General features: G+C 40.4%; 1 protein-coding gene across 1 annotated transcript; it reads left to right on the top strand.

Annotated features, from left to right (window-relative positions):
* The first annotated feature begins 8,179 nt into the window (after nt 1-8,179).
* LOC119562330 (fatty acid synthase) lies at nt 8,180-59,081 on the top strand. The gene is made up of 10 exons (XM_037875488.1): nt 8,180-8,293; nt 46,089-46,608; nt 46,661-48,478; nt 48,533-48,956; nt 49,019-50,290; nt 50,348-50,960; nt 51,024-51,298; nt 51,364-51,713; nt 54,664-55,759; nt 55,820-59,081. Exons 1-10 carry the CDS (start codon nt 8,233-8,235, stop codon nt 56,492-56,494), a joined length of 7,104 nt encoding a protein of 2,367 aa, XP_037731416.1. The 5' UTR covers nt 8,180-8,232; the 3' UTR covers nt 56,495-59,081.
* Nucleotides 59,082-72,089: the final 13,008 nt, after the last annotated feature.

Genomic DNA, 72,089 nt, shown 5'->3' on the forward strand with positions numbered 1-72,089 from the left:
ACAGACAGACAGACAGACAGACAGACAGACAGACAGACAGACAGACAGACAGACAGACAGACAGACAGACAGACAGACAGACAGACAGACAGACAGACAGACAGACAGACAGACAGACAGACAGACAGACAGACAGACAGACAGACAGACAGACAGACAGACAGACAGACAGACAGACAGACAGACAGACAGACAGACAGACAGACAGACAGACAGACAGACAGACAGACAGACAGACAGACAGACAGACAGACAGACAGACAGACAGACAGACAGACAGACAGACAGACAGACAGACAGACAGACAGACAGACAGACAGACAGACAGACAGACAGACAGACAGACAGACAGACAGACAGACAGACAGACAGACAGACAGACAGACAGACAGACAGACAGACAGACAGACAGACAGACAGACAGACAGACAGACAGACAGACAGACAGACAGACAGACAGACAGACAGACAGACAGACAGACAGACAGACAGACAGACAGACAGACAGACAGACAGACAGACAGACAGACAGACAGACAGACAGACAGACAGACAGACAGACAGACAGACAGACAGACAGACAGACAGACAGACAGACAGACAGACAGACAGACAGACAGACAGACAGACAGACAGACAGACAGACAGACAGACAGACAGACAGACAGACAGACAGACAGACAGACAGACAGACAGACAGACAGACAGACAGACAGACAGACAGACAGACAGACAGACAGACAGACAGACAGACAGACAGACAGACAGACAGACAGACAGACAGACAGACAGACAGACAGACAGACAGACAGACAGACAGACAGACAGACAGACAGACAGACAGACAGACAGACAGACAGACAGACAGACAGACAGACAGACAGACAGTCAGACAGACAGACAGACAGACAGACAGACAGACAGACAGACAGACAGACAGACAGACAGACAGACAGACAGACAGACAGACAGACAGACAGACAGACAGACAGACAGACAGACAGACAGACAGACAGACAGACAGGACAGACAGACAGACAGACAGACAGACAGACAGACAGACAGACAGACAGACAGACAGACAGACAGACAGACAGACAGACAGACAGACAGACAGACAGACAGACAGACAGACAGACAGACAGACAGACAGACAGACAGACAGACAGACAGACAGACAGACAGACAGACAGACAGACAGACAGACAGACAGACAGACAGACAGACAGACAGACAGACAGACAGACAGACAGACAGACAGACAGACAGACAGACAGACAGACAGACAGACAGACAGACAGACAGACAGACAGACAGACAGACAGACAGACAGACAGACAGACAGACAGACAGACAGACAGACAGACAGACAGACAGACAGACAGACAGACAGACAGACAGACAGACAGACAGACAGACAGACAGACAGACAGACAGACAGACAGACAGACAGACAGACAGACAGACAGACAGACAGACAGACAGACAGACAGACAGACAGACAGACAGACAGACAGACAGACAGACAGACAGACAGACAGACAGACAGACAGACAGACAGACAGACAGACAGACAGACAGACAGACAGACAGACAGACAGACAGACAGACAGACAGACAGACAGACAGACAGACAGACAGACAGACAGACAGACAGACAGACAGACAGACAGACAGACAGACAGACAGACAGACAGACAGACAGACAGACAGACAGACAGACAGACAGACAGACAGACAGACAGACAGACAGACAGACAGACAGACAGACAGACAGACAGACAGACAGACAGACAGACAGACAGACAGACAGACAGACAGACAGACAGACAGGACAGACAGACAGACAGACAGACAGACAGACAGACAGACAGACAGACAGACAGACAGACAGACAGACAGACAGACAGACAGACAGACAGACAGACAGACAGACAGACAGACAGACAGACAGACAGACAGACAGACAGACAGACAGACAAGACAGACAGACACACAGACAGGACAGACAGACAGACAGACAGACAGACAGACAGACAGACAGACAGACAGACAGACAGACAGACAGACAGACAGACAGACAGACAGACAGACAGACAGACAGACAGACAGACAGACAGACAGACAGACAGACAGACAGACAGACAGACAGACAGACAGACAGACAGACAGACAGACAGACAGACAGACAGACAGACAGACAGACAGACAGACAGACAGACAGACAGACAGACAGACAGACAGACAGACAGACAGACAGACAGACAGACAGACAGACAGACAGACAGACAGACAGACAGACAGACAGACAGACAGACAGACAGACAGACAGACAGACAGACAGACAGACAGACAGACAGACAGACAGACAGACAGACAGACAGACAGACAGACAGACAGACAGACAGACAGACAGACAGACAGACAGACAGACAGACAGACAGACAGACAGACAGACAGACAGACAGACAGACAGACAGACAGACAGACAGACAGACAGACAGACAGACAGACAGACAGACAGACAGACAGACAGACAGACAGACAGACAGACAGACAGACAGACAGACAGACAGACAGACAGACAGACAGACAGACAGACAGACAGACAGGACAGACAGACAGACAGACAGACAGACAGACAGACAGACAGACAGACAGACAGACAGACAGACAGACAGACAGACAGACAGACAGACAGACAGACAGACAGGACAGACAGACAGACAGACAGACAGACAGACAGACAGACAGACAGACAGACAGACAGACAGACAGACAGACAGACAGACAGACAGACAGACAGACAGACAGACAGACAGACAGACAGACAGACAGACAGACAGACAGACAGACAGACAGACAGACAGACAGACAGACAGACAGACAGACAGACAGACAGACAGACAGACAGACAGACAGACAGACAGACAGACAGACAGACAGACAGACAGACAGACAGACAGACAGACAGACAGACAGACAGACAGACAGACAGACAGACAGACAGACAGACAGACAGACAGACAGACAGACAGACAGACAGACAGACAGACAGACAGACAGACAGACAGACAGACAGACAGACAGACAGACAGACAGACAGACAGACAGACAGACAGACAGACAGACAGACAGACAGACAGACAGACAGACAGACAGACAGACAGACAGACAGACAGACAGACAGACAGACAGACAGACAGACAGACAGACAGACAGACAGACAGACAGACAGACAGACAGACAGACAGACAGACAGACAGACAGACAGACAGACAGACAGACAGACAGACAGACAGACAGACAGACAGACAGACAGACAGACAGACAGACAGACAGACAGACAGACAGACAGACAGACAGACAGACAGACAGACAGACAGACAGACAGACAGACAGACAGACAGACAGACAGACAGACAGACAGACAGACAGACAGACAGACAGACAGACAGACAGACAGACAGACAGACAGACAGACAGACAGACAGACAGACAGACAGACAGACAGACAGACAGACAGACAGACAGACAGACAGACAGACAGACAGACAGACAGACAGACAGACAGACAGACAGACAGACAGACAGACAGACAGACAGACAGACAGACAGACAGACAGACAGACAGACAGACAGACAGACAGACAGACAGACAGACAGACAGACAGACAGACAGACAGACAGACAGACAGACAGACAGACAGACAGACAGACAGACAGACAGACAGACAGACAGACAGACAGACAGACAGACAGACAGACAGACAGACAGACAGACAGACAGACAGACAGACAGACAGACAGACAGACAGACAGACAGACAGGACAGACAGACAGACAGACAGACAGACAGACAGACAGACAGACAGACAGACAGACAGACAGACAGACAGACAGACAGACAGACAGACAGACAGACAGACAGACAGACAGACAGACAGACAGACAGACAGACAGACAGACAGACAGACAGACAGACAGACAGACAGACAGACAGACAGACAGACAGACAGACAGACAGACAGACAGACAGACAGACAGACAGACAGACAGACAGACAGACAGACAGACAGACAGACAGACAGACAGACAGACAGACAGACAGACAGACAGACAGACAGACAGACAGACAGACAGACAGACAGACAGACAGACAGACAGACAGACAGACAGACAGACAGACAGACAGACAGACAGACAGACAGACAGACAGACAGACAGACAGACAGACAGACAGACAGACAGACAGACAGACAGACAGACAGACAGACAGACAGACAGACAGACAGACAGACAGACAGACAGACAGACAGACAGGACAGACAGACAGACAGACAGACAGACAGACAGACAGACAGACAGACAGACAGACAGACAGACAGACAGACAGACAGACAGACAGACAGACAGACAGACAGACAGACAGACAGACAGACAGACAGACAGACAGACAGACAGACAGACAGACAGACAGACAGACAGACAGACAGACAGACAGACAGACAGACAGACAGACAGACAGACAGACAGACAGACAGACAGACAGACAGACAGACAGACAGACAGACAGACAGACAGACAGACAGACAGACAGACAGACAGAAGACAGACAGACAGACAGACAGACAGACAGACAGACAGACAGACAGACAGACAGACAGACAGACAGACAGACAGACAGACAGACAGACAGACAGACAGACAGACAGACAGACAGACAGACAGACAGACAGACAGACAGACAGACAGACAGACAGACAGAATGTCCAAATATATATACTCGTTGTTGTCGGAAACCATTAATCAGCTAAAGGGAGCAAAATGAAGATGGAGATGTACAAAGGTCAAGCGAGCGAGATTGTAATGCGCCACCTACCCGCTATCTCATTATATGGTTATGTGGGCGGCTGACAGATTTAAGCGTTATGTGCGTTTGGTGGCGTTGGAGTGGCCGTTGCAAATTTTGTTAGGTCAATCGATAGGTAGTGACGAGACCAATACATTTCAGTTATAATTTTATTCTAGCATTGGAGCTGTGCCACAGTTTAGAGTGGGCGTGGCATATTCGCGTTACAAGCTTGCGCTGCGTTCAATCCGGAATCTTAATCTGAAATCCCAATTCTATATCTTTGATAGTTTTCGGAGATATCCGCGTTCATATATATGTTTTTATGAAGTTTGTGAGCTTTAATGTGGACGTGACAACATTTTTTAGAACAATTGATAGGTATTGACGAGAACAATACATTTTAGTTAACTTTTTTCTAACGCTTAAATTGTAGGACCAACAGCTTTGTCGGCTTGACAAGAATAAAAGATATCATTTTAAATTCTGTCTAGCAAGAAAATATTAGTTGCCATAAGCGTTTTAAGGCGTTTTGGGCGACTTGTGGGCGTGGCATGTTTGCGTAAAAAAATTTGTGCTACGTACAAGGTCACGGAATCTAAATTTGAAATCCCAATTCGCTATCTTTGATATTTTCTAAGATATCTTTATGATTTTATGAAGTTTGTGGGCGGTTTGTAGGTCAATCGATAGGTATTGACGAGAACAATACATTATAGTTAACTTTTTATTTCTAACGCTTAAATTGTAGGAGCAACAGCTTTGGCGGCTTGTGGTTGTTAGAGTGGGCGTGTCAAGCTTTTTGGTTCAATCGATAGGTTTTGACGAGACTAATACATTTCAGTTAAATTTTTTCTATCATGAAAGTTGTAGGCGTTAAAGTTTTGGGCGGCTTGTGGCGTTAGAGTGGAAGTGGTGGCATGACATTTGCGCTGCGTACAAAGCTTAGGAATCTAAATATGAAGTCCTAGCCTTCTAGCTCTTATAGTTTCCGAGATCACAGCGTTCATACGGACAGACGGACATAGCTAGATTGAATCGGCTAGTGATGCTGATCAAGAATATATATACTTAATGGGGCGCGTCTAAAGCAAGGGTGGTCAAAAGTATTTTCACAAAACAAAAGTTAAATATACTTATAATTTGAACTTACATCTTGTTAACTTTGGCATCAATGGAAAGGTAACTTAAATGCCGTTTGAATGATATAATAATTTCTTAACCCACTCAGTACTTATTGAAAAGGACGAATTTGTGTGAAAATCTCCTTTTTGAACTTTTTTCCTTGACATGAAAACTTAAATTTTTTGATGCAAAAAGTGTCGTCAAACAAAAATAATAGCAATTCAAACAAAAATAATAGTAGCTGCAAAAAAGAATTTTCAAAAATCATTTTGCTTATATTTTTATGATTTTTTGAAGGTGACAATGTCGCAAAATAATTTGTATGAAAAAGAGAAAAATATGGCTCAAATGCCTGTTTCTAAGCATTTTCAAAAAATCATACAAAATATAAGCAAAATGATTTTTGAAAAATTCTTTTTGCAGTTATTATTATTTTGTTTGAAGAAAATTTTTGCATCAAACAATTTAAGTTTTCAAGTCGAGGAAAAAAGTTCAAAAAGTAGATCTTCACACAAATTCGTCCTTTCAATAAGTACTGAATGGGTTAAGGAACGTATTGTATCATTCAAACGGCATTTCAATTACCTTTCCATTAATGCCAAAGTTAACAAGAGGTATGTTTAAATTATGAAAATATTTAACTTTTGTTTTGTGAAAATACTTTTGACCACCCCTGTATATATAGTAGCGGGTGTATTTAAACTTTTCGCCAACAATGGAGTTTTACTTCAAAATGTGTCAAGAAAATAAACAAAAAATGCAAATTACAAAGAGGGCTTTCACGGTACCAGCGGAATTCCACTACCTTTTAAACGCAGTATCGATTGTGTTTTTCAGTTGATCAGTTCACCGAAAATAACCTTTATTTTCGAAGGGGCGCCGCAAGCTGGCTATCACGCCCCTACAAATCAATAATTTGAGTTTTTGTTAGTTAAAAATGTTGTTTTAAGTTTTTTGCAAAATTTTTTATTTTGTTTGTGAATTTTTTTATCAGCCAAATTGTTTAAATAAAAACGCTTTTGTTTTTTGAATCTAGTAAAATATGTTAACTGAAATGTGTCGGCTTCGTCGATACCTATCGATTGAATTATCCAAATTTTAGCACGCGGACTCTAACGCCCACAAACGCGCACAACGCTAAAGTCTGTCTGACGTCCAAATATTTAAATATTTTTGTAAAAATATTAATTGGATTTGTTTTGTTTATTAAAACCTATATTTATACATACAACTTGTTTCACATTTGAACATTCATTTATTACAAATTGTTTTAAACTTAAACATTCTTCATTTCATTAAGAAATTATGCCCAAATAATATAATCGTGACTAGTGGCGCCCCGCGATTTCGAAAAAAGTTGCTTTGCTGCTTGCATGTCTCCATCTCTTTACGCTCCCTTTAGTTGGTATCGGGCATCTGATAGTGGGGGCACTCGACTATAACGTTCTCCTTTGTTAATTGTTACATTGGTTACGTTTTACTCAGCCATGAGTGAAAGATTTAGTCGAAAGCCTCGAATAACATATAACCTCTCGGCAGCTAAGAAATTTAACTTATTCCACCTGTTAAATACTTGTTATTGAATACAATACTCTACAAGTAAAGGGTATAAAAGTGTTCTTAAAAAAGTAATATGAAATAATTGAATAAAACCGGCACAAGATAAAATACTTAGGCTTTTTACGTTCTTCTAAGCAGTTTAGGGCATACAAAATAAGAAATTTGAAGAAATGAACAAAAAAGAAGCACTAAGACATTGAAGAAGGTGACACGACTATTAGTTTTTACCGCAACTGTTTTTGAATATATTTTAGTTCGTCCATTAAAAATCGACATACTATATTAAGCATGCCTGTAGGCATGCTTTGTAAATTAACGTTCCCAACGTTAAACATGCCTATTTATACAATTCAACGCCTTTAATTACTTTGAAGTGTTTGTGGTCAAAAGTACTTACCATATCTTTTGGAATTGATATAGACCAGAATGCTACAGAGTTTGTATAAAAGAACGCACAGGAATATTATAACGCCTAGTTGAAAACTGTTTCTGAATTTCTTTATACGTTTTTTATAAACTCAATATCCAGAGAAACAGCTAAAGTTTAGACATAATTTCAAAAAAACTTATTATCCAAAAAACAATAAATCTGATATAATAAATTCAACAATTTGAAAAAATGGAGTTTAAAAAAATATAAGAAATATTCCAGGCCATTTCCTGATACTGACGGTGATGATATAGTGATATCCGGAATGTCTGGAAAATTTCCGAACTGCCGCAACATATCTGAATACAAGTATAAGCTCTATAATAATAAGGTAAGTACCAATTGTGCGCTTTATTCGGGGAGAACTATATTGCTGTACCTTAGGTTGGTGGATGATGAAAGAATTAAAGAACTAAAGCGAGATTTATCCTAGTTGAAAGGGTTGTAATATTTATTCTACATATTCTTATATAAAATATTGTGAGTCAACAGTTAAAATTTTTGCTGGAAAATCGTAAAAGACTAAATCAAAATTGCTGATTAAAGGAGTTCATCATTTCCAGAACACCATATTTATTTTCTTAATACGCCTATAGCTGACAAATATGTATTTATATTAAGTATTATATTAAAATCAGCTTTGTTGGTAATTTTTTTAAAAATTTCATACAATATTTTAGATGAAGTGTAAGTTATAAGTTATTATCGATGTTATTAGCGCTAGAATTCGAGTAGAATTTATGTCAATTCTGTAAGGTAACCAAGGATTAATTCATACATATGATGTTCAAGGACTTTTACTCATTTCCTTTTCCGCTAACAACAAACAGAAACAAATTGTATATATTGTTGTACCGGCTTTTAAAAGGGTATTAGATTCGTGACAAAAAAGTTTCTCTTGTGAATCACCTCGTGAATACCAGCGGGACATGACCTGCCGGTGACACGTCCCACGTGAAATTCAGAATATTTTCGATGTGTTTTAACTTATGTAATCACCTGCAAGTGAAACGTTCCACGTGAAATCACTTGTGAAATTCAGAATATTTCCAATGAAGTTTCACTTATGAAAATATAGAATTTAAAATACATATATTTTTATTTACTTTTAAATTCATTTTAATTAAATAGTGTTAGTTCGGTTTTCTGTTAAAGGACAGTTTTTGTAAGACTAGTTTTATGTTTCGTTGATTTGCTTTTTACAGTGGTCATCGCCTTCCTTAAAAATTTGTCCGCGTCCTCCGAGTCCTTGGCCAACGGTCCTGAAAAAAAAGATATTAGCATATATTTAAAAAATGCGTTTTATTTGTTTATTTGTATATTTATCTTTAAGAGCTGTGTATAAACCTTTGCGGGATTTTTATTGGCACAAAACATTTCATCATCTACTTTCGGCTAAACGGAACCCATTGAATCTTAAACTTAATGTTACACTTACCTGCCTTTATTATATTAACTTAAAGAAACGATTAAAATAACTCTGCTGCGCACAATTTAAATGGATGCTTCCCTTTCAATCACTTAAACAGAATGCACAAAGTCTTCCTCTCCCCCTTTACTTGATTTCTTTTGTTTCGAATGTATCCGAATGTATAATTTTGACTTCTTGAGTAAAAAAAACAAGAAAGAACGTTATAGTCGAGTACCTCGACGATCAGATACCCGTTACTCAGCTAAAGGGACCAAAGGAAAATGGAGATATGCAAGCAGCAAATGCGCCAACTACCGGCGGTAGACAGATTTAAGCGTTGTGGGCGTTAGAGTGGGCGTGCCAAAGTTTTTTTTAAATCAATCGATAGGTGTTGACAAGTCCAATACATTTCAGTTAAAATTTTTTATCTAGCATGGAAATTGTGGGCGCCACAGATTTGGGCGGCTTGTGGGCGTTAGAGTGGGGCGTGGCATATTCGCGTACCAAACTTGCGCTGCACTCAAGCCTACGGAATCTAAATCTGAAATCCCGTTGCTCTATCTTAGATATTTTCCGAAATATCCGCGTTCATATTTACGATTTTTTGAAGTTTGTGGCGGTTTGTGGGCGATAAAGTGGGCGTGGCAAACTTTTTTTTAGGTCAATCGGTAGGTATTGATGAGAACAATGCATTTCAGCTAAAATTTGTGTTCTAGCATCAAAACTGTAGGAGCCACAGTTTTGGGCGGTTTTTTGGGCGTTAGAGTGGGCGTGGCACTCTTCTGAAACAAACTTGCGCTGCGCAGGAATCTCAGGAATCTGCATGCCTAATCCCAGTATTGTAGCTCTTATAGTTTCCGAGATCTCAGCGTTCATACGGACAGACGGACAGACGGACATGGCTAGATCGATTCGGCTAGTGATCCTGATCAAGAATATATATACTTTATGGGGTCGGAAACGCTTCCTTCTGCCTGTTACATACTTTCCGACGAATCTAGTATACCCTTTTACTCTACGAGTAACGGGTATAAAAACAAGGAAGAACGCTATAGTCGAGTGCCTCGAGTATCAGATACCCGTTACTCAACTAAAGGGACCAAAGGGAAATGGAGATAAGCAAGCAGCAAAGCGAGATTGAAATGCGCCACGTACCGGCGGTAGACACATTTAAGCGTTACGGGCGTTAGGGTGGGCGTGGAAATTTTTTTTTTCGGTCAATCGATAGGTATTGACGAGACCAATACAGTTCAGTTAAAATTTTGTATCTAGCATGAAAATTGTGGGCGCCACAGGCTTGGGCGGTTTGTGGGCGTTGCATATTCGCGTAACAAGCTTGCGCTGCGTTTAAGGCTACGGAATCTAATTCTGAGACCCCAATTCTCTATTTTTGAGAGTTTCCGAGATATCCACGTTAATATTTACGATTTTGTGAAGTTTGTGGGCGGTTTCTGGGCGTTAAAATGGGCGTGGCAAACTTTTTTTTTATCAATCGATAGGTATTGATGAGAACAATACATTTCAGTTAAAACTTTTATTCTAGCATCAAAACTGTAGGAGCCACAGTCTTTGGCGGCTTGTGGGCGTTAGAGTGGGCGTGGCACTCTGCTGACAACAAACTTGCGCTGCGTAAAAAGCTCAGGAACCTGCACGCCAAATCTCAATAACCTAGCTCTTATAGTTTCCGAGATCTCAGCGTTCATCCGGACAGACAGACAGACGGACAGACGGATATGGCTAGATCGACTCGGCTAGTGATCCTGATCAAGAATATATATACTTTATGGGGTCAGAAACGCTTCCTTCTGCCTGTAACATACTTTCCGACGAATCTAGTATACCCTTTTACTCTACGGTGCTAGAATAAAAACTTTAACTGAAATGTATTGTTCTCATCAATACCTATCGATTGACCCAAAAAAAAAGTTTGCCACGCCCACTTTAACCGCCCCCAAACTTCAAAAAAATCGTAAATTTGAACGTGGATATCTCGGAAACTATCAAAGATAGAGAATCGGGATCTCAGATTTAGATTCCGTAGCTTTGTACGCAGCGCAATTTTGTTACGCGGGAATGCCACGCCCCACTCTAACGCCCACAAACCGCCCAAGCCTGTGGCGCCCACAATTTTCATGCTAGATACAAAATTTTAACTGAACTGTATTGGTCTCGTCAATACCTATCGATTGATCCAAAAAAAATTTGCCACGCCTACCCTAACGCCCACAATGCTTAAATCTGTCTTCCGCCGGTAGGTGGCGCATTTAAATCTCGCTTTGCTGCTTGCATATCTCCATTTCCCTTTGGTCCCTTAAGCTGAGTAACGGGTATCTGATAGTCGAGGTACTCGACTATAGCGTTCTCCCTTGTTTTTTCCTTTATTTCTCCCAAAAAGCGAATAAAAAATACTATTTACTCCGATACATTGATCGCACTTTAAAAACACAAAACCTGTTGACGCAAAAAAAAATATTTGGGGCAAACTTTCACAAAACTATAAACATTACTAGTAAAGTAAAAGGGTATATTTTCTGCAGGGAAAAGTATGAAACAGGTAGGAGAAGGTGCCTCTGTCAAATTTTGTTAGCAGCCTTCTCGCACTCTACTGAGTTTGCTAATTATAAATTTCTATTTGGTTATAATATAATTATAATAATGAATAGTCCGATTTCAATCATTTTTGGCATGTAGATGTGTATTGATAATAAGAACAAAATCAGTGGGCATCGTGGCATTGTGCAGAAACAAATTTGCGCTGCGCAGAAAGCACAAGAATAAACATGCAAAGTCCCAACATTCTATGTAGCTTCTATAGTTTCCGAGATCTCAGCGTTTATACGGACATGGCTAGATCGACTCGGCTAGTGATCCTGATCAAGATTATATAATTACAAGTTTGCACCATAACATAAACTTCTTCTACGATCATACCTCGGTTATGAGATGTAGAGCTTATTATGGGTGGACTTAGCTATAACTAAGTGAGTTTTCTAATTGCCCTTTGGATTGTTAATTGATAATGCACCGGCGGATCAATCCGAATGTTTAGTATAGATCTTTGGGTATTCTTTAACATGGTAGTTTTCCGTTGAGGGTCAAAAAGTGTGGGAACGAGTTGATAGTGTAACCTGATTAGTCCTGGATGTTAGGTCTAGACTTTGGCTACATTTGCAATTAGACACTGGTTGGAGTACTAAGGTTATCTGAAGGGTAGATTCTGGGGTGGTGTATATGTGTACGGACATTTGTGTAAACTTTACATTGTAAAGTTATGTAGGGCTATGGATATGTCTCTATATATACTTTATGGGGTCGGAAACGCTTCCTTTTATCTGTTACATACTTTCCCACGAATCTAGTATACCCTTTTACTCTACTAGTAACGGGTATAAAAACTTAATTGTTTATCTAAGTTGAAATCAACTTCTTGAACATGATCTTTTTTTTTTAAATGTGTTGCTGCAAAGATTAATCGATTAAAAAGATTAAAAATATACTTGGATAAATATAGTCGGAAAGTATGTAACAGGCAGAAGGAAGCGTTTCCGACCCCAAAAAGTATATATATTCTTGATCAGGATCACTAGCCGAGTAGATGTAGCCATGTCCGTAGGTCCGTCTGTCCGTCCGGATGAACGCTGAGATCTTGGAAACTATAAGAGCTAGGCTATTGGAATTTGGAATACAGATTCCTGGGCTTCTTACGCAGCGCAAGTTTGTTTTAGCGGGGTGCCACGCCCACGCTCTAACGCCCACGCTCTAACGCCCACAAACCACCTAAAACAATGGCTCCTACAGCTTTGATGCTAGAATAAAACCTATTAACTGAAATGTAAATGTAATCATTACCTATCGATTGACCCAAAAAAAGGTTTGCAACGTCCACTTTAACGCCCACAATCCGCCCACAAACTTCAAAAAATCGCAAGTATAAATGCGGATATCTCGGAATCCATCAATGACAGAGAATTGGGATTTCAGAATAAGATTCCGTAGCCTTGAACGCAGTGCAGGTTTGTTACGCGAATATGCCACGCCCACTCTAACGCCCACAAGCCGCCTAAGCCTGTGGCGCCCACAATTTTCATGCTAGATAAAAAGTTTTAACTGAAAATGTATTAGTCTCGTCAATACCTATCCATTGACCGAAAATGTCAAATGTCGTAGCCTTGAACGCAGTGCAGGTTTGTTACGCGAATATGCAACGCCTAATCTAACGCCCACAAGCCGCACAAGCCTGTGGCGCCCACAATTTTCATGCTAGATTAAAAGTTTTAACTGAAATGTATTAGTCTCGTCAATGCCTATCGATTAACTGAAAAAATAATTGCCACGCCCACTCTAACGCCCATAACGCTTAAATCTGTCTACCGCCCACATAATCATATATTGAGATCGCGGGTAGGTGGCGCATTTTAATTTTGCTTTTCTGCGTGCATATCTCCTTTTCCCTTTGGTCCTTTAGCTGAGTAACGGGTATCTGATAGTCGAGGTACTTTTAAAATTAAATGTTCAAAATGGAGTTTCAACATTTTCAAATTTGGGGAGTTCCTGGTTAAATATATATATACCTTACCTCGTTTTTTTTTTCGCGCGGGATAATTTTTTTATTTTTATATGTACACTGGTCGGCATATGTATTTTGACAAAATAAAAGTTAAGTATACTCATAACTTGAATTTACTTCTTGTAAACTATAGGCATCAATGGAAAGGTAATTTCAATGCCGTTTGAATGATACAATACATTTCTTTACCCATTCAGTACTTATTGAAAAGGACGAATTTGTGTAAATCAACTTTTAAATTTTTTTTAAAAACTTTTTCCTCGTCTTGAAAACTTAAATTTTTTGATGCAAAAAGTTTCTTCAAACAAAAACAATAGTAACTGCAAAAAGAATTTTTCAAAAATCATTTTGCTTATATTTTTTATGATTTTTTGAAGGTGACAATGTCGGAAAAAATTTGTATGAAAAAGACAAAAATATGGCTCAAATGCCTGTTTTTAAGCATTTTCAAAAATTCATAAAAAATATAAGAAAAATGATTTTTGAAAAATTCTTTTTGCAGTTACTATTGTTTTTGTTTGAAGAAACTTTTTGCATCAAAAAATTTAAGTTTTCAAGACGAGGAAAAAAGTTTTTAAAAAAAATTTAAAAGTTGATTTACACAAATTCGTCCTTTTCAATAAGTACTGAATGGGTAAAGAAATGTATTGTATCATTCAAACGGCATTGAAATTACCTTTCCATTGATGCCTATAGTTTACAAGAAGTAAATTCAAGTTATGAGTATACTTAACTTTTATTTTGTCAAAATACATATGCCGACCACTGTACTTCTAATAATAAATAAATTTTTTGTCATCAGCAAAATACCAAAATACATAAAACTCTAACAATAACAAAACAAAAGACATCAAAACTAGCATGGACACAAATCTCATTATTCTTTTATATTTTCATTTTCTGAAGTTAAGTGATCAAAATCTGTGCTAGAAAATTTACTATTAATCGTTTTAACAGAGACAGAGAATCAGATTTTGAGATAATAGGATAAAGTCTATTATAGTCAGAGCATAATACTCTGAAAGGTTCATGCAAGTCATAGTTAGATCTTCAATGATTTAAAATTAAGGGAATGTTATTTCTTGTTAATCTGCATGGAACAGAAAAGCTTAGCTGGCAAGTCGGGGCTATCAATTTCACCTCGAATAAGGTAATAAATAAAGACTATTCCAAGCATCGTTCTGCGGTTGGCTTGGAAGTGTAAGTAAATTAGGAGTAATCTACCAGAATAAGAAGGTTAAATCTGGTTTGCATCCCAGCCTTAAATCAAAATATCAAAAAGTTATTCTGTACAGATTCGATACGATCAACATGAATTCCGTTTTGGGGACTCCAGACGGGAGAGCCATACTCAAGTATCGGGCGGACAAGCGAAATAAATGTTTGAAAATTATTGAAGAAATCATGTAAGTTAAAGTAAACATTTTTTGTTTAAACTAATAAACGTTGCTAATTTTCAGGGGTAAACATAGGTCAGCAGCACAAGATTAAAAGGGTATACTAGATTCGTCGGAAAGTATGTAACAGGCAGAAGGAAGCGTTTCCGACCCCATAAAGTATATATATTCTTCATCAGGATCACTAGCCAAGTCGATCTAGCCATGTCCGTCTGTCCGTATGAACGCTGAGATCTCGAAAACTATAGGAGCTACAATACTGGGATTAGGCATGCAGATTCCTGCGCAGCGCAAGTTTGTTTCAGAAGAGTGCCACGCCCACTCCAACGCCCACAAACCGCCCAAAGCTGTGGCTCCTACAGTTTTGATGCTAGAACAAAAATTTTAACTGAAATGTATTGTTCTCATCAATACCTACCGATTGACCTAAAAAAAGTTTGCCACGCCCACTTTAACGCCCAAAAACCGCTCACAAACTTCAAAAAATCGTAAATATGAACGCGGATATCTCGGAAAATATCAAAGATGAAGAAACGGGATTTCAGATTTAGATTCCGTAAGCTTGAGCGCAGCGCAAGTTTGTTACGCGAATATGCCACGCCCACTCTAACGCCCACAAACCGCCCAAATCGGTGGCGCCCACAATTTTTATGCTAGATACAAAATTTTAACTGAAATGTATTGGTCTCGTCAATACCTATCGATTGATTAAAAAAAGCTTTGCCACGCCCACTCTAACGCCCACAACGCTTAAATCTGTCTACCGCCGGTAGGTGGCGCATTTGCTGCTTGCATATCCCCATTTTCCTTTGGTCCCTTTAGCTGAGTAACGGGTATCTGATAGTCGAGGTACTCGACTATAGTGTTCTTCCTTTTTGAAAATATTTGCTGCTTTCTGCCACCAATTTTACTTCAATACTTTCTGAGGTAAGTAAAGTGTAGATAATTTAGTTCAATATGAACACAATAAAATAACATTCAATTGTACATATGTACATTGAACATACAAACTAAAAACAAATTAATTTAATTTTTTAATTAATTAAAATAACAATTATTTGTATATAATTGTACATACAACAGTGTAATTGTGCCAAAATAAATATAATGTATATTTGTAATATATATACACATGTATATAAATATATTATATTCAATTTGTTTTATATAGAAGTATTTCAGAATCGCAAAAAAAGGGTGGGCACAGCAAGGACTGAACTGCGTAAATGATAAAAGTACATAAATAAGAAGGAAGCAGCAAAGCCCCGTACAGCAGGGGAGTGATTCCGATCAAAAATTAGTTGCGTTCTTGAATATTGAAATATAAAAAAATATGAAATTGAAGTCCAGTTTTATGTATTCCTTCGGAAAGCTTACAGATATTTGATTTTTGAAAGCATCTAGGTGCATTTCTGGGTACATGTTACAGGTGCATTAAAAAAGATTGCGTCTAGAATAAACACATTCTTTGTTGCATCTAGGTGCATTCAAAATATATGCACCTAGATGCATGTAACGGGTGCATTCTTTTTTGTCCCGCACCCGTGTAAAAGAAATGGACAGACTCATCACTTTTGGCACAGGTTGTTTTTCTTTATGAAAGAACGGGTGCTGGAATGCAGTCATTTACGACTGGGAAGGAATCACGTGTTATGAAATAATTACACACATACATGTAAAGCAGCAGCGTCACTTTCCGTTTTTTTCTATTTTTACAATTTATTTATAATCAACGTTCACTTTCACTGTTATTAAACACTTATGATATAATTAATAACTGACTACATACGATTTAGTAGCAACAGCGATTAAAATGTTTCAGTCTGTCGTCAGCAACAATTTACGAGGGCCGAAATTTACTGAGAGAATGTCTCTCTCATTTCATTTAAGACCAAGAAAAACTTGGGGCTGGTATCGAAATTGCTGCTTCTCATTTTACGAGATCGAGAACGATGTGTTCTAAGATGTGTGTCAAAAACACTTGTAACACTAGAAAAAATGAGAAGAACAAATACTGAAATCAAGCAGACTTTCTCTTGGTTTTTTCGGTTTTAAGTTTTCTCAGTGAAGAAGCAGTTTTAAGATGGTTAATTCCATGCTAACGTTCTTAAAGGTTTTAGCAGTGAGTTGCAGTCCATTATCCCTGACTTTTCTTCTGTAGTAAGCCATAATTGCAAACAGCTGTGGCACACCAGACATGCTAACGTGATAGGTGCTTTGTGAAGAACCATGAGCATTTTATTTCGATGCCTGCGAGGAATAATAATTCCGTTGACTTCCGAGTAGAGGCATAGCATCTAATTGTTAATCGTCAAAGCAAATACGCGATTGAAGTAAGGTTGCGTTTCGGGACCATCCTGTTGATACAAATTGATATGCTCTCTTCATCCGAAGGCTATTGATATTATAGTGTTTTCAATATTTATTTTGCTTGTTCGTTCCGATCACACTGGCCAGGTTTCTTTGAATGTTTATACCCGTTACTCGTAGAGTAAAAGGGTATACTAGATTCGTCGGAAAGTATGTAACAGGCAGAAGGAAGCGTTTCCGACCCCATAAAGTATATATATTCTTGATCAGGATCACTAGCCGAGTCGATCTAGCCATGTCCGTCTGTCCGTCTGTCCGTCTGTCCGTCTGTCCGGATGAACGCTGAGATCTTGGAAACTATGAGAGCTAGGCTATTGAGATTTGGCGAGCAGATTCCTGAGCTTCTTACGCAGCGCAAGTTTGTTTCAGTAGAGTGCCACGCCCACTCTAACGCCCACAAACCGCCCAAAACTGTGGCTCCTACAGTTTTGATGCTAGAGTAAGAATTTAAACTGAAATGAATTGTTCTCATCAATACCTATCGATTGACTTAAAAAAAAGTTTGCCACGCCCACTTTAACGCCCACAAACCGCCCACAAACGTCAAAAAATCGTAAGTATGAACGCGGATATCTCGGAAACTATTAAAGATAGAGTATTGGGATTTCAGATTTAGATTCCGTAGCCTTGTACGCAGCGCAAGTTTGTTATGCGAATATGCCACGCCCACTCTAACGCCCACAAACCGCCCAAGCCTGTGGCGCCCACAATTTTTATGCTAGATTAAAAATTTTAACTGAAATGTATTGGTCTCGTCAATGCCTATCGATTGATCCAAAAAAAAATTTGCCACGCCTACCCTAACGCCCACAATGCTTAAATCTGTCTTCCGCCGGTAGGTGGCGCATTTAAATCTCGCTTTGCTGCTTGCATATCTCCATTTCCCTTTGGTCCCTTTAGGTGAGTAACGGGTATCTGATAGTCGAGGTACTCGACCATAGCGTTCTTTCTTGTTTTCTTCTCCTCTCTTCGTGTATTTCTTCGGGATGGGACATAAACCCCGATACTTCAAAACCAGCGATAACACACATAACATATCCAGGGTTACACGCATAATATTATATAATTAACTTAAAACTACGTTGGCCATGATTATACTAGGAGTGGTTGCTTGCACAGTTCTTATTACTACAATTCAGCCGTCCTGACTATGAGGATCTCCCGATACTCGTTGACTTACTTCTAGTAACAATGCTACTTTGGCCATATTTATTTATTTTACAGGTGTCGTTTACATCTATGTTTTTACTATTACTTTCAGTAATGCTAGTTTTGTTTTTATTTACAATAACTTTATTTGTATTGTCAATTTCCCTCGCAGAATTTATTTTCTTATCTTTTATATCTACACTTTCATCAACATCAACTTTTTCTTTTCTATTAAGCCAAGGTTTCATATTATGCACCGCCCATATACCAGAATATGGCACTTGGGAATGCTGAAAACTCTCTCCACCTTTAATAAAGTACCTATCATTATCTAACGCCTTGGATACAACATACGGTCTTTTGAATTTGGATATAATCTGGTGAATTTTGTACATGCTTCAATTATTACTAGTATGTGCTTTTATTCGTTTCTTTGCTGTTTATCGGACCATAGTGATCAATATAAATAACGTCAAACGGACTTGTTCCTTTCGGAATGGGATGTAAAAAACCCTCAGTTTTACCTGTTTTATTGGAAAATGCTATACACTTTAGGCAGTTCTTTATGTGAATCTCAAACTTCTTTCTTATAGCCTAGTACTCAGATCGGGTAAGAGTTTCACTAGTTGAAAGATCTTATTCTTTGTAGTGTGACCGAAGTTTTCAATGCAATGCAATGCATGTAGCATGGTCTTACTGACAAGCAGATGGGTTTGTTGCCAAACGAAAAACAAATCAATTGGGGAAATCTAAAAAGGAGGAGTCTGCTGGTACACAAACAAATTAAATTCAAAATAAGTGGAATGTTCAACGAATGTTTTTATTTATGTAAACTAGTAGTTTAAAGCTTCTTTCTCGTCCCATGGATGCTTCGCCATCTTTCCCGTGCCACAGCAGTCCAGCTCCGAGTACCAAAAAAGTGGGAGCCGGATCGGGAACGGGGTTGATCCGCTGATGCTGCAGGAAGTCGCCCAGGTTCCTGGCAGTGGGTGGCTATGACTTCTCCAACTGTTCCTTAGCGGGCGCCCTATTTTCCTCCTCCCTATAGAAGCCAGCGGGTCCTCCAGCTCCGCTTAAGCTGCCAAGTAGCTGGTGGTGGTGGTGTACAGAGTCTAATAGAGAGGTGGTCGGAGATCATATTACTGATGGTTCTGCTAAAAAGATACTTCTATTAGTACAACGCAACCAAATTCTTTTGGCCAGATCTTACTTTCTTTGCGAGGACACGCCCGGCAGGATGTCCATGTAGAGAGCGAAGTCCCACTCGGCATGTTCCTTCCCACTGGGATTCTCCACTTTTTTTTATCATCTGCACGGATCTCCTGCAGTCGATTTTGGGGATTTCCTTCCATTTTTAATTTATAGTTTCCTCACTCGCTAAATCAGGTACTTTTCTTGAATTTCTTTAGCTCATCTGAGTACCGCGCTGAAAAACAGACCCGACGAAAAGCGTTAGCCGCTTATTTGCCTCTCGTTCACTCATATGGTTAGCTCGCGGTTTTCGTCGATGTGAGTACTAGGCTTATACATGGAAACCAGTAACTCTTACTTATGAGGTCCGTTACTTTGTCAATTCCCTTCAGTTCCAAAAAAAAAGTTTCACTTGTGAATCACCTTGTGAATCCCGTGGGACATGTCCTCTTGCACAAGTGAAGAACAAGTGACGCTCCATATGGAAAATTGTATGGGATGTCCGCATTTTCACAAGTGAAAATTCAAATGAAAATTTTTCGAAGTCCCACGGGATTTCACTGGTTCCTTATACTCATTTATCGTATGGCTAGTCTCGTGCCCGTGACACGTCCCACGTGAAATCACTTGTGAAAATCAGAATATTTCCAATGAGTTTCCACTTATGAAATCACTTGCAAGTGACACGTCTCAAGTGAAATCACTTGTGAAAATCAGAATTTTTCTTATGAGTCACTTGCAAGTGACACGTCCCAAGTGAAATCACTTGTGAAACTCAGAATATTTCGCATGAATTTTCACTTATGAAAATATATAATTTTTAATACATACAATTTTAATTACATTTTAATTAAATCGTATTATTCAGATTTTCAATAAGGGGACAAATATTGTCAGAATTTCTGTTTTTTTGTTTTGTTAGTTTGCTTTTCACGTTCGTCATCGCCTTTCTCCAACATGTGTCCGGGTTGTCGGAATCCTTAGCCAACGCTCCAGAAAAAATGTATGGGCATTTTAAAACATGCGTTTTACTTTTAAATTTGTATATTTACCTTTAAGAGCTGTGTATAAACCCTTTGCGGGACTTTTTTTGCCACAAAACATTTCGTCATCCACTTTCGGCTAACGGAACCCATTGAATACCTTCAAAATGTACGTACTTTAAACTAAGATCAATGCACAACATCTTAAACTTAGCGTAGCACTTACCTGACTTTATTATATTAACTTAAAGAAACGATTAAAGTAACTCTGCTGCGCACAATTAAAATGGATGCTTCCCATTCAATCACTCAAACAGGATGCACCAAGTCTTCTTCTTCTCACCCCTTTACTTGATTTCTTTTGTTTTCTCTTCGTTGTTGGCGCGTGCCACTGCACCTATACCCTTTCTAAAGCGAACAAGGAAGAACGCTATAGTCGAGTACCTCGACTATCAGATACCCGTTACTCAGCTAAAGGGACCAAAGGAAAGTGGAGATATGCAAGCAGCAAATGCGCCACCTACCGGCGGTAGACAGATTTAAGCGTTGTGGGCGTTAGAGTGAGCGTGGCAAAGTTATTTTTAATCAATCGATAGGTATTGATGAGACCAATACATTTCAGTTAAAATTTTTTATCTAGCACGAAAATTGTGGGCGCCACAGGCTTTGGCGGTTTGTGGGCGTTAGAGTGGGCGTGACAAACTTTTTTTGGCTCAATCGATAGGTATTGACGAGACCAATACATTTCAGTTTAAATTTTTTATCTAGCATGAAAATTGTGGGCGCCACAGATTTGGGCGGTTTGTGGGCGTTAGAGTGGGCGTGGCATATTCGCGTAGCAAACTTGCGCTGCGCTCAAGCCTACGGAATCTAAATCTGAAAGTCCAATTCTCTATCTTTGATATTTTCCGAGATATCCGCGTTCATATGTACGATTTTTTGAAGTTTGTGGGCGGTTTGTGGGCGTTAAAGTGGGCGTGGCAATTTTTATTTTAAGTCAATCGGTAGGTATTGATGAGAACAATACATTTCAGTTAAAATTTTTGTTCTAGCATCAAAGCTGTAGGAGCCACAGCTTTGGGCGGTTTGTGGGCGTTAGAGTGGGCGTGGCACTCTTCTGAAACAAACTTGCGCTGCGCAGGAATCTCAGGAATCTGCATGCCTAATCCCAGTACTGCAGCTCTTATAGTTTCCGAGATCTCAGCGTTCATACGGACAGACGGTCCTGATCAAGAATATATATACTTTATGGGGTCGGAAACGCTTCCTTCTGCCTGTTACATACTTTCCGACGAATCTAGTATACCCTTTTACTCTATGAGTAACGGGTATAAAAATATCCGACTACATAATTTTTACTTCGTGAGTAAAAAACACAATATGAATTTTTTTGAAAATTTTAATTCTAAAATGTTTTAAATACTTAAATCAATTTTAACGGACTAAATTTCTATAACTAAACAAAAAAATTATATTGTAATAAAAATGTAACATTATAACATTATAAGTAAATTAAATTTACTTAATTTTACTATAATTAAATGATTTACTTTGATCAAACAATAAAGTTGTTTATTTTCGATATACAATAATGCTCCTAAAATATTAGGGCACTCACATGTCACTGCTCTACGAAAATTTTTTCGCCGAAATATTAGTCCGCTAGCCGAACATAACGGAGAGACGCAAAAAAAATAACGGACCGGCCGAAATTTGTCTCTGCGAGCGCGGAGTGCAGTCAGATTATAAGACAAGAAAGAGAGGGAAATCTCCGAATATCTGCCTCTCTTTGTTGCACGATCGTTTTCGTAGGCAGTCTTATACGCTGCGCCGACTGCTCTGCTGACGTCAACAGCGGCACAGCATTTTAGGCACAAAAAAAAACAAACAAGAAAGGAAGTTAGCTTCGGCAAGCCGATGCTTATATACCCTTGCAGCTATAATTATTAAATTTAAAAACACAAAAATGATATTCCGAATAGTATAAGATAATATGTCAAAAAACACCGAAGCTATAATTTGTTTTATATTATTTTCCTACCAATTTTCCGATCGTTCCTATGTCAGCTATATGATATAGTCGTCCGATTTTGATAAAATTAAATTCGAAATTCAGAACTAATTAAAAAATGTTATTTCCAAGCGTTGGAGGTTATATGTTGAAAAACACCGAAGCTATAATTTGTTTCATATTATTTTTCGACCAATTTTCCGATCGTTCCTATGGCAGCTATATGATATAGTCGTCCGATTTCGATAAAATTTAATTCAAAATTCAAAGCTAATTAAAAAATGTTATTTCCAGGCTTAGGAGGTTATATGCCAAAAAACACCAAAGATATCATTTAAAAAAAATTTTTTTTTCCGATTATTCCTATGGGAGCTATAAGATATAGTTGTCCGATCCGGCTGGTTCTGACTTATATACTACCTGCAAAAGATATAAGACTTTTGGAAAGGTTTAGCCCGATAGCTTTAAAACTGAGAGACTATTTTGCGTAGAAACGGACGGACAGACGGACATGGCTAGATCGACTCGTCTAGTCATGCTTATTAAGAATATATATACTTTATGGGGTCGGAAACGTCTCCTTCACTGCGTTGCAAGCTTCTGACTGAAATCAATACACCCTCTGCAAGGGTATAAAAAGCTTTTTGCCTTGAGCCATGTCTCCGCGTCCCTACTGCAGAACTGAAGGGTTCCTACATGTCCCATTTCGTCATGGTATTTGTACAGAACATTTTCTTCCATTGACTGTGGAACACAAAACAGTAGCCTATCGTTACTTTTCTTATACACGACACCATTTCGTAGTTCATAGTGCTCATCCTCTTGATTCAATAACATTTCTTTAACTTTATATATATTTTCATCTCTTCCCTGACATATTATTAGGTTTTCTTCAAAAGTATTTGTTTCAACTACGAGAATGCTATTACTTCGACTAAGTGCGTCCACATGTTGCATTTTTTTTCCCAACCTGTGCTCAAGCTCGTAGTCATAGTTTTGAAGCTCTAAAGCCCATCTGGCTATACGGGGACTTATATCTTTTTATTTTAAGTTAAAGTTAACGAATTGCAATCAATCACAATTTTGAATCTAATTCCTTGCACATAAACTCTCAATCTTTTAAGTGCGTTTATTATTGCTAAAGTTTCCAACTCGAAGCTGTGGTATCTTGACTCCACGTCAGTTGTACGTTTCGAAAAATAAAATACAGGGTGAAATTGGTAACCCCTTTTTATTTGTAATAGTATAGCGCCATAACCTAATGAGCTTGCATCACAGTGCAACTCCGTCTCATCTCTTGGATCATATATTGCTAAAATTGGAGCTTCTATTAACTTTTCCTTAAGTATAGTGAACGCATCTAGTTCTTCTTTATTAAAAACAAACTTCTTGTCTTTTCTGGTTAAATCGTAAAGTGGCTTTGCAATAATAGAAAAATATTTTAAAAAAACTTCTAAAATAAGAATATAGTCCTATAAAGCATGAGACCTCGCTGACTTTTAAAGGCACTGGAAAAGTTTTAATTGTATTTAAGCCCGTTTCGTTCGCTTTTATCCCATCTTCATTGACTGTATATCCAAAGTAATCAATGGACGATTGCAAGAATTCACACATGTCAACTCTAAGCTCTAACTTGTTAACTATACTTTTAAGAACTTCCTTTTAAATTTCGAAATGCTCATACAAACTCTCCGTCACTATCATAATGTCGTCAAGATAAATTACAACTTTTCCTGATCGTACCATATCAGCAAAAATCTAGTTAATAAATCTTTGCAATGTTGGTGGTGCATTCGACAAGCCAAACAGCATTCTTAGAAATGCAAACTGCCCTAGTGGCGTGGTAAAAGATGTATATTTAATAGAATTTTCATCCATGAACACATGATAAAATCCGTTTTTCAAATCAAGCTTCGAAAAGATTTTTGTATTCGCTAACCTTTATTTATCTCTTAAAAGATTGAACTTTTCAACGAACTAAAAGTAAAATTTATTGGAATTTTATATGGAATAGTTAATCCAAACCAAAATCGGAAAATTTAAAATACTTTTCCGTCTTTTTTATTTTAAAAAAAAATTACTAGAAGACGCACTCAATCCATTTTCATACACGATTAAGTATGAGAGAAAACAAATCAAAAAAAAATTAACACCACTATAAAATATGATGTCGTTTGAGATTTATGAACCGTTAAAAATTGCTACTTTCGGAGGCTCCCACTTAAACGTTTATTTAATAACCGACCGTACAAAATTTTCTATTTTATTCTTCTTGTTATCTGTTTAGATTCTTATAATCATATAATTAGAAAAAAAATAATTGAAAAATATTGTTTTTTAATTTGTTTAATGTTAATTTGACATTTTCTGAAGTCATCACAAAAGTATGCTTCATTTATTTTTTTATTTATTAATTTGAGATCATAGTAAAGTTTAAACTAATACTAACATAGGGGGTAGTGCTAGCTACGAGGCCTTCGACTACGTATTTAGGTAAGCTACATTTATATTTTTATAATATATTTTAGTTCTTTTCCGAAGAAGTACAAGAAGCATACCTTTAGGCATACATAAGTCCTCCCTTAAGCGCTCTGCCAAGCATTTCATCTCTGCGCTTTAATTTCCTGTTTAATAGTTCCCGCATGGCAACTATACAGATTTCGAAAGTGACATGAACGGTTAGCGTACCTTTCTGTACCAATCACATGAAATTCCACATAAACGGTCAACGTGGCGCTCACAACATTTGTGCACATTTGCAGCATATGTCCCAGCTTCGAGAAGCTTCTGTGAATGATTATTATGCTTGACACTTATATTCGAAATTTCTCGACGCTGCGACATGTTAGACATTTCCGAAAATTTTAATTTCGGACGACCCCTCTCGGATGGACCACGTTTTAAGGGCATTGGAAATAAGAATAATGAATTTAACCAAGTCGAATGACGTTCGTTAAAATTGAGACTTGATTTTTTCAAATTACTCCTTTTAGCATGGTATTCGGATCTCAGTTTGCATACTTTAAGTTTTATAGCTTTAATGCAATTGTCATCAGAAATTCCAGCTTTAGATGCAATAAAACCAGCTACTGAAGATATATCATTGTTGTATTCAGAAAGTAAATCCACAATTTCCGCTTTTTTAAAGTTAGCCATGGTGTGTTCGCTTCGAGTTTCGAGCACCGAATGACAGAAATTGTGAACATTTTTTAAAGAAGAGCCAACAAAGTTGATATTTCTCTTTTCGATATATCGATATAACATTCGATTGTTGGGTTTCAGAAATAAAAGAAGCGGGAATGAATGAAAAAAATAGATTTTAGATGTTAGCCAGACTAAAATCAAATTTTGGCGCGCAAAACGTACATTAAAACCTGACGAAAAAAAATACGGCATACTTTTAGGCATTCTTAGTAAAGCTTTATCAAAATGGTTCGACTTCAAATTAAGCCATCAATTAAAACTCAAATTACTGAAAACTAAGGCAAAACCGCATCGAGTCTGCGATGATCGATTTAAGTAAATTAATTAAAGAATTTATTTTTGATGTAATGACTTTATTCGGGGATGGCACTCAAAAGCACTCGAAAAGCAAAGTACTCATTTATTAAAAAAAGCAGTAAAAATCAACGAAAAAGTTTCTCTTAGGAAACAAGTAAGTCGTAGGAGCTATTTAATATTTTTTACTTGTTGAAAATAATGACTTCTAAAAGTTTTGTGAAGAAGTCGAACAGCTACATCAGCATCTTTGACTTCTAGATTTTTTTTCATTTCCATCAATATTTGATGCATTTTTAACTTAAAAAATACGGTAAAAAAAACTACTTGCCCGAATTCTTTGAAACTTTGGCATAAATTAGTTTAATGTATTATAAAACAGACTCCACACTCGGTCTGGTCATTTTCTTAAAAAAAAAAAAACGTATTTTTGGCCAAAAATCGGATCGGCTGGCCCAGTGTGCACTGGCTTAATTTGCGTCTAATATTCTTTGAACTTTGGACTTTTCAGCGTAGGACAATCTTCGAGAGGGACACCGAAACGGTTTATCACTTTTAATTGTTATCTTCATAGTACATTTGATATTAGGTTCTATTGGACGATCAGCGTCTTCATAAAATGTCTTAAACAAACATATCAGCTTATTTCTAGTCTCTTGACTCACCTCTTTTCCTATAGTATACGTCACTTTACTATCGCAAATTACATTTATATTAGGCATATCTCTATCAAATGAATCCACTTTGTGACTTTCTTCATTCGCAACAATTTTGTATAATCTGGTGTCAACATCATCATCTATAGTTTCATAGACCTCAACATTAGTATCCGCTGCAATTTCTAAACATTTTGCTTTCTCGGGCTTGCTAGTTTTCTCTACTCTTTTCTCTTCGCCTATCTGCTTCTCTACATTGACTTTTACTTTGTTATGGTTTCCCAGATCGCTCTCTACTTTTGTCTCTACATCTCTACCTGTTTCTCTACATTGACTTCCTCTTTGTTATGGTTTCCAAGATCGCTCTCTACTTTTGTCTCTACATCTACCTGTTTCTCTACATTGACTTCCACTTTGTTTGATAAATCACTTTCGCACTTTTCCACTAAATGTATACCTACTGGCTCCACAGATAAATGGTTAACATCGTTAATTACTTGTACAAGCTTAAAATTACTTAGATTTAAAAAATTGCGTCCTACTACCATTGAGTACCTTACAGATTCATCAGTTACAGCCAGTAATTCAATTAATACGTTTTTATTTGAACTTTCAATTAAACTGACTGTTTTTCCAATTACATCTAGTTTACTTTCGTTTATTCCGAAATAGGTATTATTCAAGTTGTTCTCATCGATGATTACGTTACTGGGAACTACTGACTTCTTAAGAAACGTCGACGTGACGATCGTCGTGACGATCACACCTTCAACAAATGAAAATATTTTAGAAAGTGTATTTATTTAGTCGGATGTACAATCATTTTGCTTCACAAAATTGTATACCAGAACTTTTGTATGTTAAAGGTGCGCTCCTCAAGACCCCTTACCTCGTTAAGAGGTGTTTTCGTTTGATATCAGAAGTTTTTTTTTTAAACATCAATTATAAAATCGGAGTTCTTTACACTTTTCAATTATATATTTCCGTTGGCAAGGCCAAGTCGACTTGGTTACTGTATGCCGTACTATACTTAAGTATAGAAACCGTTTTTCTAGGAACCTAAATAAAGCAGGTGTAGTTTGACATCGGAAATCAAACGTACCAAATTTTTATTAATTTTAATAATTAATTTATTTAAACTATTTGTAATCTTCCATTTTCAAAAGCAAACTTCTAAATGTTTTTCTTTTACCTAAAAAGTATTTTATAATAATTTTTTCTCATCAAATTAATGTTGCATAGTCTTGGTAATTAAAGTAAAGCAAGAAATGTTTTTCATACTGTACTGAAATGGATTGCACTTTTTATCGATCAATATCTACCAACAGAAAATTTTTATGACAATTTATAAATAAAACAAGAAAGAACGCTATAGTCGAGTACCTCGACTATCAGATACCCGTTACTCAGATAACAAACTTTAAAATAAATATGCCTTCATGTATGTTTTTCGCAGCTCGAATTTCCTCCCGATTACTATGTTAAAATCGGTACCCAGGGAACACCACGAGGAGGACGTTGCTTTCCAACGGGGTCTTTCAAACCAAAATTCAATTTTGGGGACCTTCGAGTCGACTTGAGTTGTCTAACTTTGTACAAACTTGAAAACTCCATGTTCCCCAAAAATTTTGTTTATCCGTACCATACGGAAGGCATAATTATAAATGGTACCAAATAAATTAAAATATATATTACTTATTTTACGTTACTTCAACCTAATCATACTTTTTTTTTGTTTTTTAATTTTTTCAATAATTTGCTACATTAATACCTATTTAGTTTTTATAAAACAAAGTTAAATGTAATAAATATTTTTTTAGGTTTTTTGTTTTTTTTTTTAAAGAAAAGAAAAAACTTAAACAATTAAATAGTTAGCAGTAAGCTAACTACTTAATATTCTATGTTTTTTTTAGGAATATTTATTTTACCTTAATATTAGTTAATATTTCTGTTTTTTTGTAAGACATACAGACAGCCAGACAGACATACAGACTGACAGACATTCAGACAGACAGACATTCAGACAGACACACATTCAGACAGACAGACATTCAGACAGACAGACAGACAGACAGACAGACAGACAGACAGCCATTTAGACAGACAGACAGACAGACAGACAGACATTCAGACATTCAGACAGACAGACAGACAGACATTTAGAAAGACAGACAGACAGACATTTAGACAGACAGACATTCAGACAGACAGACATTTAGACAGACAGACATTCAGACAGACAGACATTCACACAGACAGACAGACAGACATTCAGACAGAGAGACAGACATTCAGACAGACAGACAGAAAGACATTCAGACAGACAGGCAGACATTCAGACAGACAGACAGACATTTAGACATTTAGACAGACAGACATTCAGACAGACAGACATTCAGACAGACGGACATTCAGATAGACAGACAGACATTCAGACAGACAGACAGACAGACAGACAGACAGACAGACATTTAGACAGACAGACATTCAGACAGACAGACATTCAGACAGGCAGACATTCAGACAGACAGACATTCAGACAGACAGACAGACATTCAGACAGACATTAAGACAGACAGACAGACATTCAGACAGACAGACAGACAGACAGACAGACAGACATTCAGACATTCAGACAGACAGACAGACAGACAGACAGACAGACAGACAGACAGACAGACAGACAGACAGACAGACAGACAGACAGACAGACAGACAGACAGACAGACAGACAGACAGACATTCAGAAAGACAGACATTCAGACAGACAGACATTCAGACAGACAGACATTCAGACAGACAGACATTCAGACAGACAGACATTCAGACAGACAGACATTCAGACCGACAGACAGACGTACAGCAGGCAGACAGACAGACATTCAGACAGACGGACATTCAGACAGACAGACATTCAGACAGACAAACGTTCAGACAGACAGACATTCAGACAGACATTCAGACAGACAGACAGACAGACATTCAGACAGGCAGACAGACATTCAGACAGACAGACAGCCAGTCAGACAGAAAGACAGACAGAAATTTAGACAGACAGACATTCAGACATACAGACATTCAGACAGACAGACAGACAGACATTCAGACAGACAGATACACAGACATTCAGACATTCAGACAGACAGACAGACAGACAGACAGACAGACAGACAGACAGACAGACAGACAGACAGACAGACAGACATTCAGACAGACAGACAGACAGCAGGCAGACAGACAGACAGACATTCAGACAGACAGACATTCAGACAGCAGGCAGACAGACAGACATTCAGACAGACAGACAGACATTCAGACAGACAGACATTAAGACAGACAGACATTCAGAAAGACATTCAGAGAGACAGACAGACATTCAGACAGACAGACATTCAGACAGACATTCAGACAGACAGACAGACATTCAGACAGACATTCAGACAGACAGACATTTAGACAGACAGGCATTCAGACAGACAGACATTCAGACAGACAGACAGACATTCAGACAGACAGACACACATTCAGACAGACAGACATTCAGACAGACAGACAGACAGACAGACAGACATTCAGACAGACAGACATTCAGACATACAGACAGACATTCAGACAGACAGCAGGCAGACAGACAGACATTCAGACAGACAGACAGACAGACAGACATTCAGGCAGACAGACAGACATCCGGACAGACAGACAGACATTCAGACAGACAGACATTCAGACTGACAGACAGACAGACATTCAGACAGACAGGCATTCAGACAGACAGACATTCAGACAGACAGAAAGACAGACAGACATTCAGACAGACAGACAGACAGACAGAAAGCAGGCAGACAGACACACATTCAGACAGACAGACGTTCAGACAGATAGACAGACTTTCAGACAGACAGACAGACATTCAGACAGGCAGGCATTCAGACAGACATACATTCAGACAGACAGACATTCAGACAGACAGACAGAAAGACATTCAGACAGACAGGCAGACATTCAGACAGACAGACAGACAGACATTCAGATAGACAGACAGACATTCAGACAGACAGACAGACAGACAGACATTTAGACAGACAGACATTTAGACAGACAGACATTCAGACAGACAGACATTTAGACAGACAGACATTCAGACAGACAGACATTCACACAGACAGACAGACAGACATTCAGACAGAGAGACAGACATTCAGACAGACAGACAGAAAGACATTCAGACAGACAGGCAGACATTCAGACAGACAGACAGACATTTAGACAGACAGACATTCAGACAGACAGACATTCAGACAGACAGACATTCAGATAGACAGACAGACATTCAGACAGACAGACAGACAGACAGACAGACAGACAGACATTTAGACAGACAGACATTCAGACAGACAGACATTCAGACAGGCAGACATTCAGACAGACAGACATTCAGACAGACAGACAGACATTCAGACAGACATTCAGACAGACAGACAGACATTCAGACAGACAGACAGACAGACAGACAGACAGACATTCAGAGATTCAGACAGACAGACAGACAGACAGACAGACAGACAGACAGACAGACAGACAGACAGACAGACAGACAGACAGACAGACAGACAGACAGACAGACAGACAGACATTCAGACAGACAGACATTCAGACAGACAGACATTCAGACAGACAGACAGACACACAGACATTCAGACCGACAGACAGACAGACGTACAGCAGGCAGACAGACAGACATTCAGACAGACGGACATTCAGACAGACAGACATTCAGACAGACAAACGTTCAGACAGACCGACAGACATTCAGACAGACAGACATTCAGACAGACATTCAGACAGACAGACAGACAGACATTCAGACTGGCAGACAGACATTCAGACAGACAGACAGCCAGTCAGACAGAAAGACAGACAGACATTTAGACAGACAGACATTCAGACATACAGTCATTCAGACAGACAGACAGACAGACATTCAGACAGACAGATACACAGACATTCAGACATTCAGACAGACAGACAGACAGACAGACAGACAGACAGACAGACAGACAGACAGACAGACAGACAGACAGACAGACAGACAGACAGACAGACATGCAGACAGACAGACAGACAGCAGGCAGACAGACAGACAGACATTCAGACAGACAGACATTCAGACAGCAGGCAGACAGACAGACATTCAGACAGACAGACAGACAGACATTCAGACAGACAGACATTAAGACAGACAGACATTCAGAGAGACAGACAGACATTCAGACAGACAGACATTCAGACAGACATTCAGACAGACATTCACACAGACAGACAGACATTCAGACAGACATTCAGACAGACAGACATTTAGACAGACAGGCATTCAGACAGACAGACATTCAGACAGACAGACAGACATTCAGACAGACAGACACACATTCAGACAGACAGACATTCAGACAGACAGACAGACAGACAGACATTCAGACAGACAGACATTCAGACATACAGACAGACATTCAGACAAACAGACATTCAGGCAGACAGACAGACATCCGGACAGACAGACAGACATTCAGACAGACAGACATTCAGACTGACAGACAGACAGACATTCAGACAGACAGACATTCAGACTGACAGACAGACAGACAGACATTCAGACAGACAGGCATTCAGACAGACAGACATTCAGACAGACAGACAGACAGAAAGACAGACAGACATTCAGACAGACAGACAGACAGGCAGAAAGCAGGCAGACAGACACACATTCAGACAGATAGACGTTCAGACAGACAGACAGACTTTCAGACAGACAGACAGACATTCAGACAGGCAGGCATTCAGACAGACATACATTCAGACAGACAGACATTCAGACAGACAGACAGAAAGACATTCAGACAGACAGGCAGACATTCAGACAGACAGACAGACAGACATTCAGATAGACAGACAGACATTCAGACAGACAGACAGACAGACATTTAGACAGACAGACATTTAGACAGACAGACATTCAGACAGACAGACAGACATTTAGACAGACAGACATTCAGACAGACAGACATTCAGACAGACAGACATTCAGACAGACAGACATTCAAACAGACATTCAGACAGACAGACAGACATTCAGACAGACAGACAGACATTCAGACAGACAGACAGACATTCAGACAGACAGACAGACATTCAGACAGACAGACAGACATTCAGACAGACAGACAGACATTCAGACAGACAGACAGACAGACAGACAGACAGACATTCAGACAGACAGACAGACAGACAGACAGACAGACAGACAGACAGACAGACAGACAGACAGACAGACAGACACTCAGACAGACAGACAGACAGACAGACAGACAGACAGACAGACAGACAGACAGACAGACAGACAGACAGACATTTAGACAGACAGACAGACAGACATTCAGACAGACACACAGACATTCAGACATTCAGACCGACAGACAGACAGACGTACAGCAGGCAGACAGACAGACATTCAGACAGACAGACATTCAGACAGACAAACGTTCAGACAGACCGACAGAAATTCAGACAGACAGACAGACAGACATTCAGACAGACATTGAGACAGACAGACAGACAGACATTCAGACAGACAGACAGACATTCAGACAGACAGACAGCCAGTCAGACAGAAAGACAGACAGACATTTAGACAGACAGACATTCAGACAGACAGACATTCAGACAGACAGACAGACAGACATTCAGACAGACAGACAGATACACAGACATTCAGACATTCAGACACAGACAGACAGACAGACAGACAGACAGACATTCAGACAGACAGACAGACAGCAGGCAGACAGACAGACATTCAGACAGACAGACAGACATTCAGACAGACAGACATTCAGACAGCAGGCAGACAGACAGACATTCAGACAGACAGACAGACATTCAGACAGACAGACATTCAGACAGACATTCAGACAGACATTCAGACAGACAGACATTCAGACAGACATTCAGACAGACAGACAGACATTCAGACAGACAGACAGACATTCAGATAGACAGACATTTAGACAGACAGGCATTCAGACAGACAGACATTCAGACAGACAGACAGACATTCAGACAGACACACATTCAGACAGACAGACATTCAGACAGACAGACAGACAGACATTCAGACAGACAGACATTCAGACAGACAGACATTCAGACATACAGACAGACATTCAGCAGACAGCAGGCAGACAGACAGACATTCAGACAGACAGACAGACATTCAGGCAGACAGACAGACATTCAGACAGACAGACAGACATTCAAACAGACAGACAGAATGTCTGTCAGACAGACAGACAGACAGACAGACAGACAGACATTCAGACAGACAGACAGACAGAAAGCAGGCAGACAGACAGACATTCAAACAGACAGACATTCAAATATTCAGACAGACAGACATACAGACAGACAGAGAGACAGACATTCAGACAGACAGACAGACAGACAGACAGACAGACAGACAGACAGACATTCAGACAGACAGACAGACAGACAGACAGACTGACAGACAGACATTCAGACAGACAGACAGACAGACAGCAGACAGCAGACAGCAGACAGCAGACAGCATACACACAGACACACAGACAGATAGACAGCCAGACACAATTTTTGTTTTTTTAAATTTTTTTTGTTAATAAATAATTTATTAAATTTTTATTACTACATTTTTTTCTTGGTTTTTTTGTTATTATATTTAAGTATATACATAATGTACACTACCTACTCTGCCTCCCTTATGCTAACTAATATACCACTGTGGTAGCTATACGTGGTCTCAAATGTGCGCGCAGTGGCCCTATTATCGAAATATTTTAAAACGCCCAATCAATCTAGCAATGAACTAAAACCTTTTGCATCTGCTAAAAAATCGAAAATTCTCCTACAGAGATGGAGTGAAGGCACAAATTAAAATCTCCTAACACTAAACAATTACTATTTAAAAACGTGTGCCGCTGAAATAAATCCTTAAATTCTGTTTCAAATTTTATCAACGGATACGTCGGACTTATATATATAACAATAATCCCTAAAGAACGGTACTTAAAGGTGGCAAACTCGAACACTGGAGAGGCTAAATTTGTAGAACTAGCAAAAAAGCGACCACTTGAACAAAGACTAACATTCTCAAAAAGTTCGTTTCGAATGAATACGAGAATGCCTCTTTTTGGCCGAGCTCCGCTAGCTAGGCATTAAGCATTAGCTGATCGGAACATACATCGCTAATGTGGCAGTGCAAGCTTTCCGTATTATGGAAAAAGACATGAAGGTTCGGACTATTGAGTAAGCAATCGAAATGGGTATTCAGTAACTTAGCGGATCGCAATTCTCGGAGCTCTTCTTCTGAAGCTGAGTCCTGAGCGGAACTTGGAGGAACGAATGGTCCAATGATGTAAAGACCTGCTGCACTTGTGGCTCTGCTACAGGCTACATATAGTGCAGCTCTCTGCATTCCTGGACTAGTGTGAGCCACCACTTTGCTGTACGTAGCTCCTTGACTTTTGTGAATAGTAATGGCTTCTGCAGGTACCACTGGAAACTGCTTTCGGTCAATGGTAGTGGCCTGGCTAGAATTAATCTTAAAGCTCTTGATAATCCTAACAACTGGGGTCCATGAAGGCTCTTGACGGTGACTGCACTTTGATCGTGCACTAACTCCTATGCTTTCATCTAAAAATTGTATCCAAAGAATATTCGGAGTGTTGGACGTACTGAAGCATATCTCCCTAAGAACACCTGTGGCTCCATTAACGAGACCATCTGATGTATCTACATTGACCGTCATCATATATTTAGCAGTGGTTTTTAAAATCAAACCTTGCGTTTCAGATGTTTTAAATACCCTAGCTTGTTCCAGACATCTGTTCTTCTGCTCTGAGCTAAGTTGTGCAGACTTAATTGAGTCTATAGCTTCCGAGTTAAACTGATCAGTGGGAATCGAGCTGAGCTTCACCCTATTGTACCGATCTGTGTCCTGATTGCTTGAGAAAAGGTGAATTGCGTCATTTGGTACTTGACTTTCATCGGAAATTCGGGTTCTAAGTAAGCTTATATCATCAGACTGCAATTGCAAACGGCTGGTCATCTCGCTGTCGCACTATCTCTGTGAGTTCGAAAAACTTAAACGGGCTCCACAGGTAAGATCCAAATATAGCACTGTATGGATCATGCGACGGCAGCTGAAAAATCCAACGATCACATACTGGCCGCAATTGTCTAAGATCGCCGAACACGATGACCGAAATACCTCCGAAGGGAGCATCGACATTGGAAAAAATTTGCTTCAGGCGAGAGTCCAAATGGGAAAACATTGTTGCGCCGACCATAGAAATTTGGTCTTTTATAAGTACTTTGAGATCAATAAATCTAGAACGCAGGGTATTTAACAAATCAGGGCTTAAGTTCCTAAATGCAGAGCACGCCTGATTTATAGGGAGAGAGAACATGGAATGAAGAGTGGAGCCTCCGATTCCAAAAGCAGCTTTGCCTGTGGGAGCGCACAATAATATTTTAACCGAAGTTGGGTCGCATCCTGCTCTACCATTATACTCCTTGGAAAGGGACTGAAATAGCGTACAAATAAGTCTACTCTTGCCGACACCTGCTCCGCCTCCTACGAACTCATAAAAACTAGCATTTCTTCTTGCATTATGCAAAACATGCGTTAAAAAGCTTCAAATTGAGGGATCTAACTAAAGTTACTAAGTTTTCAGCGGAAATAATTAGCGGGAGCTTTATTATCCGGATATTGCTATCCGGATCAATTTCTTCAACATGATTGTTTAAGTTTAAAACGTTTATTTGAGAAGATATTTCCGGAAAAGCTAGGGCTCTAAACTCCTCATTAACTGCGGCCTCCTCATCTATATTTTCCTCAATATTCTCCTCTGCTTCCTTCTGCCCTTCTAAGCGCGTCTTCAAAACTTTCTATGGGATTAAATCTATCAAAATTGGCTTTAATAGCCTCTTCATTCCCTAGGTAAAACTCCTCACAATTTCTCTGTACTAAATTTACCTGTTCGTCTCTCCACGGAGAAAAAAGCATCACTAATGCTCTAAAATAATTCTGTCTATCTATGTTAATATTGAAGGGGCTATACCTAATAATACTCGGCCTATTCCTTTCTCTAACAAAACCACTACCGTTACGAAGCGCGAAATAAACTTCTCCTAAAATATAATTTTCTTCTTCAGCTTCGTTGTCACTATTTCTCCCTTGACGAGTTCTTCCCCGGCTTTTTGAAAACTCATAGTTTGCAGCAAAATCGGCCAAACACAGGCCTTCATGAGAATCTGGTCTTTGTTCGTATCTATCCAGCAAACCTTTCTGAAAGATGTAAGTGGAATTCTGAGTCACATTTTGCAGGACCCTTGTAGGTCTAAGCATACGAACTCGTTGTTCTGGAGGGAAGGTGTTTACGTGAACGCATCTATTGCTAGATTCTGACAACGCCAATCCCAGACAACAATATACGGCCTCCTGAGCAGAGATCTCAGTGCCCGAAACAAATTTGTGACCAAGATACTGTAGCTTTTGCCGAATGCTTGAATTGCCTCTTCGAATGTCATTAGCTGCTTCTCGCATTAACTTCGAAATACCCCTTTGGGATTTGTTAATATAATTAATTATGTAGCTACGGCAAGCAAAAGGGTCCAAAATTAACTGGATATACATATTTGCCCTTTGCATAGTAAGAATGTGTTTATTATAAGCATTAACTTGAATTTCTGCAAATGTTCTCTTCAGAAAAACCTGTGGTTTTTTCAAACTAGACCTAATAGCATATATGTAGTCCTCGTAACTGAGGCTCACCTGATCATGTTTCAGCTTCATTGTGGGAGGGACGTCACAATATTGCTTACTGGAATTGGAACATTTACAACAGCTCCTTTTATAGCACTCTGACGCTCATGACCTATCGACTAAATATTCATAAATGGAAGGCGAGGTGAAATCAGTCGTTCCTCCAAGGGAGTAAGCCCCCTTAAGCAATGATGAATTTCTGGGAAATCTAGGCCGTTGGAAATGGCACCTTTGGGCTTTCTACCGGCTTTTATATTGCTGTGACAAGTTGTACAGAACTTACAAGATTCACCAGTGAAAGCAAGCTGGCTTACATTTTGGTAAATCTCTTCCTTGAACTCGCAATGTTCTTCTAAAAACGCTCTAGAAAGCTTATTTATTTGCTTTGGGAACCACAATCCTTTACAACAAAGGCAAATCTGATCGGGACCAAGCTTTACTTTTCTATTAAAAGTGGCTATAAGAACTTCTATTTCAGTAAGTCTTCTACTGGGCCTATGCTCCTGAGATATAATAAGCCGTATCTCCTGACTTCGAATTGAGTTCCGAAGGTTTTCTGCTTCCCTGTTTCCACTAAGGCTTCTATACTGACTAACTCTTTGGCTTTTATTTTGAATTGCATCGATGGTTGCTTGTCGAGCAGCTATACGTGCACTTCGTCGAGCCCGTGTATTTCTCGCCTGCTCGACGACCCTGCGATCCCTAAAACTTCTAGCTGTAGCTCTCCTTGCCCTATCCTGCGCTCTTTCCAACAGGCGATCCTGTGTTGATCTAACCTGTGCTCGTTGCAGGGTATTTGCTTCTTGCTCACCCGCACGATACGTAGGATCCAAGCGCCTAATTGAGCGACGCCGAGTATCGGCTGCTTGCTCATCCGCACGGAAAGCAGGATCTAAGCGCCTTACCGAGTGGTCAGCAGTATTTTGAGGCTTCTGTAGCTCGGACTTGGCTATTTCGCCGCCTAATTGAACGACGCCGAGTATCGGCTGCTTGCTCATCAGCACGGAAATCAGGATCTAGGCGCCTTTCCGAGTGGTTAGCAGTATTTTGAACCTGCTCTGTAGCTCGGACTTGGCTATTTCGTCGCCTAATTGAACGACGTCGAGTATCGGCTGCTTGCTCATTCGCACGGAAATCAGGATCTAAGCGCCTTTCCGAGTGGTCAGCAGTATTTTGAACCTGCTCTGTAGCTCGGACTTGGCTATTTCGCCGCCTAATTGAACGACGCTGAGTATCGGCTACTTGTTCACCCGCACGAAAGACAGGATCCAAGCGACTTTCCAAGTGTTCTGCAGTATTTAGAGCCTGCTCTATTGCTCGGACTTGGCTATTTTTTCGCCTTGTAGAACGACGCCGAGTATCAGCTGCTTGCTCAACTGCACGAGTTGGCGGATTCGAGCGCCTTGACCTATGAGACGCAGTATTTAGGCCCTGCTCTGCATCCCTAAATAATGCATTTTCCCTTCGCCTACGCTGAGCTTCGGAATTTTCTACCCTCTCCATCTCTGCATACTCAATGTTTTCCCTATTTGCTCTATTTCTTAGTAATCGATTTTTAGCCCGTTGAGATGCAGTAGGTCTATTTAGTCGAGGCATTTTTATTAAAATATTAAGATATCCCTAATGGAAAATATAGCTTTAATATATAATTAATAAATTCAATTTTATAAAAAAAGGTATTAGTAAATTAAATAGCTAAATTAATAGAACTATAAGTGTAAGTCTTTGAAAGACGAAACTTATAACCCTATTACGATTTTATAAGTTAAATACGTATACTGAAAATATGAAATAATAATTATCAAAGAAAAAGTCTTTAAAAAGACCTAGTCTTAAAATATTATTAAAGTATTAAGAACCTTAATTTAGTGAATATATAAATAACTTAATTAATAAATAGAATTATAAGTGTTAGTCTTCAAAAAGACTAGAACTTATTGGACTATTAGATAATAAAAACGTAAATTTATAACAATATAAAAAAAGCCCTTAAAAAGGCTATTTTCTTATATTTCTATATATAAAAAAAAAGTGCGAAACGATTAGAAAATTGAAAGTTGAAAATCGAAAATTTAATCGGAAAATTTTTGTAAATATGAAAATATAAATGTTTATAATTGTTAATAAAACTACTTTAAAATGAAAAAATAAAAAAATTGAAAATCAAAAATTTACCAGAAAAAAAAAATTGAAAATCGAAAATTTACCAGGAAAATATTTAAAATATGAAAATTCAAATGTTTGTTATTGTTAATAAAATTACTTTAAAATGGGTACTTAGCAAAGTGCGCAGCAACCAGTCATCAGCAAATCGCGGCAGCGACGGCGGCAGAAGCAGCAACAACTCGCGTCCGCGTAAAAACACAAATTTACGTTAACTTGTTAGCAAAGGAAAATTAATTCAATAAGTTTACGTTAAATTGCTTGCAAAGGTTAAGTTTTGCCCGCCAATTTTACGTGCACGGATTTTCGGTCCTTTTCCCCGAAATATACTTATCTTTTGGCGCATAAAAATGCACAAAGAGAGAAAATGCTAGGGGCAAAAAGCCTTCACTCCCGCGCCCTTTCTATTGTTTTTGCAATTTAAATCATACATTAACCTGATCGAAATTTGGTAAATACAACTGGTAGACCAATGAACTGGTGTTCGGGTAGAGCCAAAAGGGGAACAAAATTAAGTTGTTTATTATTCAATAGAGTAAGTTATCTCTCTCTAAGCGTTGGCAGCGCTTTTCATTCTCATTTTCTTGTCCCGCTTTTGTTTCAGCCTGCGCCAAGGAAGAGAGAGCAATACATAAAACAGACTGGAAACATTTTATAAACGTTTGTTTGTTAAGCATCAACAAACAACAAAATAAAAGGAATGTGAATCACCTTGGGAATCACGTGGGACATGTCCTTTTGCACAAGTGAAGAACAAGTGACGCTCCATACAGAAAATTGTATGGGATGTCCGCATTTTCACAAGTGAAAATTCGAATGAAAATTTTTCGAAGTCCTACGGGATTTGACTTGTTCCTTATACTCATTTTTCGTATGGCCTGTCACGTGCATGAGTTTTCACTTGTGAAATCACTTGCAAGTGACACGTCCCAAGTGAAATCACTTGGGAAAATCAGAATTTTTCCATGAGTTTCACTTATGGAAATATAGAATTTAAAATACATACATTTTATTTACTTTTAAATTCATTTTAATTAAAAAGTGTTATTTAGGTTATCTGTTAAGGGAAAATTATTATACTAAGCCTAGTTTTATGTTACGTTATTGGCTTTTTACATTGGTCATCGCTTTCCTTAAACCTTTGTCCGGGTCCTCCGATTCCTTGGCCAACGCTCCTAAAAAATGTATGAGGATATGATTAAAAAATGCGTTTTAGTTTTTATTTGTATATTTACCTTTTAGAGCTGTGTATAAACCCTTTGCGGGATTTTTTTTGCCACAAAACATTTCGTCATCCACTTTCGGCTAACGGAACCCATTGAATACTTTCAAAATATACGTACTTTAAACTAAGATCAATGCACAACATCTTAAACTTAACGTAGCACTTACCTGACTTTATTAAATTAACTTAAAGAGACGATTAAAGTAACTCTGCTGCGCACAATTAAAATGGATGCTTCCCTTTCAATCACTCAAAAAGAATGCACCAAGTCTTCTTCTCACCCTTTACTCGATTTCCTTTGTTTCTCTTCGCTGTTGGCGCGTGCCACTGCACTTATACCCTTTCTAAGGCGAAATATATCCGACTATATAATTTGTACTTCTTCAGTAAAAAATACAATACGAATTTTTTAAAAATGTTAATACTAATACTACTAATATTTTAAATATTGAATTCAATTTTAACGGACTAACTTTCTATAATTACACTAAAAAATATATTGTAATAACAGTGTATAATAAGTAAACATAACATTATAAGTAAATCCAAATTACTTAATTTTACTATAATCAAATAATTTACTTTTATAAAACAATATAAGTTGTATATTTTCGATACACAATAATGCTCCTTAAATATTAGGGCATTCACATGTCGCTGCTCCACGAAAATTTTTCCGCCGAAATATTAGTCGCTAGCCGAACATAACGGAGGGACGCAAAAAAAATAACGGACCGGCCGAAATTTGTCTCTGAGACGGCGGAGTGCAGGCAGATTATAAGACAAGAAAGAGAGGAAAATATCCGAATATCTGCCTCTCTTTGTTGCACGATCGTTTTCGTGGGCAGTCTTCTACGCTGCGCCGACTGCTCAGCTGACGTCAACAGCGGCACAGCGTTTTAGGCACAAAAAAAAAACAAAAAAGCTTTTTGCCTTGAGCCATGTCACCGCGTCCCTACTGCAGAACTGAAGGGTATTGACGAGACCAATACATTTCAGTTAAATTTGTATGTCTTGCATCAAAACTGTGGGCGCGACAGTTTTTCGCGACTTGTGGGCGTTAGGGTGGGCGTGGCATATTCGCGTAATAAACTTGCGATGCGTACAAGGCTACGGAATCTAATCCCAATTCTCTATCTTTGATAGTTTCCGAGATATCCGCGTTCATACTTACGATTTTTTGAAGTTTGTGGGTGGTTTATGGGCGTTAAAGTGGGCGTGGCAAACATTTTTTTGGGTCAATCGATAGGTATTGATGAGAACAATACATTTCAATTAAAATTTTTATTCTAGCATCAAAACTGTAGGAGCCACAGTTTTGAGCGGTTTGTGGGCGTTTGAGTGGGCGTGGCACTCTGCTGAAACAAACTTGCGCTGGGCAGGAATCTCAGGAATCTACTTGCCTAATCCCAGTATTGTAACTCTCATAGTTTCCGAGATCTCAGCTTTCATACGGACAGACGGACAGACGGACATGGCTAGATCGACTCGGCTAGTGATCCTGATCAAAAATATATATACTTTATGGGGTCGGAAACGCTTCCTTCTGCCTGTTACATACTTTCCGACGAATCTAGTATACCCTTTTACTCTACGAGTAACGGGTATAATGACATTTATAAATAAAATGTTGAGGAATCTTAAGGGCTATATAATTGCAAATTTAAATAGAAATCGTTCGAACCAATTGCAAGAAAATAGTCAAAAAGTGCTTAAAAATAGAAACTCTATGCATTAACTTAAGATATTAAGAAAATTTAAGGAATTTATAAATTGCTAATCACACTACATTAGCAATTTATATTACCTTTTCAGTGACCTATAGCTCGTATCTGTAGCATTAGTTGTTTAGAAACTAAAAGCCTTAGCATTAGTTGTTTAGAAACTAAAAGCCTTTAAAATCTAGGTCTTTTTAAGACCTCATTAAAGACCCCAAGATCTAAAAAAAAAAAGGGATACATACAAGCCAACAAACAAAAAGACAAACATTTTCATTTTGGAAAGTCCCCCAAAATCTTGTTTTTGAAATATCTTTTGATAGGAGTAATAATAAAAGAGGTATTCTCAATAAAAATAAAACTTGGCTAACAACATGGGCCAATTGTTCCCATCAGCCCCAACAGCTCAATTTTTCAACATTTTAACTATTACACTTTTTATTAAAGTCTTGGCAAAGATTCTTCTTAGTTTTTGCAATACCATTTGATTTTTGCATCACTTGTTATGATCGGACCATCAGAGCAGATTTTCAATTATGAGGCTATATATAGTAGTCGCCATCGCACACTCTCCTGGTGCGTCTTGGTCAGGATCACTAGCCGAGTGATAAACCGTCCGTATGAACGCTGAGATCTCGGAAACTTTAAACGCTAGTATGATGGCATTTTATTCTTAGATTCTTTGAACAGCGTGCCAAACCCACTGTAACGCCCAAATGCCCAACGCTAAAACCAGTCTACCCCCAACATTTTTGAAGATTTTGAAAAAAGTTCATGGGATTTGCTGCTTGCATATCTCCATCTCCCCCGCACTCTTCTTAGCTAAGTAACGAGTATTTGAGAGTCGATGGCATCGACTATAGCGTTCTCTCTTGCTTAACATTATACTTTATGCGGTCGGAAACGCTTGTAACAGGTAGACATACAATAGGGAGCAAAAGTGTGTACATGTTTGCAAATTTTGACTTTTCATCGCTTAAAAATTTTTTAGTCAATGATCAATGCAATGGAATCCAGCTGTTTTGTTTATTCTCTGAATGTTTATAATATTCTTATAGAAAAATATACTAAATATTCTTAATTTTTTCGTAAACACAAAAAAAAACAAAATCAATTCGCATGCACACAGCTATGCACCCTATATAAAAAAATAAAAAAGAAACAAGGAAGAACGCTATAGTTGAGTACCTCGACTATCAGATACCTGTTACTCATTTATTCTAGCATTAAAACTGTAGGAGCCACATCTTATGGACGATAGAGTGGGCGTGGACCATTGACGAAACAAACTTGCGCTACGCAGGAATCTCTAGAATCTGCAAGCCTAATAGTACTGCAGTATTGCAGCTTTTATAGTTTCTGAGATCACAGCTATCATACGGACAGAGGGACATGGCTAGATCGACTTGGCTAGTGATCCTGATCAAGAATATATATACTACTTTCCTTTCCGACGATATCGGAAGCCCCTTACTCAGCAAATGGAAGCAAAAAATGAGATGGAGCAAGCAGCAAAGCGAGATTGTAAAGCGCCACCTACCCGCGATTTCAATGTATACCAATGTGGCCGGCAGACAGATTTAAGCATTATGGTCGTTAGTGGGCTTCAGAGTGGGCGTGGCAAACTTGTTGTAGGTCAATCGAAAAGTATTGACGAGAACAATACATTTCAGTTAAAACTTGTATTCTAACATTAAAACTGTTTAACCACAGTTTTGTACGGCTTGTGGGTGTAGCAAACTTTTTTTAGGTCAGTCGATAGTTTTTGATGAGACCAATACAATTCAGCTAAACAATTTTTTCTGGCATAAATACTGTAGGAGCCACATTTTTCTGTTACATATGTACAAACATTTTACATACTTATCCCCGAATACAATATATCCTTTTACTCTACAAAAAACGGGAACAATGATCCTGATACGGAGCAATGCGGGGTGGGGCCCCACCTGATTTATTAACAAACTAGAAAGGAAGTTAAGTTAGGCAAGCCGAAGTTTGTATACCCTTGCAGTTATAAGAAATAATCAATGTTAGTAACACCATGTTAAATTTTAAAGGCTTATTACTAGCTTCAGTGATATTTGTGTAAAACTAAACTCGTAATGCTAAAAAGTTAAAATATTCTATATCCCAGAGTAAAACAAAATACGATCAAAATCAACAAAGCACAATTTTTTAAAAAATAATTATTTCATTAGTTCTCTGACCGTTGCCTTGACAGCTACATGTTAGAGTCGTCCGACTTTTATTAAATTTTATTCGAAATTCTTAAAAATACAAACAATATTATTCCCAATAGTGTAAGATAATATGTCAAAAAAACACCGAAGCTATGATTTGTTTCGTATTATTTTCCCACCAATTTACCGATCATTCCTATGGCAGCTATATGATATAGTAGTCCGATTTTGATACAATTAAATTCGAAATTCAAAACTAGTTTACAAATGTTATTTCCAAGCGTAGGAGGTTATATGTTAAAAAACACTAGAGATATATTAAAAAAAATTTTTTTTTCCGATTGTTCCTATGGGAGCTATAAGATATATATTTCCGATCCGGCTGGTTCCGTTTTATATACCTTCTGCAAAAGAAATAAGACTTTTGGAAAGGTTTCAGCCCGATAGCTTTAAACTGAGAGACTAGTTTGCGTAGAAACGGACGGAAAGACGGACATGGCTAGATCGACTCGTCTCGTGATGCTGATCAAGAATATATATACTTAATGGGGTCGGAAACGTTTCCTTCACTGCGTTGCAAACTTCTGACTGAAATTATAATACCCTATGCAAGGGTATAAAAAAGCCAAAAGGCGCCACTGAGCGTCGACGGTTTCTGTAAAGTCCCTAATTATGAAAACTTTGTCATTAAATTTATTTCTGAATTCAAATTTCAATGAATAAAAAAACGTTTTTTAATATTTTAGATAGACATGGTTGACGATGATGAACGCCGTTGGCGTCATTTTAATCCGGAAATACCAAAAAGATCTGGAAAAATTGGTGAGCTCGAAAAGTTTGACGCAACTTTTTTCGGAGTCCATTTTAAACAGGCCCACACAATGGATCCGCAAACACGAATTCTAATTGAGACGGCGTACGAAGCTGTAATAGACTCAGGAGTAAACCCGAAAAGTCTACGTGGATCAAAAACTGGAGTGTACATAGGCTCTTGTATATCTGAGTCCGAGAAAACATGGTTTTATGAAAAGGTTTCTTCCGGCGGGTTTGGAATCACTGGCTGTAGTAGGGCTATGATGGCTAACAGAATATCGTATTGTTTGGGACTAGAGGGTCCTTCGTTTTTACTAGATACAGCTTGTTCTAGTTCGATGTACGCTTTAGACAACGCATTCAGCGCTATTCGAAATGGAGAAATTGATGCTGCAATTATTGGTGGATCAAACTTACTACTTCATCCTTTTGTTACACTTCAGTTTGCACGGTAAGCCCGGAGTCACTATTTTTAGCACGTATAACATAAATATATTTTTTAGACTTGGCGTTTTAGCACCAGATGGCTTTTGTCGCCCCTTTGATAAAAATGCTAGTGGTTACACTAGATCAGAAACTATTAATTGCCTATTCTTACAAAGAAAAAAAGATGCTAAGCGAGTTTACGCAAGTGTGGTTTATTCGAAAACCAACTGTGATGGATACAAGCCAGAGGGAATAACTTATCCGTCGGGTATAGTACAGGAGAAATTGCTTGATCAGTTTTACAAGGATATTGATCACAAACCAAGTGAGTTGGGTTATTTGGAAGCTCACAGTACGGGAACGGTCGTCGGTGATCCAGAGGAGTGCAAAGCAATCGATAATGTTCTATGCAGTCAAAGGAAAAAGCCATTGCTTGTTGGTTCCGTGAAGTCAAATGTTGGTCATTCAGAAGCGGCTTCTGGAATCTGTTCCTTAATAAAAGCTTGTTTCGCCTTTGAATCTGGGTTAATTGCACCAAATATAAACTTTACGGAGGTTAAGCAAGTAATTTTACCCTTAGCTGAGGGAAGGTTGATTGTTGTAAAAGACGTAACTCCCCTACCAAACCCCTTTATTGGTATTAACTCATTTGGTTTTGGTGGAGCTAATGCACATGCACTTTTAAAGGGTTATCCTAAGTCCAAAACTAATTTTGGATTGCCACAAGACGAAGTTCCGCGGCTACTCACTTGGGCAGGAAGGACGGAGGATGCTGTTGAAGAGATTTTTAATGCTGTAGAGAAAAATCCCTTGGATGCTGAGTTTATTGGACTGCTTCAAAATATTCAAGAAGAAGATGTTTCTGGTATGGTATTCCGAGGGTATGCGGTATTCGCCAAACAAGGAGTTGAACCATGTGGAGCATTGATAAGAGATATTCAACATTACACTGGCCTTCAACGCCCGATCGTCTGGGTATATAGCGGAATGGGATCGCAATGGTATGAAATGGGGACATCACTTATGATAATTCCGCGATTCCGGGAATCAATTAACAATTGTCATCAGACGTTGCTGTCGAAAGGCCTTGATCTTATACATATATTAACATCCAATGATCCGCAAATTTACGAAAACATTTTGCATTCATTTGTGGGGATAGCAGCCGTGCAAATAGGACTAACAGATGTCTTGCGCTCTCTTAATTTTCAACCCGACTATATTATTGGACACTCTGTTGGTGAATTGGGCTGCGCATATGCGGATGGTGGGCTGACTGCTCAACAAATGATATTGGCCGCCTATTATCGTGGTAGAGTTAGTGTGGACCTAGAAAAAATTCAGGGTTCAATGGCAGCAATCGGCGTTGGATATACAACTATTCTACACATGCTGCCAAAATCAATTGAAACAGCGTGCCATAATGGCCCGGATTCTTGCACAATATCTGGACCATTGGATGATGTTTCCCAATTTGTAGCTGAGTTAAAAGCAAAGGGAATTTTCGCAAAGGAAGTTCCCTGTTCAAATATTGCATATCATTCTAAATATATTGCACACATGGGACCTCCATTATTGCAATATATGAAAGAAATTATCCCAAATCCTAAGACTCGAACTATGAAGTGGTTGAGTACTAGTGTTCCTAAAATTGATTGGGATAAGGATCAAGCCAAATTTTGCTCAGCAGAGTACCATACCAATAATTTACTAAATAGTGTACTTTTTGATGAAACGTTTTCATTGCTGCCAAAAAATGCATTGACTATTGAAGTGGCGCCCCATGGACTTTTAGGTGCTATTCTTAAACGGTCAATGCCCAACGGTGTTCATATTCCTCTAACAAACAGAGGTAACAAGAATAATGCGTTGTTTTTTCTATCGGCCCTGGGAAAGTATGTATGAATTAAGTCGAAAAGCGTTAAGTTATATATATTTTTGTCTTGCAGGATATATCAAAATGGCGTTTTATTACCGGTTGCTAACTTATATGAAAAAATCCAATTCCCTGTATCGCGTTCAACGCCCAGTATTAGCTCGCTTATTCGCTGGGATCATAGTGAAGACTGGTTCGTGACGAAATACGAAAATATGAAGACCAAATCTAGCGGAGAGCGTGTGTTTCCAGTAAATTTGGCGAGTGACAATGAAGAATTTATGAGTGGACATATAATTGACGGAAAAATTCTTGTACCAGCAACGTGTTATCTTCAGTATGTTTGGGAAACGTTCTCACTTATGTACCACGGGCCGAGTTATATGGATGTACCCGTTGAATTCGAAGACATACGTTTCATAAGAGCTACAAGTATGCCACTTAATGGAAAAGTAGACTTAACAGTTATGATTCACTATGGCACCGGCCATTTTGAGGTGAGTACATTGTTACCTAAATTGAGTCTATACTTAAAAGACATTAACCGATCGCAATTTAGATAACTGAAGCGGGTAACTTAGTTGTTAGTGGAATTATCCGTGAGACTGAAAGCCCCACTATTCCGGAAGTATACAATTTTCAAGATAAATCGGAGTTTCCGATGATTGCCAAAAGAGACTTTTACAAGGAGCTAAGATTACGTGGCTATCATTACAATGGCGCATTTCAAGCCGTTCAAATGGCTCGATCAGATGGTTTGTTCGGAAAAGTTGAATGGAATTATAATTGGGTAACCTTCATGGATGCTATGCTTCAAATTCAAATTTTGGGGACTGATTCACGAACTCTTTTATTACCAACCAAAATCCGGAAACTAAAAATAAATGGCGTACATCATTTCGACTTAATGACAAAAATGAATCCTGACAATCGCGTTTTTAATGTGTATATAGATCACATGTTTGACCGTATTATAGCAGGAGGAATAGAGCTTGTCGGACTACATGCCAGTCCAGTGCAAAGGCGTAGACCTCCTGGTATTCCAGTCCTCGAAGAATATAGGTTTCTTCCACTTTCTCCGTCCCCAATTCTTTCCATTAAAAATGCTGCCCGTGTTTGCGTTCAAATCGCTCTTGAGAATAATCCTTCCCTAAAAATGAAGCTGGTCGAGTTAGACACGGATGGAAGAAAGACAGTGTTAGCTGAATTTTTAGAAGCAATTGAAGATTTACCTGTCATAACTGGAGACGGCATTCTATTGACATCTCAAAAACTAGAAAACATTCCAGGCCTTCATATTGAAAATGGAACGTTGTCTTCTCAAACAAATTGTAATTTTGTCTTAATGGGAAGGCTTGAAGAAGAACAATTACAAGATATAATTGCAACTGCACATAGGGTGCTAGTCAATACTGGATATTTGTTGCTTAGACAAAATTCTACGGCGAATATTTTGGCATTGGAACAATTTAGAACGATTGCAATTATTCCGATTGATAACAACGAGGAAACATTTGTTTTAATGCAGAAAATATCACAAAAACTATCAGCTAACCCAGTTTTGGTTAAAGTATCTCAAAAGGATAAGAATTTTGATTGGATTGCAGTGTTACAATCAGCGATAAACTCAAAAGCCCCGGTTATTGTGTATTCATTTAATGAATCATTGAATGGAGTTATTGGATTGGTTAACTGTTTAAGAAAAGAGCCAGACGGTAATATGATAAGATGTTTTTTTATTGACGACCCAAGTGCTCCAGAGTTTGACTTGTGTCACCCTTTCTATTCCACTCAGTTTTCATTGGGAATGGCATTGAACATCTATCGTAATGTAAGTGTATTTTTTATTTTTTTATTTTAAAATATGCATGTTTTATTTATCTATTAGGGTTCTTGGGGAAGCTATAGACATTTGAAATTGTTAAAAAATGAGAGTCCAATGACCAGATTAGATCATATTTATGGAAACGTCATTCAACGTGGAGACCTATCCACTTTACAATGGCTAAAAGGACCTTTTAATTCACAAAATTGCCAGATTAAAGTAGCGTTTTCTTCTCTAAATTTTCGAGATGTAATGCTTGCAACTGGTCGGTTAGCGGTTGAATTATATGGATCAAGTCGCATAGATCAAAACTGTGTTTTAGGTTTTGAGTATTCTGGCATAAATGTGGTAACAGGACGAAGAATAATGAGCATGGTTGTTAAAGGAGGTGTGGCTTCCTATATTGAAAAACCATCAAAACTTATTTGGGATATTCCTGATCACTGGTCATTAGAAGAGGCAGCTACAGTGCCTGTAGTATATATAACTGTCTATTATGCGTTTTTTATGATTAGCGACATACGAAAAGGAAAAAGCATTTTAATACATGCAGGTACTGGGGGCATTGGTCTAGCCGCTATTCGAGTGGCGTTGGCCTATAACTTGGAGGTTTTTACAACATGCAGTACTCCAAAAAAAAAAAAATTTTTATTGGATACCTTTCCGCAACTTAAAGGTAATTTTAAAATTCTTTGTGACTAAGTTGAATAAATAATGAAAATTGTAAGAACAATTTTAGAGTCCAACATTGGAAATTCTCGAGATACATCATTTGAGCTTATGGTTCAGCGTGAGACAAATGGAAAAGGTGTGGATTTTGTGCTGAACTCTTTATCAGAAGAAAAGCTGCTTGCTTCAATACGTTGTCTTGGTAAGTCAGGAAGGTTTTTGGAAATCGGAAAATTTGACATGGCAAACGACAACAAGATTGGATTAGGGTCCTTTTTAAAAGAAATAACTTTTCATGCTGTTCTTGCTGATAGCCTTCTAGTGGCACCTGATCAAGATATTTGGGTAAATAGATATTTTATAATTAGATGACTTAAAGTATAAGCTCAATGTTGTTGTTTTATTAATAGCATTTAAAAGCCCTTATCGATTCTGACATTTGCAATGGAATAATTCAACCATTACCGGTTAAAGTGTTTCCGGCTCATGAAATTGAACAGGCTTTTAGACATTTGATCGGTGGCAAGCACATTGGAAAAGTTGTTATTCAAGTTCGAGAAAAGCCGGATGATCTATCAACTTTACCTGTTCGAGTGCTTAGTCAAGTTTACTTTAAGCATAATCTTACTTATGTCATCCCTGGGGGTCTGGGAGGTTTCGGAATGGAATTGGCTGATTGGATGACTCTTCGTGGAGCACGAAAACTCGTGCTGAGCTCTAGCCGCGGAATTAAGAAAGACTATCAATCTTTCAGGATTGCGTAAGTCATTAATAATAACATTTGTATACCCTTGATTTCAGTCAAAAGTTTGCAACGCAGTGAAGAAGACGTTTCCGACCCCATAAAGTATATATATTCTTTATCAGCATCACTAGACAAGCAATCACTAACCTAGTACATCTGTCCGTCTGTCCGTTTTTAGGCAAACAAATCTCTCAGTTGTAATGCTTTCGGGATGAAACCTTCCCAAAAGTCTTATTTCTATTGCAGGTAGTATGTAAGTCGGAACGAGCCAGATCGGACAACTACACCAAAAAAAAAAAATGAAAATAGAAACTAAACTATTCGTACATTAAAACTAAACTATTGAGTGTCAAAAATATCTTGATAAGATGCGTATTAACCTTATGACACCCAAAGTATTAAACTGAAACTTTCGATGTTATCAAAGTTAAACTAACGAGTATACAATTTATACTCACTCAAAGTACTAAAATTTATGCTGATTGTTTACTTTTTATACTATTTAGTATAAAAGCTATCCTATGTAGTCTCCGTTTTATACTATTTCGTATACATATTATACTTATCTAGAGGGCCGTAGTATACTTTTTAAGCTATTTTTCGAAATCGTTAGTATACATTTTATACTATTTCGTATAAAACTTATACGATTTCCCCGTTGCCTGTAGTATAAAATTTATACTATTTTGTTTTTCGTGGTATCCCAAACCCAATAAAATCAAGTTGTATGTTGTTTTTCTTTTATTACTATTTCACATATTATTTTGTTATTATTTCATAAATATTTATATTTCGCGCAACACACATAACACATGTTTTTAGCTCCTTCGTGTTTTTTTTATATTCCTTTACCTAACACGTATATACAAACTAAAATAAGTACAAGCAACAAGAGTAGGGGCCGTGATTGCGCGGTATCACCGCAATGGTAGCCACCTAGGCTGTAGCTTCTGTCCTCTCTTTCTCGATGCGACGCAGCGTTCGCAGTACACTCGCTGCGTAGGCTTTCGTCGCTGGCCGAACTCTTGCCCCGGTGGTCTTCATCAGCATTTGGCGATCAGACCCGAAGCGGCGACATTAAAATAGGACATGCTGATCGTCCTCAACAATCCCACTGCCGCACTCTGGACAACCGTTCTCCGTGTCGTGTCCGAAGCGCTTAAGGAAGCTTCGGAAGCAACATGTCCACTCCGCCTGCGTGAGGTAGAAATCTACCTGGCCGTGCTTCCTATTTACCCTTGCGTGCAGCGTCCAGCGTCCCTTGCTGGAGTTGTCCCAGGCTGCCTGCCAGCCTCTTCACCTCGGTCTTGGTTCTGTGGCCCGCCTGCTAGAGCCGCTTGTATGTCCTTGGCCTCCCGCACCAGTTCACTTGGCATGCAATGACGAGCGCAGCGTCGTCCGAGATCGTCCGAAAGGCACTCGCTGTTCTGACAGCACAAATGCGGTACGTCGAGTTCGTTAGCTCCTTCGCGGTATGCACCTGTACGCGTGCGCAAAGCACTTGCATCTGAAAATACACAAACACACAAAATTTACCAACAGGGACAATATAATATTGATTTTTTTAAGTTTTAGAACAAATATTTTACTTACATGTGTACTCGGCACAAATTTCTCAAAAGTGCGGGACCAAACTCACCGAGATAAATCGTCACAATAATCATTAACGCGTCAAAAAACTCCAAATCCAGTAGCATTTTCTGTGTTCGTATACTTGCTATTGTCCTGGTTTTACACCAAAATATATGTTCGAATAATCGCTATTGTCCTAGTTTCACACCATTAAAAACTATGTAATGTTCAGTATACTATTTATGCTACTGAGTCTCACTCATATAATAATTAGTATAAGCTTAATACTATAAAGTGTTGGCATAAAACTATTTTGTAATAACTTGAAACTACATTTTCTTTATACTACATCAAGTTTTTGTTGAGACCAAAAGTATAAATAATAAACTAAATAGTCAAATATGACTAGTCTAAAAATAACACTACAGGTTTACGCTTTATACTCTTTGGTAGAGCACTTGCACTACAAAGTATACAATTGAAACTAATTAGTGTTGAGTTAATACTTACATTTTTATACTAACTTTAGTATACTTTTAACACAATGCTTATTAAGTGTATACTTTTGGTTTTTTTTTTGGGTGTATACAAAAATTTTTAACTGAAAGATATTGGTCTCGTCAATACCTATCAATTGACCTAAAACTAAGTTTGCAACGGCCACAAACCGCCCAAGTCTGTGGCGCCCACAATTTTCATGCTAGAAAACAAATTTTAACTGAAATGTATTAGTCTCGTCAATACCTATCGATTGACCCAAAAAAAAGTTTGCCACGCCCACTCTAACGGCCACAAACCGCCCAAGTCTGTGGCGCCCACAATTTTCATGCAAAAAAAAAATTTTAACTGCAATGTATTAGTCTCGTCAATACCTATCGATTGACCCAAAATAAGTTTGCCACGCCCACTCTAACGCCCATAACGCTCAAATCTGTCTGCCGCCCACATTACCATATATTGAGATAGCGGGTAGGTGGCGCATTACAACCTCGCTTTGCTGCTTGCATATCTCAATCTCCCTTTGGTCACTTTAGCTGGGTGACGGGTATCTGATAGTCTAGGTACTCGACTATTGCGTTCTTCCTTGCTATATTTAAAAATTTCGAATAAAGTTTTAAAAAATCGGAAGACTTTAGGAACGATCGGATAATTAATGTCAAAATAATACAAACACCCTTATATTTCCTTTTCGGTAAACATATACGGTACTGAATTAAAATGGAACATTATCTAAATGATTCGGTAACTAGTTTTTAGTTTTCTAAAAATCGTAAAGCTCTGAACATAAATCGCTCCCACGGGAACGACCTGCAGGGGTATAGAAACTTCGGCTTCCGAAGTTAGCTTCCTTTCTAGTTACCTTAAAAATAACCTAACTCCGATTTTTGAATAGGCTATGGAAGACCTATGGCTGTGATACCGCCGTCAGCACCGCTGACATTTCATCGAGAGAGGGGTGTCGTCAACTACTTTCTGAAGCTGCTGCGTTGGGACCAGTGGGTGGAATTTTTAATTTGGCTGTCGTGTTAAGAGACAGCATTTTTTCTAACCAAAACGCAAATCAATTTATAGAAAGCTTTGCACCAAAAGCTATTGCGACGAAATATTTGGATGAGCTATCTCGGATTTCTTGCCCCGAGTTGGAGCATTTCGTAGTTTTTTCAAGTGTTTCTTGCGGACGGGGAAATGCTGGCCAAGCCAATTATGGAATGGCTAATTCAGTAATGGAACGTGTAATTGAGTATCGCAACAAAGACGGCTTGCCAGGCAAAGCTATTCAATGGGGAGCAGTCGGTGAAGTAGGCTTAGTAGCTGATATGGCAGAAGAAAAAATAGACATGGAAATTGGAGGCACCCTCCAGCAAAGAATTTCATCGTGCATTCAAGAACTTGATCATTTACTGAGTTCCGATGCATCAATTGTATCAAGCATGGTCGTTGCTGAAAAACGAGTTGGGCGATCAGGAAATGAAAGTATTATTGGTGCCGTCATGAATATTATGGGAATAAGGGACCTTAAATCAGTATCTTTAGGAACAACACTATCAGAAATGGGTATGGACTCATTAATGGCTGTTGAAATTAAGCAAACCCTAGAGCGTGACTTTGAGCTAATTTTATCACCACAAGATTTACGACTCCTCACTTTCCAAAAACTTCAAGAGTTTATTGAGGCCAGAGAAAAAGAGAATACAGATGGAATCAAAAAGATTTTTGCCTCAGAAAGTAAGCTCTTAGGGATGGACCTACTGATACGAAACCTAGGCGACGAAACAAACTGTGATCGTATAATTATCCCGCTTAAGACCTCCGCATCTCCTTCAAAACAGAGTCTTCCACCAAATATTATAGTACCTGGACTAGAGGGTACAGCTGGACGTGCATGGTATCAAGTTGGCTTGAACTTGCAAAGCAGGGCTGTTGTACTACAACTTCATCAGTTCGCACATTTGGAAAATCTTAAAGATTTAGCACAACAGAGTTTTGAAGTAAGTAAGACTTTGTCATTGATATACAAGTAATATTAATTTATATCTTTTGCTTAACAGCAAGTTAAACCCATTTTAAAGCAAACAGAACCTTTTTATTTAATCGGATACTCATATGGAACATTTTTAGCTTTACAGCTAGCTGAGTTGCTTGAAAATTGCGGTTTTCGTGGACATATAATGTTGATAGATGGAGCACCTCATTTTTTAAAAAAGCTAACTAATCTGCATTTGGGTGAACAGTTTTCGGATAACGATCTTTATGATCTTCTTTTTTCTAGTATTGTTAATCAGATATTTCCTGAAGAAACCAAAGAATCGATGTCTGAAGTTTTTCATAAAGTTGAAAGTCTCTCAGAAAAAATGTCATTGTTTATGGACTATGTTAAAAAACAGAATATATACAGCAAAGAATACTCTGCGACAATGGTGGAAGCCATGTTCAAGAGAGTTAAAATGGCCGCTTCCTTTGATTTAAATAATCTAAAAAAAATTAAATCGCCAATTACCTTAGTCCGACCGGCTGAAGTTTCACTGCAAGACATTGATGAAGACTATTGTATTTCACTACTGACATCTGGGACAGTAACACTAAAAGTAATTGAAGGAAATCATACGACCATGTTGGACAATCCATCACTAAGCCAGATAATAAATGATTTTGATCCGGCCCTGTTAGAGGACAAAAACTTTGAAGAATATATTAGAAATGACAAGCCCGTTTCCGTTGTGTAAATGAATATTCTAAAATTGTTTTCTTAAAATCATATATAAACAGCTGAAACATCAACCAATCCTTTTATGTATAATATAAATATTATGTTAAAATATTTCTTTTTAATTTAAAAATAAAAAGCCTGAAATTTGTTGTAACGGAGAATGTGAAAGTTGGTAAAATTTAAGTGAAGAACAAGTTTAAGAACAATCAAGTTGTAACTCATTCTTATATGGGCGCCACCTAACATCGAACATTTTATTTGTGGGCCCAATGTACAAGGTATACAAAAGTTTGTTATGTCTTTTGTAAATAGCTGGGCAATACGAAAATATTCGTGGTGTATTATAACACAATAAAACGTTAACATAAAGCTTCATCGGTGGCTAGCCTTTAAGGTTCCGAATCCTAAATGAGACCTGGAGACCGAAGATCGTAGCAACACTGGTTCCATTGGGGAACAGCAGAGGTCACGTGAAAAAGTATACTCAATAATAGCTGTTGGCTTACCGGATCAAAATCAGCAAAAATAACATAATCTCTGATTACTGAAGTATATTTTAGAAGGTTCGTACAACTCGTAAAAACTTGGGGACCGCTCAATATTGTTGATTACCGGGGAAATATAATGTTTCTCAGATTTCAGCGTTCATAAGTACGGACAGACAAACGGACAGACGGACATGGCTAGATCGACTCGGCTAGTGATCCTGATCAAGAATATATATATACTTTATTGGGTCGGGAACGCTTTCTTCAACCTGTTACATACTTTGCAACGAATCTAGTATACCTTTTTACTCTACGATATTGAAATAATCGAAAGGTCGGATCAGGCCTTTGTGCAGGTTTCCAAATTTTTTTATATTTTTTTTTAACCGGCTTCATTGTCTACGCAAAAAAGGGACCCAGAATTGGGCTCTCTAGAGTGGAGTCAGTTTTGATTAGCTACTACTACGCAGGATGATTTGGAATCCCTAATCCGACAGGATGGAAGCCAGGAAAAAATCCAGCGTGAACACGAAATGGAAATGGACGAACTTCCGTCCAGACTGAAAGACGAGCTTTTTCCTGGCGACGATAATATCTTTGAAGAACTAATAGAACCTCAACCACAACCAATAAACCTATATTTAAGTTTGACGGATGACGAAGATGATTATCCTTTATTTGATCTAGATTGATAACTATACCCGTTACTCGTAGAGTAAAAAGGTGTACTGGATACTAGATTTCTATCCGAGTCGATCTAGTCATGTCCGTCTGTCCCTCTGAACGCTGAGAATGGAATTATAATTGGGTAACCTTTTGGGGACTGATTCACGAACTCTTTTATTACCAACCAAAATCCGGAAACTAAAAATAAATGGCGTACATCATTTCGACTTAATGACAAAAATGAGTCCTGACAATCGCGTTTTTAATGTGTATATAGATCACATGTAGGACCGTATTATAGCAGGAGGAATAGAGCTTGTCGGACTGCATGCCAGTCCAGTGCAAAGGCGTAGACCTCCTGGTATTCCAGTCCTCGAAGAATATAGGTTTCTTATACTTTCTCCGTCCCCAATTCTTTCCATTTAAAATGCTGCCTGTGTTTGCGTTCAAATCGCTCTTGAGAATAATCCTTCCCTAAAAATGAAGCTGGTCGAGCTAGACACGGATGGAAGAAAGACAGTGTTAGCTGAATTTTTAGAAGCAATTGAAGATTTACCTGTCATAACTGGAGACGGCATTCTATTGACATCTCAAAAACTAGAAAACATTCCAGGCCTTCATATTAAAAATGGAACGTTGTCTTCTCAAACAAATTGTAATTTTGTCTTAATGGGAAGGCTTGAAGAAGAACAATTACAAGATATAATTGCAACTGCACATAGGGTGCAATTCAATACTGGATATATGTTGCTCAGACAAAATTCTACGGCGAATATTTTGGCATTGGAACAATTTAAAACGATTGCAATTATTCCGATTGATAACAACGAGGAAACATTTGTTTTAATGCAGAATATATCACAAAAACTATCAGCTAACCCAGTTTTGGTTAAAGTATCTCAAAAGGATAAGAATTTTGATTGGATTGCAGTGTTACAATCAGCGATAACCACAAAAGCCCCGGTTATTGTGTATTCATTTAATGAATCATTGAATGGAGTTATTGGATTGGTTAACTGTTTAAGAAAAGAGCCAGACGGGAATATGATAAGATGTTTTTTTATTGACGACCCAAGTGCTCCAGAGCTTGACTTGTGTCACCCTTTCTATTCCACTCAGTTTTCATTGGGAATGGCATTGAACATCTATCGGAATGTAAGTGTATTTTTTATTTTTTTCTATTTTATAATATGCATGTTTTATTTATCTATTAGGGTTCTTGGGGAAGCTATAGACATTTGAAATTGTTAAAAAATGAGAATCCAATGACCAGATTAGATCATATTTATGGAAACGTCATTCAACGTGGAGACCTATCCACTTTACAATGGCTAAAATGACCTTTTAATTCACAAAATTGCCAGATTAAAGTAGCGTTTTCTTCTCTAAATTTTCGAGATGTAATGCTTGCAACTGGTCGGTTAGCCGTTGAATTATATGGATCAAGTCGCATAGATCAAAACTGTGTTTTAGGTTTTGAGTATTCTGGCATAAATGTGGTAACAGGGCGAAGAATAATGAGCATGTTTGTTAAAGGAGGTGTGGCTTCCTATATTGAAAAACCATCAAAACTTATTTGGGATATTCCTGATCACTGGTCATTAGAAGAGGCAGCCACAGTGCCTGTAGTATATATAACTGTCTATTATGCGTTTTTTATGATTAACGACATACGAAAAGGAAAAAGCATTTTAATACATGCAGGTACTGGGGGCTTTGGTCTAGCCGCTATTCGAGTGGCGTTGGCCTATAACTTGGAGGTTTTTGCAACTTGCAGTACTCCACAAAAAAAATGTAAGCTCCCAAAAAAATATTTTTTAAAAAATGTAAAAAAAATTATTAACTTCGGGGTTTCTTGACATCCTAACTTATAATCTCGGAAATATAATTCTTTTTATCTTTATCTTTTTTAACAGGTAGAATGAAGCGTTTCTGACCACATAAGGTATATATATTCTTGATCAGGATCACTAGCCTAGTCGATCTAGCCATATCCGTCTGCGCAGTGCAAGTTTGTTTCAGCAGGGTGCCAAGCAAACTCTAACGCTTACAAACCACCCAAAACTGTGGTGCCTACAGTTTTTACGCTAGATAAAAATTCTTAACTGAAAGATATTGGTCTCGTCAATACCTATCAATTGACCTACAACTAAGTTTGCAACGGCCACAAACCGCCCAAATCTGTGGCGCCCACAATTTTCATGTTAAAAAAATTTTAACTGCAATGTATTAGTCTCGTCAATACCTATCGATTGACCCAAAATAAGTTTGCCACGCCCACTCTAACGCACATAACGCTCAAATCTGTCTGCCGCCCACATTACCATATATTGAGATAGCGGGTAGGTGGCGCATTACAACCTCGCTTTGCTGCTTGCATATCTCAATCTCCCTTTGGTCACTTTATCTGGGTGACGGGTATCTGATAGTCTAGGTACTCTCGGCCGAGATGCGCCGCGTGGATGCGAAACCAAACACGCGCCGTTGATCTGGGTCGAGAAAGGGTAGGAGAAGGAGGAGGGGTGGTGTAGGGGTAGAAATAACACACGGGGTTTTTAAGTTTCAGGTTTGTATTCGCAATTGATAAGAAGAGGGGGGCCCTGGCTGCTGCCCTCACAATGGGTATGCTTGCTTACGTGTATTTTGGTGCGCTGGTCGGTGTTGAGCAGATCGACAAGAACCTTAAACACTAAACGAAAAGGTGCGGCGTCGGGCGCGAGTTCGGAGACCCAAGGCTGTCTTGGCTTAAAATTAATGCTAGTTTAATTAGTTTCCTTAGTTCCTATTATTTTAAAAAATAACGCGGGACTTCATGCCCGATCTTAAAGCTAATAGCGAATTATGACTATGATTACAATGATTACAATAAAATAACTATGAATGAATAGGATTTGTGCGCCCTTGGCGTTACATCCCCTCCCTACTTCGGAGGAAGAAAATAAATGTTTCCTACGCCGTTCGGCTTCAGGGTGACCAGGTAGGAACCTTCCTCGGTCGGGATCCTGAAGCGCTGTCGTGAGACGCGGTCCGAACGTCTCGTCGTCCGCAGTCCCAACAGAAGTACTGTCGTGGATTTCGGCAATCGCGGCTGTAATGTCCCGGTGCTCCGCAATTCCGGCAATCATCCCGCACGTCGATTAGACGGTCGGATGCGGTCACAAGGTTAACCCTAGCTGGCGGGGCAGCTCTGGGTTCTGGCGATGTGGGTGGAGGAGGTGGCCTCACCTCCGTGGAGGCCGGCTCGGCCACCCACGCCACGGTATATCGAACCCGACCAGCCGCAGCCCAAGCGATGAATCGCGCAACCGCACGCGGATACAGCCCACCAGGCGCAGGCGGAGGACCAGACGGTGGTGCGGACGGAGGTGCCGGGAGCCCACGTAAGCCACAGCGCGCGGTCATTCATGGCCGAGGGTGTGCGGTTGCGGCGACAGACGGTGTTGTGGAAGTGGACGACGGAGGAGGTGAGAGGCGAGCCCAGGATATGGGACACACTCATCCCCAAGGTGATCCCTCGGGATCCCCGGACGAGAGGCCGGCCGGATGCGTGGGCCCCGCCAAAACCGAGCACAGGCCCGCCAACACCGGCGACGACGTTACCGACGGGGAAACCGGAATCGCTGGAGAAGGGGCACTGGGTTTGGCCCGAGCCAAGTCCACCCATAGACACCCGCTGCAGCAGCAACATTGGGTCGAATGTTGGGTCGGAGCGATTAGCCAGAGGGGATCGAGGAGGCACCCGCGGTCGCGACTGCGCGTTGGAAGAGTGGCAGGCGGTGCTTCCTGCTCACCGAGGGCGGACGGAGGTTCCGAGTAAGAATAGGAGTCTCCGGTATCCGTGTATTCACACAATAAAAAAAATATACTTAAAAAAAGGGCACACAGAGCACAGAAGAATGTTGTAATGGGGACAGGGAACCCGGCTGAAAGAAATAAATAGAAAGCAAGTAGGGCATTCATGTCCGCAACAGTAATCTGCAAGAAGAAAATAATACGTTTAGCACAGACAAAGAAAGGGTGGATGCCATGGTACGTACCAGTTGCTAAGGGCGAATGGTAATCCCGGGCAAGGAAATCTCTGCGCTCTCAAACATGCAGCCAGCCCAGCGGAGGAGTGATTGAGCCTGCGAAGGGCGCCTGAAGGGCACCAGGAGAAAATAAGATAGAGGGGAAGGAAAAGAAATACGAGAGTACACAGCGAACCAGAGGAATTTCGCTGCATCACCTTTGCCTAGTGTTCAGTTTACTGCTTGTCCCGATAGTTTGAGAGCGACCCGATCAGCTGATCGTTCGCTCATCTGGACCGGTGTAGGGCGAGAGCATGAGAAGGAACGAAAAGAGAAGAAACATTTTGCACTGTCGAACAACGCTGAACGCCAGCCGCTGGTCTAACGCGTTTTGCACTTTTGTCATTCACTTGTACATTTGAGATCTCGCAGGCGAGAAAAACTAAAATTTATGTCAAACAAGAAAGGAAGTTAACTTCGGCAAGCCGAAGCTTGTATACCCTTGCAGCTGTAATTATTAAATTGAAAAACACAAAAAATGATATTTCCAATAGAAAAAAGATAATATGTCAAAAAACACCGAAGCTATAATTTGTTTCATATTATTTTCCCACCAATTTTCCGATCGTTCCTATGGCAGCTATTTGAAATAGTCGTCAGATTTTGATAAAATTAAATTCGAAATGCAGAACTTATTAAAAAGTGATATTTCCAAGCGTAGGAGGTTATATGTTGAAAAACACCGATGCTATAATTTGTTTCATATTATTTTTCCACCAATATTCCGATCGTTCCTATGGCAGCTATATGATACAGACGTCCGATTTCGAAAAAATGTAGTTCGAAATTCAAAAATAATTAAAAAATGTTATTTCCAAGCTTAGGAGGTTTTATGCTAATAAACACCGGAGATATAATTTTTTTCAATTTTTTTTCCTATTATTCCTATGGGAGCTATAAGATATAGTTGTCCGATCCGGCTGGTTCCGATACTACTATGCTACCTGCAAAAGATATAAGACTTTTGGGAAAGGTTCAGCCCGATAGCTTTAAAACTGAGAGACTAGTTTGCGTAGAAACGGACGGACAGACGGACAGACGGACATGGCTAGATCGACTCGTCTAGTCATGCTGATCAAGAATATATATACTTTATGGGGTCGGAAACGTCTCCTTCACTGCGTTGCAAACTTCTGACTGAAATCAATATACCCTCTGCACGGGTATAAAAAGGCTGGACCAAGTGGAAGAATTACGGAACGCTTTTCGGGAGACGCACTCGGTGATCGTTAATTTGGATGGATCTAATGATTCAAGTTACGCCACGAAGAATTTTCAATCAGAATTCGAGGAGCGTATTGCGCTCTCGCCGAAAACTTCAACAAGCTTGGACCAAAAAACACTACGCCGACAGCAGCAGCCGGAAACGTCGACCTAGAGTTGCGAGTAAACATGCCGAAAATTACGGTGCTCACAGATGTAAACTATGCAGTGTCTTGGGGAATGATGAACAAAAGGTACAACAATCCTCGACTCGTTTTCTCACACCATATGAACGCAATCTATACGTTGCCCAGATTGCAAAAGGACAGCACCGAATCTTTGCGGTCGATGCTAAGCACGGTCAATGTTTGCCTAGCTGCCTTCCGCCGCGTTTAATCCTTGGACGGGGAATCGCAGCACTGCTTGGCGCATTACGTGGCATCGAAGCTGCCCAAGGAGACCCACAACGCTTGGGGGCACCACCAAGGAAGCTCTTCAACGGTTCCATCTTATAGAGACTTGGAATCATTTCTGAACCCAGGCCCAGGTTCAACAGACCCGACCAAACGCGTGCGAGTGCATAATGCACAGGAGCACTCAAGGCGTTCGAGTAACCCTTGTTATCACTGTGGCGGCGACCACATCTTGCGTCGTTGTCCACCTTTCTTGGAGCTGGACTGTTTCGTGCGCAAGGATATAGTCAGCAAGGCTAAATTATGTGTCAATTGCTTGAGTAAGTCGCATGCCCTGTCTCGCTGCACCAGCAACCAGAGCTGCCAAGTTTGCGGTCAGCTCCATCATACGTTGCTACATTTCCCGGTTCCGGCTCAGAACCAGCCTTTAAGCCCCACTCAATCGCGTCCTGCCCGGCCGCCGACACCACAGTTTGTGACGCCGGCATCCCGGGAAACAGTGTCTACACACAACATACAGTCAACGTCGGAGCAGAATCCACACGCATCTTACAGATGTCATTCGGCGACGTCACCCAACCTTTCCTATAAAAATTTACTTCTCGCTGTGGCTCGTGTTATGGTACGAAGCCCGACTATCGGCCTGCAAGCAGTAATAAACGCTCTCGTCGATCAAGGATCTGGGGCAACCATAGTATCTGAACACGTTGTTCAGTCCCTTCATTTGAAACGATCTGCCGTCAGAGCATCCATTTTTTGTAAGTAAGTAATATCAATTCCCATTTTTCATTGGATGTTAATTCCGCATATGTGCTCAATTCCGTAACATCCTGCCTCCCCAGTCTCAGCTTTTCGACGCAGCGATGGAATCACATCCAAGGGCTCCCGTTGGCGTTCCAAACTATTACCGATCGAAACGAGTTGATCTCATCTTGGGAGTGGACCCAAGCACAAATCATGCTGCCAGAAACGAAGATTAGATTTCCCGACGAGCCCGTTGCTCAAAATACTCGTTTTGGATGGATACTATCTGGAAGCACAGGAGTTAGAAAATCATCCGAATTACGCTGTCATCGAGTAACTTTGGACGCGGAATCATTGCTCAAGCGATTCTGCGAACAGTCCGGCGTCTGTCGAACAACCGGAGCGGTGGAACAAATATGTGGAGGAGATCGAGGAGTACTTTTCGCTCGAGCAAATAGCGCCTGCTGTCGGCAGTGAGAGCATTCTAGTGAAGCGCACATCTGCGAATAGGCATGTAGCTTCATGCGTACTACCGCACCATGCGGTCTTCAAGGAGGAACTCCATTCGACCAAACGGAGAATCGTTTTCGACGCCTCCTCAAGGACTAGTAACGGGAGATCATTGAACGACATACTTTGTACCGGACCCACTTTGCAGAATGACATGCCATCGGTTATACTCAATTGGCGAAAATATCGTTTTGTGTTCACGGCGGATATACAGAAGATGTATCGATATCAATATCAATATCCTCAGTACAGATTCATGCGTTTTGCGATGGATCGTCCACATCTTATGCAGCTGTTGTGTACCTAAGGGTAGAGCACCAGGACAGAAGGTGCTTTTCATCCCTGATGGCTGCAAAATCAAAGGTTACTCCCGCGAAGCCCTTAACTATACCTCGAACAGAGTTAAGTGGAGCGGTATTAGCCATCAAACTAATAAGGTGGCTAACTATGGCTAAGTGTCTAAGTTCCTTTCCTATCCAGGCTTTCTTTTGGACGTATGCTTTAATTGTGCTGCACTGGTTGCACGGAGACGCCAATAGATAGAAGACCTTTGTCGCGAATAGAGTCGCCTTCGTTTTGGATCATTCTTCGCCAGTTCAGTGGAGTAACGTGGGCACTATCGACAATCCAGGGAACTGCGCTACACGAGGTCTCACTCCCACCGAGCTAAATGACTTCGAGCTGTGGTGGCGGGGGCCAGAGTGGCTCGTACGCAATCAAGGCCATCGACAGATTTCCTACAAAATGGCAAAGGTGGCCAAAGTGCGCGTTCACCATGAAGTCCCGCAACCATCGTTTCTTGAGAAATTTTCAACACTCAGCTAGGCTTTACGAGTCACAGGCTACATCATGCGTTTCAAGAACAACACTGTCGGCAACGTAGAGAGACGCTTTGGGCCCTTAAGTATTGAGGAGCTCTACTTCGCTTTATTAGCTGTCGTGCGGATCGTACAGCGGCTCAGCTTATGGGAGGCTTGCCCGTTCATCGAGTCAACCTTCCTAGTCGACCATTCATCGCAACTGGTGTCGACTACACAGGCGCTATAGAGATTAAAATAGCGCTTCTACGAGGCACTAACTTTTACAAGGGATACATCGCCGTTTTCATTTGTCTCGCAACAAAGGCGGTGCATTTGGAGGCAGTGACAGGTCTCACCACGGAGCATATTTTACTGGCTCTGGACAGGTTCACCGGGCGACGAGGAATGGTTCTTGCCACGCAGCGCACAACGTAGCACTTCAATCCTCCTATGTCCCCTAACTGTGGTGGGCTTTGGGAGGCCAATGTAAAGTCGGTTAAACACCATCTAAAGAGAGTCATTGCAGATCGACGGCTTACCTACGAAGAGTTGTCCACGGTGCTCGTAAGCATAGAAGCGTATCTCAACAGACGATCTAGAAGTGCTCACCCCCGCGCACTTTCTCATCGGAGACTCAATGCTGGCGCCGCCGGAATATCAGCCACAATCCAGATCCTAGGCAGAGCAGTTCCTTATCCAGCAGACGATGATACGACATTTCTGCAAGGCTTGCAGTCGTGACTGATTAGCGCATCTTCAGCAGTGGCCAAAGAGACTGAAAGTTTTCAGCTTAACGACCTTGTCATCATCAAGGACGACCGGTTCCCCCCGTCTCAATGGTTACTCGGGCGTGTTATTGAGTTACACCCAGGGACGGATGCACTGGTCTAGATGGTAACACTTAAAACCAAGGAGGGACAGCTGAAACGATCCGTAACAAAGCTCTGTCCTCTGCAAATGCGGGCTTAGGCGCACTCACTTGTACACCCCGATTTATAGAATGTAGCTTGCGCACACATCTTGCTCTCATCTCACCATATTAGATACCGAGGACACACAGCCAAGCAAGCATATCACCACCACAGCCTGGAGGACCAGGAAAAGCGAGGATGTCTCATGCTAGGTATAGCATTGGCGGGCAGCATGTTCAGTTTACTGCTTGTCCCGATAGTTTGAGAGCGACCCGATCAGCTGACGTTCGCTCATCTGGACCGGTGTAGAGCGAGACCATGAGAAGGAACGAAAAAGAGAAGGAAACGTCTGCACGGTCGAACAACGGTGAACGCACGCTGCCGGTCTAACGAATTTTGCACTTTTGTCGTACACTTGTACATTTAAGATCAGAATAATTATAACGTTTTGAAGTTATTCTTTTGTGTTTGTCATTGCATGGGAACCTCTCTTAATATGACCTTTTGTTGACCTAATACAAGGAGACACAACTATACACCTAGGGAAGGGAGCGCCTCGATTTGTAGGCGGTCGATTGTCACTGGACGATTGTGGCGATCGATGGGCACAAGGAAATACTGGAACTATCGGCAAAGGGTGAAACATCGCAACGAGCAGGTGGCAACACTTCGCCATCGGTATCGATAGACAATGAATGGTGTGATCAGACGGAGAAACATCGAAAAGGAGGAGAACGCAGTAACGAGCAGCGAGCTGGGGATCGATAGCCGATGACTATCGATATCCTAGTGGAAACACATGAACTATTGGCGCGGGGGAATTTAAATTCGTCGAGGCATTTTAGTCCGGCGCTGTGGAACTCAGGATAGAGCTGTGAGCGTCGCGGGGCGTCAAAGAAGCAACGAGGGAGCGACACGGGAGCGCCAAGGGAGTCATCGAGAGCGTTGCGGATCATCAAGGAAGCAAGGAGGGAGCGGCGAGGGAGCGCCGAGGGAGTAATCGAGAGCGTCGCAAGGATTCAAAAGCTACAGGATACACGAGGATTAAAGCCGAAGAGGAGGAACGAGATTATTTTGTTTCCCGAAGAAAGTTCGGAATGTGAGGAGTTGAATAACTCCCCACAAAATGCAGCGGCAATTATACATGGTGGCCTGCCGGTTACCGGATGCGCGGTGAAATATCGCGTAGTAACGGCATGGCGGATAAGACAGTTTGGGGAACAAGAGGTTGGTGAAAGATAGTTTGGAGAACGATAGGTTGGAGAGAGTTTGGAGAAGAAGATGTTGGAGAAAGGGAGTTTGGAGAACTAGAGGTTAAAAAGAGAGAGATAGAGAGGAGACTTCGCATAGAAGCGTGTCTCAACTCAAGGCCGCTTTGCCCTCTCACAGCTGACTCGGACGATCTAGAAGTGCTCACGCCCGCGCACTTCCTCATCGGAGACTCAATGCTGGCGCCGCCGGAATATTAGCCACAATCCAGATCCTTTCCAGAGCAGTTCCTTATCCAGTAGGTGATGATACGACATTTCTGGAAGGCTTGCAGTCGTGACTGGTTAGCGCATCCTCAGCAGAGGCCGAAGTGGTGTCATGAGACTGAAAGTTTTCAGTTTGTCTTTGCCTGGGAACCTCTCTTACAATGACCCCTTGTTGAACACAACTATATATCTAGGAAAGGGAGCGCCTCGATTAGTAGGTGGTCGATTCTCACTGGACGATAGCGGCGATCGATGGGCACAAGGAAATACTGGAACTATGGGCAAAGGGTGAAACATCGCAACGAGCAGGTGGCAACGCTTCGCCATCGGTATCGATAGACAATGAACTATCGATCAAGCACGAATGGTGTGACCATCGATATCCTAGTGGAAACACATGAACTATCGGCGCGGGAGAGTTTAAATTCGTCGAGGCAGGCGCAAAGGAAGGGAATGCAAACTTGATCGAGACCCGGCGCTGTGGAACTCAGGATAGAGCTGTGAGCGTCGCGGGGCATCAGGAAGCAACGAGGGAGCGCCACGGGAGCGCCGAGGGAGTCATCGAGAGCGTTGCGGCGCATCAAGGAAGCAAGGAGGGAGCGGCGAGGGAGCGCAGAGGGAGTCATCGAGAGCATCGCAAGGACTCAAAGGCTATAGGATACACGAGGATTAAAGCCGAAGAGGAGGAACGAGTTTATTTTGTTTCCCGAAGAAAGGTGGGAATGTGAGGAGTTGAATAGCTCCCCACAAATTGCAGCGGAAATTATACATGGTGGCCTGCCGGCTACCAGATACGCGGTGAAATATCGCGTAGTAACGGCATGGCGAAGATGAGAGTTTGGAGAACGAGAGGTTGGAGAAAGAGAGTTTGGAGAACGTGAGGTTGGAGAAAGAAAGTTTGGAGAACAAGGGGTTGGAGAACTAGAGGTTGAAAAGAGAGAGATAGAGAGGAGACTCCGATGGCAGAGTGAGGGTGCCGTGTGCAAAAGGAAATAGCGGAACGCACCGGACTTTGGACTCTGTCATGGTCTTTGGACCACGAGAAGAACTGCCAGTCTAGGACAAAGAAGTACCAGTGGGCCGTGCGCAAAAGGAAAATAACGGTTCCTGGATGCCCTATATAAGGCCGCAGAGCTTTGGGAGCTGAATCAGTCCATCACCAGAAGTCAATCCAACAAGATCAGATGTGATCAAAGAACCAAGTCAACCAGCAGCACGAGAACAACAAGTCAACAACAACAAGTCATGTTATCGTAAGCAGCGCCGTGGGAAGGAAGCTCCGAAATGAGATACAGGTAGCTGACGTTCAGAGGGCATGACACAAGGCTAAGTAAAGGCGGTTTGTTTCTTACTTTGGCGCGACCACACCTTAGCACATCGCCGGCGGTTCCGTCAGAGTCGAGCAATAGAGTCCTGAGACGAGGAACCGTAAACTCGAGGAGAAATTTGTCTAGACCCAGTGTGCCTTGCCTGAGCAGGACCAGGTGGGAAACACGAGCGGTCGATCGATTTGTGGTTTTAAGAGGCGTTGTCCTGGAGAGGCCCAACGGTTCAGCAAGTACAGGAACGGCGATCGTCCAAGACCTCAAGGGGCAGAGACCACGATACATCGAGCCCCGCAGCACGCAAGATAAGGAGCAGAGCAGAGGACATCAGCAGCGACATCAGTGGACATCACCGACAGCGACGTCACGATCGCTGCGGAAATAGGGTAAGGCAATAGGGTGAGGCTGGGGTGAAACATACGTCTGCGCTAGGCGTAGGGCAGCTTCCTGGCGTTAGCCTTGACTGTCAGCGCGAACTGAGCAAAACCCTAGTGGGACCGACCGCGAAATAGCAAGGAACAGGCGGTCATTGTCTCGAAAGGTGTTGCCCTGGAGAGCGAGGCACCTGTTCACCCTAGTCTGCGAACGGTGACTCTTCCCTAAGCAAGCAAGGTCGATCTCTCTGCGAGTCCAAGGCGCAAAAAGCAGCCTCAAGTCAACACGTCGGCGAGCGAGCAGCGGCGAGGGACACTACGAGCATCCCGAGATACAGGAAGGTGTCAGCCATCACCGAGTCACCGCGTCGACGAGCCAAGACGAGCAGTATCAGCAGCCATTGGAATCAGCTCGAGACGAGACCGGGAACGCTGTAATAAGTAAGCCGAAAATAAGCCCACTGTTATCATTCGAATCCTTTTGCTTTCTCACTGAACACACAATCAACTAAGCTAGCCGCACGAATCTCGTAGCGAGCAGACCAACAAAAATCAGTTCGTTACAAAAGCATATATGTTCATGATCAGCATCACTGGACGAGAAGATCTATCCAAGTCCGTCTGTCCGTCTGTCCATGTGAACGCTGTGATCTCGGAAACTATCAACGTGCTACGCCCACTCGGACGCCCTCAAACCGCCCAAAACTGTGGCTCGTACAGAGTCGATCTAGCCATGTCCGTCTGTCCGTCTGTCTGTCCGGATGAACGCTAAGATCTCGAAAGCTATGAGAGCTAGGCTATTGAGATTTGACGTGCAGATTCCTGAGATTCTTACGCAGCGCAAATTTGTTTTAGTAGAGTGCCACGCCCACTTTAACGCCCACAAACCGCCTACAAACTTCAAAAAATCGTAAGTATGAACGCGGGTATCTCGGAAACTATTAAAGATAGCAAATTGGGATTTCAGACTTAGATTCCGTAGCCTTGTACGCAGCGCAAGTTTGTTGTTCGAATATGCCACGCCCACTATAACGCCCACAAACCGCCCAAGCCTGTGCCGCCCACAGTTTTCATGCTAGATAAAAAATTTTAACTTGAATGTATTGGTATTGGTCTGTATTGGTCTCGTCAATACCTATCGATTGGTCCAAAAAAAATGTTTCCACGCCCACTCTAACGCCCAAAACGCTTAAGTCTGTCTACCGCCGGTAGGTGGCGCATTTCAACCTCGCTTTGCTGCTTGCATATGTCCATTTCCCTTTGGTCCCTTTAGCTGAGTAACGGGTATCTGATATCTAGCATGAAAATTGTGGGCGCCACAGGCTTGGGCAGTTTTTTTTTTATGTCAATCGATAGGTATTGATGAGAACTACTAATTTCAGTTTAAATTTTTACTCTAGCATCAAAACTGTAGGAGCCACAGTTTTGGGCGGTTTGTGGGCGTTAGAGTGGGCGTGGCAGTCTACTGAAACAAACTTGCGCTGCGTAAGAGGCTCAGAAATCTGCACGCCAAATCTCAATAGCCTAGCTCTCATAGTCGAGTGCCTCGACTATCAGATACCCGTTACTCAGCTAAAGGGACCAAAGGGAAATGGAGATAAGCAAGCAGCAAAGAAAGACTGAAATGCGTCACCTACCGGCGGTAGACAGATTTAAGCGTTATGGGCGTTAGGGTGGGCTCAATGGGCGTTTTTGGGTCAATCGATAGGTATTGACGAGACCAATACAGTTCAGTTTACAAACTGATTTTGTTATTTTCAAACTATAATTCCATTCCTGTTTAAACAAATACATATAAATGATTAAGCAAATATATTCACGGCCTTTCCTCACACCTTTGCGCTACATTATTACTAGTAAAATTAGAATAATTGTTGACTAGCACCAGTGAGAAAATTCAAAAATATTGTTTATAGGAAAGTCTTGCAGAAATTGTAAAATTTTGAAATTAAAAGATAATAGTTCAATTAAATATTTGCATTGTGGAATAGGTCCTTGAGAAAGCCACAAAAAAAAATGCTCCAAAATCTCTACCTATACGGTGGTATGGGAATGATGAATAATATAAATTTAGCTTAAAGCCTAGTATTCACATCGACGAAAACAGCGAGCTAACGATTGGCTGTGTTCGTGCAGAAGCGGGGTGGTAACCAAAATTTAACAAGGAAGAACGCTATAGTCGAGTACTTCGACTATTAGATACCCGTTACTCAGCTAAAGGGATTAAAGGGAGATGTAGATATGAAAACAGCAAAGCGAGATTGTAATGCATCACCTACCCGCTATCTCAATATATGGTTTTGTGGGCGGCAGACAGATTTAAGCGTTATGGGCGTTAGAGTGGGCGTGACAAATTTTTTTTTGGGTCAATCGATAGGTATTGACGAGACTAATACATTACATTTACATTAACATTTTCTTCTATCATTCAAATTGTGGGCGTCACGGTCTGTGGGCGTTAGAGAAGGCGTGGCACCCTGCTGAAACAAACTTGCGCTGCGCAAGAAGCTCTGGAATCTACATACCAAATTCCAATAGCATAGCTCTTATAGTTACCGAGATCTCAGCGTTCATTCGGACGGACGGACGAATTCCGACGAATCTAGCATACCCTTTTACTCTACGAGTGACGGGT

Source organism: Drosophila subpulchrella, unplaced genomic scaffold, assembly GCF_014743375.2.
Source record: "Drosophila subpulchrella strain 33 F10 #4 breed RU33 unplaced genomic scaffold, RU_Dsub_v1.1 Primary Assembly Seq422, whole genome shotgun sequence".
Classification (NCBI taxonomy): Eukaryota; Metazoa; Arthropoda; class Insecta; order Diptera; family Drosophilidae; genus Drosophila; species Drosophila subpulchrella.

Excerpts from the sequence above, each read along its gene's own strand:
- LOC119562330 (XM_037875488.1), top strand. The coding sequence starts at position 8,233 with ATGTCTGGAAAATTTCCGAACTGCCGCAACATATCTGAATACAAGTAT. Across the intron at positions 50,961-51,023 it reads TACCTTTCCGCAACTTAAAG|AGTCCAACATTGGAAATTCT; the intron begins GTAATTTTAAAA and ends GAACAATTTTAG. Across the intron at positions 51,299-51,363 it reads CACCTGATCAAGATATTTGG|CATTTAAAAGCCCTTATCGA; the intron begins GTAAATAGATAT and ends TTTTATTAATAG.